The 72,089-nt window shown below is 44.7% G+C and overlaps 1 protein-coding gene across 1 annotated transcript; it reads left to right on the top strand.

Moving 5' to 3' along the window:
- Window positions 1-32,784: 32,784 nt before the first annotated feature.
- LOC135529595 (taste receptor type 1 member 3-like) lies at window positions 32,785-65,392 on the top strand. Its single transcript, XM_064958253.1, has 15 exons — window positions 32,785-33,076; window positions 33,652-33,723; window positions 37,170-37,503; window positions 37,710-37,913; window positions 38,066-38,366; window positions 38,621-38,977; window positions 39,396-39,818; window positions 39,933-40,136; window positions 40,276-40,396; window positions 40,683-41,053; window positions 46,037-46,642; window positions 48,977-49,104; window positions 49,232-49,374; window positions 49,477-49,684; window positions 65,323-65,392. The coding sequence occupies exons 4-15, from the start codon at window positions 37,711-37,713 to the stop codon at window positions 65,390-65,392; spliced, it is 3,135 nt and encodes a 1,044-aa protein (XP_064814325.1). The 5' UTR covers window positions 32,785-33,076; window positions 33,652-33,723; window positions 37,170-37,503; window position 37,710.
- The last annotated feature ends 6,697 nt before the right edge of the window (window positions 65,393-72,089 follow it).

Below are 72,089 nucleotides of genomic sequence, written 5' to 3'. Positions count from 1 at the left end.
TCCTGCAGCAAAGCACCCCCACAACATGATGCTGCCACCCACACGCTTCACGGTTGGGATGGTGTTCTTCTGCTTGCAAGCCTCCCCCTTTTCCCTCCAAACATAACAACAGTCATTATGGCCAAACAGTTCTATTTTTGTTTCATCAGACCAGAGGACATTTCAACAAAAATTACGATCTTTGTCCCCATGTGCAGTTGCAAACCGTAGTCTGGCCCTTTTTATGGTGGTTTTGGAGCAGTGGCTCCTTTGTTGCTGAGCGACCTTTCAGGTTATGTCGATATAGGACTCATTTTACTCTGGTTATAGATGCTTTTGTACCTCCAGCATCTTCACAAGGTCCTTCGCTGTTGTTCTGGGATTGATTTGCACTTTCTCTCCAAAGTACGTTCATCTCTATCTCTATTCCTGAGTGGTATGACGGCTGCGTGGTCCCATGGTGTTTATACTTGCGTACTATTGTTTGTACAGATGCACGTGGTACCTTCAGGCATTTGGAAATTGCTCCCAAGGATGCTCCAGACCTGTGGAGGTCTACAATTTTTTTCTGAGGCCTGGGCTGGTTTCTTTTGATTTTCCTATGATGTCAACCAAAGAGTTTGAAGGTAGGCCTTGAAATACATCCACACGTACACCTCCAATTGACTCAAATGATGTAAATTAGCCTATCAGAAGCATTTAAAGCCATGACATCATTTTCTGGAATTTTAAAAGCTGTTTAAAGGCACAGTTAACTTAGTGTATGTAAACTTCTGACCCACTGGAATTGTGATACAGTGTCTGTCTGTAAACAATTGTTGGAAAAATTACTTATGTCATGCACAAAGTAGATGCCCTAACCGATTTGCCAAAACTATAGTTTGTTAACAAGAAATGTGTGGAGTGGTTGAAAAATGAGTTTTAATGACTCCAACCTAAGTGTATGTAAACTTCGAACTTCAACTGTGCATAAAGCAAAATGTTGCATCCTTTTTAAAATCTTTAATTTGTCCCAAATACAGTGTGCCCCCCTTTACACTCTTGAAGAGAATATTCCCATGACTTCAGAGAAAGTAGTGAGAACAGCCTTTGTTCTGAGTTGGGTTATTTGAGGTTTTCTGGGAGATCAAACACAACAGACTTCCAACAAAGTGCTGGCAGCCTCTCTTTGTGTTTCTGAAGTTTGCTCCCAAATGACTCCTACATCCTCATTATTTCTACCCTCTAATTAAGCAGCAGTGCTACCATCTAACTACTGTACAAAATTACAATGATGTGTATGGAGACAGGCTTAGTTTAGTCCAAAAGCTAAAAGGTTTCAGACACGACTGTGTGTGCGTGTGTGTGGTATGCTGATCATTCCCTCAAGCTCCACACTGTTGGTAAAACATATGTTTTATTCAACATAGACCTAGTTCACAGAAACAGAAGGTGTGATACTTCACCTCTGGAGTACTGAGGGAGACGATGGAATCATTTTGATTGGCACATTCAATTGTTTAGAGCTTCAAATGACATTGGTTGTAATGCAAAGAAAACGGTCGTGGCCAGGGAACCACGACTAGGGAGCCAGGGCCAGGGAACCATGACTAGGGAGCCACGACTAGGGAGCCAGGGCCAGGGAACCACGACTAGAGAGCCAGGGCCAGGGAGCCAGGGCCAGGGAACCACGACTAGGGAGCCACGACTAGGGAGCCAGTGCCAGGGAGCCAGTGCCAGGGAGCCAGGGCCAGGGAATCACGACTAGGGAGCCAGGGCCAGGGAGCCAAGGCCAGGGAGCAGGGGCAAGGGAACCACGACTAGGGAGCCACGACTAGGGAGCCAGGGCCAGGGAACCATGACTAGGGAGCCAGGGCCAGGGAGCCAGGGCCAGGGAGCAGGGGCAAGGGAACCACGACTAGGGAGCCACGACTAGGGAGCCAGGGCCAGGGAACCATGACTAGGGAGCCAGGGCCAGGGAGCCAGGGCCAGGGAGCCAGGGCCAGGGAACCATGACTAGGGAGCCAGGGCCAGGGAGCCAAGGCCAGGGAGCCAGAGGAAGACAAAGTCATGTTTACATACAGCTCCACCACAGAACAGTTTTTCCCACAGACACACTCATGTGACTAATACTACCCTAAAGAGTGAGCGAGGGGAAGAGAAACAGACATACAGACAGACAGACAGACATACAGACAGACAGACAGACAGACAGACAGACAGACAGACAGACAGACAGACAGACAGACAGACAGACAGACAGACAGACCACCTCCAAATGTTTTCTTAGATTGTTTGTATAAGAGACAGGTAACCATCTGGAATAATGGTACTGTGCTGTCTGCATATGCCATAATGTTGTGTTTCATTGAAGAGAATATAACGATGTCAAGGATTATTTCACGGCTCTCTGACCGTGACAGTGGAAGGGAGAGACAAAGATAGACTGTGGCTGGGTTAGAGTTGACTGGTCCTATCGAAATTACATAGAGGACTTACATAAAACATAGTGGTTAGTGCAAAGATAATGTTAAAAAATAGTTCTGATAAAACAGACATGTTGCATAAAACACAAACATACTGTTCAGTATACTGTAAAACCAGTTTTTTCCGCAGTTACTGTAATTTGCCTCCTTTTGAAATCTATATGCAAAATGTTCCCACCATTGGGATATCATCAAGGTCATACTAATTACAGCTCTCATCCGAACTCATTGGAAATGCAGCATGGAACACAGTGAAAACCAACCAACACATTGGTTGTCTATTTTCAGATTTAGAGGCAGAATACAAAGCTGTGTGGGGTTGGAAAGGTTGACAGGTTGACTTTACTCAATAGTGTCCTATTTCCTGCTTTATTCTAATCTATTCTCATTAGCCTCATTACTAGAGGTGGGTAGGGAAGCCAAGAGGCACCAATCCCCTCTCCCAAATTCTGCTGTGTTGTCGTGGATTCATACCACACTCCACTCAGATAAGATTGAAGTCATTGAAAGCACCCAGCGATTCCACCCTATTCCAAAAGTTCCTTTCACGGCCATCTCTTCCTCCTCTCTCCCTCTATCAGGACAGGAAGAGCACGGCCCGGAGCGCCCAGCACTGATAGGGGACAACAGCTCCACTTCCCTCTGCTTTTCCTTTCCCCAGCTCTGGGGCTGTGTCAACAGGAAGGAGACACAGCATCCTGCTACGTCTCAAGAGAGTAGTGTGTAAGAGGCAGAGGGATTCTACTGTACAAACAACGACAGCACAGAATGGGCAAAACCCCCGAGAGAGACAGAGCACTTTGTGGGAGAGTGTCAGCATATTGTTAACAATATCTCTGTGAGAGAAAACAGGCCTTCAAAGAGACATGTCACTAGTGTAGTCATGTTTTCCTAGTCCAGAGCTAGTCCTGTCACCCTGAGAAACAAAGTATCACCGTGTTTCCCAACAGAGGGAGGTCAGGAGATTCAGTAGAGGTAGATAGGGATGAGACAGGATTCTCAGAGACGTGCAAACCAGAGCCTAACACCTCACAAACACACAGTCCAATAAATGGGGCACTCCCTCCCTGCTGCACGCTGGCTTTTGTGTTCTGGAATGTGGGCACAGGCACATGTCCTCACTCCTGTGTCATAGTCCTTATAAGACATGGGCAAACAGTCCTACGTCATCCTCGTTCAGTGGTGTAGTATTGTACAGTAATATTAGCAAATAATGAATCAAAGCACGTTCAGTGTGTGGGGCAGATATATTATGTGATAAGCAGGCGTTGACTTCTTCCCTGGTGATTCAGAGGGAAAAGAGAGAGAAAGAGGAAGAAGGAAAGAGAGAGAGAGCGAGAGGGAAGGAAGGAAGGGAGGAGAGGAGACTAGTCACTGGGGTGACACAAGAAGAGTAGCCTCCCACACTGACCACAGAGTTCTGACTCATAGTTTGGCTGCCTGGCACACAAGACGGGTAGGGGAAGTGGCCAGCCCAGAGACAAAGTTCTGCCAGAGGCCCTCCATTTAAAACATCTCAACACAAACCCCAGCTCCCACTCTGAAACCAGCCATACTGTAATGCCAATCTCAAGATCAACATGGGGGAGACAGACAATTATCCTCATAATTCAATGTGACCGTGGAGAAAACAGTCATGGATGTCACCCCCTATTCCATTCAGTTATGGGTGTGTAAGCTCCCAGGCACCAATGAGTGGTTGTTAAGTCCTGTGCTCGGCCATATATTTATTTTATAATTATACTGCACTTATGATTTGTTTTGGTAGGTTTGGACTATGCTGGACTGTTGTTAATGATCTTCTCTATGCTTTAGACACTAAAATGAAATGTGCTGCTTTATTTGTAGACCTGTCAAAAGTATTTGATACGGTTGATCATGCTATTTTATTGAATAAGTTGACCTCGATAGGCCTGAGGTCTGATGCCTCGATAGGCCAAATCTCAAATCAAATCAAATTGTATTTGCCACATACACGTGTTTAGGAGATGATATTGAGGGTGTAGCGAAATGCTTGTGTTTCTAGCTCTGACAGTGCAGTAATATCTAAACATATGATATAATAATATCACAACATATATCTAATACACACAAATCTAACTAAAGGAATGGAATTAAGAATATATAAATATATGGATCAGCAATGTCAGAACGGCATAGACTAAGATAAGTTGAATAGTATAGAACACAGTATATACAGTGCCTTGCGAAAGTATTCGGCCCCCTTGAACTTTGCGACCTTTTGCCACATTTCAGGCTTCAAACATAAAGATATAAAACTGTATTTTTTTGTGAAGAATCAACAACAAGTGGGACACAATCATGAAGTGGAACGACATTTATTGGATATTTCAAACTTTTTTAACAAATCAATAACTGAAAAATTGGGCGTGCAAAATTATTCAGCCCCCTTAAGTTAATACTTTGTAGCGCCACCTTTTGCTGCGATTACAGCTGTAAGTCGCTTGGGGTATGTCTCTATCAGTTTTGCACATCGAGAGACTGAAATTTTTCCCATTCCTCCTTGCAAAACAGCTCGAGCTCAGTGAGGTTGGATGGAGAGCATTTGTGAACAGCAGTTTTCAGTTCTTTCCACAGATTCTCGATTGGATTCAGGTCTGGACTTTGACTTGGCCATTCTAACACCTGGATATGTTTAGTTTTGAACCATTCCATTGTAGATTTTGCTTTATGTTTTGGATCATTGTCTTGTTGGAAGACAAATCTCCGTCCCAGTCTCAGGTCTTTTGCAGACTCCATCAGGTTTTCTTCCAGAATGGTCCTGTATTTGGCTCCATCCATCTTCCCATCAATTTTAACCATCTTCCCTGTCCCTGCTGAAGAATAGCAGGCCCAAACCATGATGCTGCCACCACCATGTTTGACAGTGGGTATGGTGTGTTCAGGGTGATGAGCTGTGTTGCTTTTACACCAAACATAACGTTTTGCATTGTTGCCAAAAAGTTCAATTTTGGTTTCATCTGACCAGAGCACCTTCTTCCACATGTTTGGTGTGTCTCCCAGGTGGCTTGTGGCAAACTTTAAACAACACTTTTTATGGATATCTTTAAGAAATGGCTTTCTTCTTGCCACTCTTCCATAAAGGCCAGATTTGTGCAATATACGACTGATTGTTGTCCTATGGACAGAGTCTCCCACCTCAGCTATAGATCTCTGCAGTTCATCCAGAGTGATCATGGGCCTATTGGCTGCATCTCTGATCAGTCTTCTCCTTGTATGAGCTGAAAGTTTAGAGGGATGGCCAGGTCTTGGTAGATTTGCAGTGGTCTGATACTCCTTCCATTTCAATATTATCGCTTGCACAGTGCTCCTTGGGATGTTTAAAGCTTGGGAAATCTTTTTGTATCCAAATCCGGCTTTAAACTTCTTCACAACAGTATCTCGGACCTGCCTGGTGTGTTCCTTGTTCTTCATGATGCTCTCTGCGCTTTTAACGGACCTCTGAGACTATCACAGTGCAGGTGCATTTATACGGAGACTTGATTACACAGAGGTGGATTGTAGTTATCATCATTAGTCATTTAGGTCAACATTGGATCATTCAGAGATCCTCACTGAACTTCTGGAGAGAGTTTGCTGCACTGAAAGTAAAGGGTGCTGAATAATTTTGCACGCCCAATTTTTCAGTTTTTGATTTGTTAAAAAAGTTTGAAATATCCAATAAATGTCATTCCACTTCATGATTGTGCCCCACTTGTTGTTGATTCTTCACAAAAAAATACAGTTTTATATCTTTATGTTTGAACCCTGAAATGTGGCAAAAGGTCGCAAAGTTCAAGGGGGCCGAATACTTTCGCAAGGCACTGTACATATGAGATGAGTAATGCAAGATATCTAAACATTATTAAAGTGACTAGTGTTCCATTTCTTAAATGGAAGTCCAGGACCCAGTTGCATAGGGCGGTATTCAGACCCAGGGCCTCAAGCTTATTAATTAAGTTTGCCTTATTAATTAACTATGGTGTTGAATGCTGGGCTATAGTCAATGAACAGCATTCTTACATAGATTCCTCTTGTCCAGATGGGATAGGGCAGTGTGCAGTGTGATGGTAATTGCATCGTGTGGATCTATTGTCGGTGGTAAGCAAATTGAAGTGGGTCTAGGGTGACAGGTAAGGTAAAGGTGATATGATCCTTGACTAGTCTCTAGTTGAAAAGTCTTTAGCACGGGTACTTTCTGTTTGAGTTTCTGCCTATAGGAAGGGAGGAGCAAAATGGAGTCGTGGTCAGATTTGCCGAAAGGAGGGCGGAGGGGGGGGCTTTTAGGCATCTCGGAAGTTGGAGTAGTAGTGATCGAGTGTTTTAGCAGTGCGAGTACTACAGTCGATGTGTTGATAGAACTTCGGCAGCCTTTTCCTAAAATTAGCTCTGTTAATAAATGCCAGTGAGGTTCTTTGAGGGCCGTCATGGTATCGGCTTGAGGGGGGATATACATGGCCATGACTATAACTCCCAAAAATCTTCTATCTTGGTAGATAATACAGTCTGCATGTGATTGTGAGGTATTCTAGGTTAGGTGAACAAAAGGACTTGAGTTCCTGTACATTATCACAATTACACCATGAGTCTTTAATCATGTAACATACACCCCTGCCCTTATTCTTCCTGGAGAGATATTAATTTCTGACTGCACGATGAACTGAGAACCCAACTGGCCGTACCAACTCAGACAGTATATCCCGAGAGAGTCATGTTTCCTTGGAACAGAGTATGCTGCAATTCTGATGTCTCTTTGGAAAGAAACCCTCGTCCTGAGCTCATCAATTGTATTATCCAGAGATTGAACATTAGCGAGTAATATACTCAGAAGAGGTGGGTGGTGTGCCCAAAGTCAGACTAGAAGACCACCCCTAGTACCTCTCCTCCTCCGGCTTTGTTTTGGGTCGGCCTCTGGAATCAGTTCAATTGCCCTGGGGGGTGCGAACAAAGGAGGCTCTCTCTGATATCCAGTAGTTCTTTCCGGGAGTATGTAATAACACAAAACATTATCTGGGCTAATAATGTTTAAAAAAAATACTACAAAGTTTCCTAAGAGCTAGAAGCAAGGCTGCCCTCTCTGTCGGAGCCATTTTTTCTAATTACTCCCTTTTTGTTTACAAGGCCCTACTTCATAAACTTCTGTCTTATCTAACTTTGCTGTTAAAGTATAGACACCTGAGTTGCCTAACCCGTTCACAGGATTGGTTAACCCTTGAGGTTCCTAGGGTCTTCACCGAGCAAGGTAAATCTGCTTTAGTTTTAATGCACCGTATTGCTGGCACAAAATTCTAAATATGTTTCATCTTCTTCTGGTGCCGATTGGGCAATTTGAAGTATTGATTGGGGACTTATTTGTTGAAGAATGTAACTGTTTACTGGGTGATTTGTGATGTTTTATTTGTGCTTCACATGACTGCGAAGACATCAAAACTATGAAATAACACATGGAATCATGTGGTCACCAAAAAAAGTGTTAAACAAATTTAATTTATCTTTGCTTATTTGAGCTGTTCCTGCCATAATATGGACTTAGTCTTTTACCAAATAGGGCTATCTTCTGTATACCACCCCTACCTTGTCACAACACAACTGATTGGCTCAAACACATTAAGGAGGAAAGAAATTCCATTAATTATTTTTTAACAAAGCACACCTGTTAATTGAAATGCATTCCAGGTGATTCCAAGAGTGTGCAAAGCTGTCATCAAGGCAAAGGGACAGCTACTTTGGAGAATCTCGACTATAAAATATATTTTGATTTGTCGAACACTTTTCTGGTTACTACAAGATTCCATATGTGTTATTTCATAGTTTAATAAATACATAAAAACCCTTGAATGAGTAGGTGTCCAAACTTTTGACTGGTACTATCAGGAATCAAGGTAAGACCCAAGTGCAGACTGTGTGAAATAACAATGTTTATTGCAACCACAGGGGTAGGCAAACGACAGGTCAAGGCATGCAGGGGTTGATAATCCAGAGCAGGGGCCAAGGTACAGGGTCAGGACAGGCAGGCTCAGGGTCAGAGACAGACAGTGGTCAGGCGGGCGGGTACAGGGTCAGGACAGGCAGGCTCAGGGTCAGAGACAGACAGTGGTCAGGCGGGCGGGTACAGGGTCAGGACAGGCAGGCTCAGGGTCAGAGACAGACAGTGGTCAGGCGGGCGGGTACAGGGTCAGGACAGGCAGGCTCAGGGTCAGAGACAGACAGTGGTCAGGCGGGCGGGTACAGGGTCAGGACAGGCAGGCTCAGGGTCAGAGACAGACAGTGGTCAGGCGGGCGGGTACAGGGTCAGGACAGGCAGGCTCAGGGTCAGAGACAGACAGTGGTCAGGCGGGCGGGTACAGGGTCAGGACAGGCAGGCTCAGGGTCAGAGACAGACAGTGGTCAGGCGGGCGGGTACAGGGTCAGGACAGGCAGGCTCAGGGTCAGAGACAGACAGTGGTCAGGCGGGCGGGTACAGGGTCAGGACAGGCAGGCTCAGGGTCAGAGACAGACAGTGGTCAGGCGGGCGGGTACAGGGTCAGGACAGGCAGGCTCAGGGTCAGAGACAGACAGTGGTCAGGCGGGCGGGTACAGGGTCAGGACAGGCAGGCTCAGGGTCAGAGACAGACAGTGGTCAGGCGGGCGGGTACAGGGTCAGGACAGGCAGGCTCAGGGTCAGAGACAGACAGTGGTCAGGCGGGCGGGTACAGGGTCAGGACAGGCAGGCTCAGGGTCAGAGACAGACAGTGGTCAGGCGGGCGGGTACAGGGTCAGGACAGGCAGGCTCAGGGTCAGAGACAGACAGTGTTCAGGCGGGCGGGTACAGGGTCAGGACAGGCAGGCTCAGGGTCAGAGACAGACAGTGGTCAGGCGGGCGGGTACAGGGTCAGGACAGGCAGGCTCAGGGTCAGAGACAGACAGTGGTCAGGCGGGCGGGTACAGGGTCAGGACAGGCAGGCTCAGGGTCAGAGACAGACAGTGGTCAGGCGGGCGGGTACAGGGTCAGGACAGGCAGGCTCAGGGTCAGAGACAGACAGTGGTCAGGCGGGCGGGTACAGGGTCAGGACAGGCAGGCTCAGGGTCAGAGACAGACAGTGGTCAGGCGGGCGGGTACAGGGTCAGGACAGGCAGGCTCAGGGTCAGAGACAGACAGTGGTCAGGCGGGCGGGTACAGGGTCAGGACAGGCAGGCTCAGGGTCAGAGACAGACAGTGGTCAGGCGGGCGGGTACAGGGTCAGGACAGGCAAAGGTAAAAAAAAAACAGGAGGACGAGAAAAAGAGAGACTAGAGACAAACAGGAGCTGAGACAAAACGCTGGTAGGCTTGAACAAACAAGATGAACTGGCGACGGATAGACAGACAGAAAACACAGGTATAAATACACAGGGGATAATGGGGAAGATGGGCGACACATGGAGGGGATGGAGACAAGCTCAAGGACAGGTGAAACAGATCAGGGTGTGACAGGTATGGTATATACAAGGCACATTTGTCACCGAGAGCTAGGTCTCAATGTCTTGCCTGTTAAAATAAAGGTTCAATTAATTCAAACGAATCATATAAATGCCTACGTCAGAAGTTGTTGTTTCCATGGCCTCAGCATCTGGCACATTGTGTGCTAGTTTGTTATTGAAGTTCCCTCTGTTTCCACAGTCTGTCATATTCACATTACATAACAGGGCCATTCCCTGCTGAACAATGTCCAACAATGTCCAGTGTGCCATCCTCTCTCTTCGAAGAGAACGCCATGTAAACTGCTGTACTTTTTTTGACTTTGAGAATACTTATAAATGTAGGTGTGGATTCTCTGTCACCCACCAGAGAACAATAGTGCTAATTTCCCTTCTATTTCCTATAAAATCACACTAACCTACAGTGAAACCAGATACTTAGACCTGCACTGTCTCTCAAACACACTTTCCTCAAAACACTAATGTTGTACTGTATGTATCTCCTCAATATCCATTCACACTCACATAGAACAAAAGCTATGTCCCTGGAGTGTACTGTTCACGTTGTCCTAATTGTGCTTCTCCCTTTGCACTGTCCCCTGAGTATCTAGTTCTTATGTTGTTTCTCATCTGTTTTTGCCCATCTCTGTCCCCAGTAAATTTAATTCCCTCATTGTTGTTTCCTTTGTCTCCAAAGAGCGTATGCTAATAACTCCCATTCTTCTGTGTTTGTTTCCGCCTCTAACTTCCGCTTTCTAGTTGTTTACCTCTCACTGTGTCCCCAGTGTATTTACAATCTCTCAGTGTCTTAGTACATCCTGTTACCTACCACACAGCAGGCCTGATAACCACTCAGTTCTCATATGGACAACCAGACAATGGCCAATGCCCAGTCTGTAGTCTCATCAAGACTAAATACACATGTGACACCAATAGGTTCCCTTCCCAGCACTGGGGAAGACTCTAGGCTATTTACTGATGGGACAAGATGAAATCCCCTCTGGCTATGGAAGGAACAGAGTGACACACGGACTAAGAACTCTGTTCATTGAATGCACATGCTAACTCTTACTCAGTTGAGGGTAAGTTATGTTTGTCATTGGGTACCCCCTCATTTGACTAATTGCAGCTCTCGCTATGTGACTATGAGTCAACTACTGGCAGAAAAAAATGAATGTTTCTGATCCTAGATTTTTGTTTGTGATAGGCGAGGAGTGGGAGGTGGCATGTGTGCAGTGTGCCTCCCTGAGGTTTTCTCTTGGTGAATCTTTGTGCAGAGAAAAACAAACTGTCGACCTTCTACAATCAATGTACCTGCGTAGGCATAACCCAACACCTAAACCAGCTGGGTACTCAAGCACTATTTGAGAAGGTCCGGTCACACACATTTTCTAGGTGGCAAAGGTTTGGATGGATAATGTAATTTATCAGTCTAGTAACAAACCCCCACCTTCCAACCAATGTGACCCCAAACTGTTTACACCCCTTTTTTAGAGTGACTAAAAGGCTGAACATTACAGAATTGTGATGTATACTTCCCCCTTGTATTTCAATGGTTTACAGGGATTCAGAGAAACAATGGAGATGATCATTATGCCATCATGCTCCCAAAGGCCTGGGAATAGATAATCAGTATGCAGCCAACTCAACCAAACCTCTCCACAGCTCACCCCCTCCTCCTCACTGGGCTGTGTGGGCCAGTCAATGAGCCATGGATGAGAACACAAAGCCTTGGGAGAATAATAACCCCGTGGCACATCCTGTATTTACAGAGTTCACAATTCTGGTAAACATAGAGATAACCTAAACAGTCATTATCCCAGAAACCCATTCCACCCACATGCTTGGTTGGTTCTAAGGAACAGAACTTGTGTTAGAGTCTACTAATTACTCTGGTCTTCTGTGATGACTTCAGATCTCAATATATTTTGTGTGGCGGAAGGCAGTTGTGGTGGGTCTAGGGTTTCATCCACATACAAGCCCACACATTGTTTGTTTGACGTGTTGCCCTAGTGATAGAGTCACCCCTCAGTAGTGGAACTGAATAGATGAATCAGGGGAAGAGTTGTCGTCAGTTTGTTCTGAGCATTATCTTTAGATGTACATACCTCCCCTGATAACAACACTGAATAGGGCCTATCCAAAGCCATACATGTCTTAGGGTGTTTGCGCTAGTTAGCATTATTTGTGTGCACTTGTGGACCCTTTAGACATTCATGCATTTGTCCCTTTGCAAGCATCCAATCGCAGGTACACTTTCCTGGCTTTCCAAATATCTAGGTGGATGTGTAGTTAGGCTACTAATCAGATTGAGAGCCAGAGTCCTGTTTGCATCAACAGATTTGCAGCAACAGAGAACAGGAGCTGCAGCTCTTTGGGCCTGTCTAGCTCATTCCCTTTCAGCACTACCATTTCCCCCTTCTGTGTATTGGGCAAACCATTTCTAATAGATTAGATCAGTACATCATGTTCACTCAGTCTGAGAGCTGTGAGTATGGGATTGGTAACCTTACACTGTAAGGAGGAAGACTGGGTGTCTGTGTGCCATAGAGGCTCTCTTGTGACAGCGGCTGAGGGGCCGGGGAGGGGCAGGGGCCCTGTTGTTTGTTCCTACGTGACCTGACTGAATGGGCCCCATCTCTGCTCTGTTAGCTATTTGATAGGCAGGATATATATATGGCCATCTCCTGATTGTTTTATGGCCCCTTGGCACCAGCCTGTCTGACTCTCGCCAGGTTGGATCTGCACCTGTGGATTTAACAGGAGAGATATGACACAGACAACCATACAGACTGAGCTCTGGAGACAGCTACCAGCTTCACGCAGGTTGAGTCTCTCCTGATTTCTACAGATTCTTCATGAGTAAGATCAAATACAGGTGCTGTGTAGAATGGCACTGGTTATTATCAGTTGTGGATCTGATATCGAAGTCACATTAGTGACAAAGTGGACATATGTCAGATTTATTACTGGGAAAAAGTCTGGAATCAGAGGGACTCCAACCGGTACACAACCTAGAGGTCACAATTATTATTATTTTTTTTAATTTATAACCCTTCGCCACAGTACTGGATTCCAGTCATCTCATGCCTATCAAAATAGGTCATTAATCAAATCAAGGTAACAAGGTCTTGTCTTTAATATGTGGCACACATGCAAATGAGTTTAATAAGTGTGATTTCATACTCAGAGAATGCACACGCTTGAGTCAGATCGACTTGGAGCAATTCCAAAGGCTTGTCATCTGTGACCGGTTGAACCAGACCTGTCAGATCTATTAGTGTCCTTTCTCCCTGCACAGAGGGTGGGGTTTACCCATGCCCTGTCTGTTTGAGACAACATAGGATAGTCCCCTCTTCCATATACTGTACAACAGAAGACGAGTTCCTCACCTCAGGGGCATTCACATCTCTAAACCCATAAGATCATTCAATATATGTAGAGCATCCTTACAGCTGAAATCCAATGTACACAGCATGTCAAGTTTCATGTTGTGGTGCAGTTAGTTTTAGGCAGCGGAACTATGTGACTGCTTGGACAGGCATTCAACATCATGCTTCCTAACTCATTGTGCAATAGATTGCCTTCATATTTACCTCAGAGTGTGCTTGGGTCTGTGTGTCTGTGGGTGTGCATGCATGTGTACATGTGTACTAAAATTAGACAGTCTGTCCATGCATGTGTGGATGTATTGTGTAATATTTACCTGGACACTTTCAACACCAGTTTGAGTTTTGTGGTTTTGTATGTAAAGTTATTTCTAAGGTTGAATCAATCAAGCACAGCCTCTCACTGAACTGAGCACGTGTTTGAAAAAAACGTCAAACAGGTAAGTCAGGATTTATGAAAGCAGTAAAATGTGTGGCTGCGAGGTTCACCAAGTGCTGTACAACACAAGACATACCCGCTGATAATAACCTTGGTCAACCCCTCCCCTCCATGCTCCCTATCTTTCCCTCTCCTTTATTTTGAACATACATACATATGATTGTGTTCGCCTGTGTGTGTGTGTTTATTTGAGTGCATGTGTTTGTAAGTGTGCAGTGCTTGCCTAAGTGTTATCCGTCTCTGCATGTGTCATATGGTCAGAATTTACAAACAGAGAGTCTTCCATTAGCGAAGACCGGGTCTATTCAGGCCTTCCCTCCTGAGGGTTGCATGTGGAAGTCTACAGACAAAGGTCATCAGGTCACATTCTACCAGCCCGCTGGCATTCTGCCCCAGTCACTGTGTATGTGTGTGTCTGTGTGTGCGTGCGTCTGTGTGTTTGCATATGCATGCATATCTGCATTAAGGACCCTTCCTGCAATGCTTCTTTACACTAACAGAATGCAGTTTGTGGCATGCTCAACACACAGGGAGACACACAGGCACACACACACATTTTGTTTTTCTATCCTCATGGGGACCTACAATTTATTTCCATTCAAAATCCTATTTTCATTAACCCTAAACCTAACCTTAACCTTAACCCTAACCCAACTTCTAACCCTAATCTTAAACCTAACCACTACTTCCGTACCCTAACCCTAATTGTAACCCTAACCCTAACCATTAACCTAACCCATAAGCCTAAAATAGCCTTTGTCCTCATGGAGACTTAGGAAGTGTCCCCACAAGGGAGAAATGTCCTTGATTTACTATCCTTGTGGGGACTTTTGGGAATTTTAGGTCCCCACAAGGATAGAAGAACCAAACACCCCCCCCCCCCATACGAAGGCACCAGCAGTACTATTATACAGGACAGTGTGTAGGGAAATTCTAGAAAGCTGTTTCACGGTCCCTGGCAAGTTGAAACAAAAGTGCTGAGGGAAATAACCATGTGCTTGATCCTTCAGAGTCGATTTCAGGAAAGTGCTCTATAGTTGAATTGGGGTCTTTTTAAAGCTTTAACATTTAATTTGCATTGGTATAAGTAAATGCAGCTTTCTAAGTGAGTCATAACTCTTGGGCAGTGACTGTCAAATGATTGGGATGTCAGAAGCTCCTCTTGGTGTATTATAAGCTAGCCTCTGCTGTGTGATAGCATGTTTTGTTGTGACAGTCCAGTGAGAGGTGTAGTTAATCCCTGGCTGAAAGACGATCTGCTCAGTCTGGACAGCAGCAGCTAGGCAGGGTGGGCAGGTGGCCAGTGGCCCCGTAGAGGGAGACACAGCAGGTCTCTCTGTCTGTCTATGGTGGGTGGTGGGACAGGCGTGGGACTGAGAGAAGACAGAGTGTTTTTCTTCTTGATAGAACAAAGCAAGTTATATCATAGCACTACCAACCACCTGCACTGAGAATAAATGACTTTAAAGGGCAACTCCACCACTTATCAACTTAATTTTCATCATCTCCAGCACAATACCAGTGTCAAAAAATGTCAAAAAAAATAAAAAGTAAAAAAGTTCTACCCAATGACATCATCAAAAGTTTAAAAAAACAACAACAAAACTGTGATTTTCAAACGCTATGAGATTTGCGGTGATGTGGGGAGCAACAAAATACCCTCCCTTGGACTAGAAACTCATTGTAGATGTAAAAAATGACAGCTTTTTTAATCCTACACTGTGATGTTACAGTGAAGCATTTTTTAGGACCTTTCTTCTAATCTTTTTAATCATAGATCATAGAAACGCGCTGTTTTTACACATGTAGACACTGGTTTGGTGCTGGAGATGATGAATATGAGGTTGAAAAGTGTCAGAATTGCCCTTTAAGACTGACTGAGGCTCATAGCTACGGGAAGTAGGGGTGCTGAGGGTGCTGCAGCACCCCCTGAAAGACAAGAATAAAAAAATCGGGCAAAACATGTATATTTGCCCACCCGGAGAAATACAATCGCAGCACCCCCACCTCCAAACATCTTCCCGTGGCTATGCTGAGGCTTTGAGACACACAGTGGGGAGTGAGTGTGTGTTGTTATTATACTGTATAAAGCAGTAACCAAGGGATTGGTTTGTTTACGGCAGAGAACTGAGGCCAGACTTGACTAGAACCCAAACAAGGCAGCGTCCCTGGGCTTCCTGGAGCTCCGTTCCCTGAAATTCCAAGACACTTGCCGGAAATCCGACATGAGGCAACAGGCAACCCCCCCCCCCCCACACACCCCAAAAGGGGGGTGTAGAGCGTGAATGAGTCCACAGAGTGAGCAAGACTATGGCTGCCAGACGAACTGAGTCAGCGCCGCATTCCAGTGGAGTCAACCATCCACTTTACCCCCACCACACACACGCACACACACACACACACACACACACACACACACACACACACACACACACACACACACACACACACACACACACACACACACACACACACACACACACACACACACACACACACACACACACACACACACACACACACACTCTTGCACACCCCTCTCCAACACACAGTCACACATACACCCACATGTTAACCATATAAACATACACTCCACACCTACACATACAGACTCATGTACTAGCCTACCCACTAGTGACGGGAAAAAGTAAAATCGATACAGTTACATATCTGGATATTATTTTGGAGGAAGTATTGTATAGTTTTTACAGTATCGCAATATTATTTTTGCGCTAGTTAGCTGTAAACTATTTTTCCTTCATAGCTTATTTTCCATCTTCTTTTTTAAATAGGGAGCCAATTTATTTTATTTTATTTCCATGACTGATTAAAACTTGCAGAGATATGGTGAGCAATGTTTGGAACATCGAGTCGCAATAAAATCACAGTATTGATTTTGTAGAATTGTGAGAATCGTAAAAATCGCAATAATATCATATCGGCACAATAGTATTGTGATAATATAGTATTGTGAAGTCCCTGGCAATTCACAGGCCTACTACACATGTCAACAATCAATTTTATGCCTACCACACACTCCCACACGTCAATAATCAACTTTATTCTCACCGTACACTACACATTTACATCTATAAAACACACAAACTAAAACCTGCTTGTAAATCAAATACAATATTGCACATTTTCTCCCTTTACAAGCACCAGTCACCAACAACCTCATGAGGCGGCAGGGTAGCCTAGTGGTTAGAGCGTTGGACTAATAACCGAAAGGTTGCAAGTTTGAATCCCCGAGCTGACAAAGAACAAATCTGTCTTTCTGCCCCTGAACAGGCAGTTAACCCACTGTTCCTTGGCCGTCATTGAAAATAACAATTTGCTCTCAACTGACTTGCCTAGTAAAATAAAGGTAAAAGCAAGCTCTTTCACACAAGCATAACATCACTTTGTATTTTAATAGTCTCACACACACACAGACACAGGTCATTCTTCATATTTGTCTAATTGCTCATCATTGAAGGACCACAGTAATGTAGCACTCACATAGGGCTGTAGCTGTTTAGCATCTCCTGGCTTCCACGCATAGCCTACAAGCAGACCTTTGGAACATCTACATTTTAAAAAGTCTAATAAATCCACGTAATATAGCCTAAACCATCACAATCAATCCATTCTTTATTTTAGACAGGTCTAAAGAAACATGATATGATGAAAATGTAGTCGATTTCAGAAGAACAGAATAGCATAGGCTATAGGCTTATAAACAATGCAATTTTTGGGAAATACAAAACTTTGTCCACTCTGTTTGCAACAGATTTTAGTTTTGGGAACTGTATTGAGGTCAAATGTTTCATCGATGAGAACATTTTCAGAATGTCGGTCAAAATCTATCTCGTTCCATCTTCTCCCACTGCCGGCCACTGAGCTTCCTTTCACTACCATATTTGGTAGGGAGTGGAAACGCCAAGCGGATGCTTCACATTTATACATCCGGTGAAATATTCTCATTGTTCTATCAGTGGATATTCTGTGATGAGAGGTTAACAAAGAAACAGGTACTCCGATATGCTTCATTTAGACTTATTTATGCAACTTCACTCATAATACAAACATATTGTAACGAATCTCTTTGTCGTCTGACGACGAGTATGAAATATGGGACCAATGCGCAGCGTGGTAATTGTCCATGTTAATTTATTAACTGAACACACAAAACAAAATAACGAAGTGAAATGGAAGAAACGAAAACAGTTCTGTAAGGTGACATTCACTAAACAGAAAATAACCGTCCACAAACAAAACAAGAGTGGGAAAACAGGCTACCTATGTATGGTTCTCAATCAGAGACAACGATTGACAGCTGCCTCTGATTGGGAACCATACCAGGCCAAACACATAGAAATACCAAACATAGAACAAAAACATTGAATGCCCACCCCAACTCACGCCCTGACCAACCTAAAATACAAACATACAAAAAGAACTAAGGTCAGGACTTGACAGTACCCCCCCCCCCCCCAAAGGTGCAGACTCCGGCCGCAAAGCCTAACCCCATAAGGGAGGGTCTGGGTGGGCATCTGTCCGCGTTGGCGGCTCTGGCGCGGACGTGGACACCACTCCACCAAATTCTTGGCCCACTTAAGTGGCGCCATTGGAGCGGCGACCCTCACCGCCGACCTCGGACTGGGGACCCTTACAGCGGGCCCTGAATAGATGCGAGATTCCGGCAGCGCCGGACAGGCGGGAGACACCGGCGGCGCCGGTGTGAAGGGCGACTTCGGCAGCGCCGGAGTGAAGGGTGATTCCAGTAGCGCCGGAGGGAAGGGCTCCTCTGGCAGCTCCTGACTGACGGGCGGCTCTGGCAGCTCCTGACTGACGGGCGGCTCTGGCAGCTCCTGACTGACGGGCGGCTCTGGCAGCTCCTGACTGACGGGCGCCTCTGGCAGCTCCTGACTGACGGGCGGCTCTGGCAGCTCCTGACTGACGGGCGGCTCTGCTCCTGAACGGGCTCCTCTGGCAGCTCCTGACTGACGGGCTCCTCTGGCAGCTCCTGACTGACGGGTGGCTCTGGCAGCTCCTGACTGACGGGCGGCTCTGAGCTCCTGACGGGCGGCTCTGGCAGCTCCTGACTGACGGCGGCTCTGGCAGCTCCTGACTGACGGGCGGCTCTGGCAGCTCCTGATTGACGGGCGGCTCTGGCAGCTCCTGACTGACGGGCGGCTCTGGAAGCTCCTGATTGACGGGCGGCTCTGGCAGCTCCTGACTGACGGGCGGCTCTGGCAGCTCCTGACTGACGGGCGGCTCTGGAAGCTCCTGATTGACGGGCGGCTCTGGCAGCTCCTGACTGACGGGCGGCTCTGGCAGCTCCTGACTGACGGCGGCTCTGGCAGCTCCTGACTGACGGGCTGCTCTGGCAGCTCCTGACTGACGGCGGCTCTGGCAGCTCCTGACTGACGGCGGCTCTGGAAGCTCCTGATTGACGGGCGGCTCTGGAAGCTCCTGATTGACGGGCGGCTCTGGAAGCTCCTGATTGACGGGCGGCTCTGGAAGCTCCTGACTGGGCGGCTCTGGCAGCTCCTGACTGACGGGCGGCAGGAGGGAGACTCTGGCAGCGCTGGACAGGAGGGAGACTCTGGAAGCGCTGGACAGGCGGGAGCACCTGGAGGGAGGAGACGGAGAGACAGCCTGGTGCGTGGGGCTGCCACAGGAGGCCTGGTGCGTGGAGGAGGCACCGGATGGACGGGACCGTGGAGGCGCACTGGAGGTCTCGAGCATCGAGCCTGCACAACCTGTCCTGGCTGGAAACTCCACGTAGCCCGGAAAGTGTGGCTGTGCTGGCGAACCGGGGACACCGTGCAACGGGCTGGTGCCATATACCCCGGGCCGAGGAGACGCACTGGAGACCAGATCCGCTGAGCCGGCATCATTTCTCCTGGCTCGATGCCCACTCTAGCCCGGCCGATACGAGGCGCTGCGATGTGTCGCACCGGGCTATGCCTGCGCACTGGGGACACCGTGCACCTCACGGCATAACACGGTGCCTGCCCGGCCCACCTCTCTCCACGGTTGGCTCAGGTCTCCTACCTGACTTAGCCACACTCCCCGTGTGCCCACACCCCCAATGCATTCTTTGGGGCTGCCTCTTGTCTCTGTTGCGCTGCCGTGCTAACTCAGCATAACGCCGCCGCTCGGCTTTAGCTGCCTCCAGCTCTTCCCGGGCGGCGATATTCCCCAGCTTGTGCCCAGGGTCCCTTACCATCCAAAATCTCCTCCTATGTCCAGGAGTCCAGAACCCTCTGCTCCTGGTTACCACGCTGCTTGGTCCGGTTGTGGTGGGTGGTTCTGTAACGAATCTCTTCGTCGTCTGACGACGAGTATAAAATATCGGACCAATGCGAAGCGTGGTAAGTGTCCATGTTAATTTATTAACTGAACACACAAAACAAAATAACGAAGTGAAATGGAAGAAACGAAAACAGTTCTGTAAGGTGACAAGAGGGAGAAAACAGGCTACCTAAGTATGGTTCTCAATCAGAGACAACGATTGACAGCTGCCTCTGATTGTGAACCATACCAGGCCAAACACATAGAAATACCAAACATAGAACAAAAACATTGAATGCCCAACCCAACTCACACCCTGACCAACCTAAAAATAGAAACATACAAAAGGAACTAAGGTTAGGACATGACACATTGGGCTATCTGTTGATATTTTCTACACATTCTAAGGCTTCATGATGCATCTAATGATGACTTAAAAAAGTAGCATGAAAGGTAGGAGCTCTGCTTTGTTTTTTGATGCAGGCTGTACACACTTCATCAGTCTCAAATTCACAATTTGACAAGCACTTGATAATGCCTTAACGCCCCTTAAAAAAATCCATGACTTTTGCGGACAGTGACCGTTCTGCCCTTGGGCTGAATATAATAATTATAATTGATTTCTCCTGGATGCATGCTAAAGCACCTCTCACTCACAGGGCTCTCAGTCACGTGATCGGGTCTTTCTCACAGGCTACAAGTAAAGACAGATACATCGGGGATGCAACTGCCTGCGTCCGTATCCAATTCTGAGGTGTATATTGAAGATATAGGAAGAACTGTCCACATTTACTTTTCATCAGCCAACAAGATGTGTAGGCCTAACGAACAGCAAAAGCACTAGCCTATCTCAATCTACTATCCCCCACAGTACAAAAGGTGATCTATTCTGTGCGAGAAATTAATATTCCAAACAGTTGTGGGATGTGATAGATCCCAAATTAATACAACAACTAGCATAAACTGTTTTAAGCAATGAACCTGACGCAACAGATGAGAACATTTAGCTTAAAACGTTAATAAACTATTAAGCTATTTCTTCACATTATAAGCACAGCAATGCGAACACAACAATAAGCATGAATGTTCCATTAGCAGGAAAACACCATTCTCAAAAGTGACCACAAATGTGATTATGCAAGTAATGCTGTTATTATAAAGGTGCGTTTTTATGGTGAAATGATCTCCCCACACTTGAACCTTACGCACTACATATGCATGCTAGTTAGGCTCTACACCGGTTGGAAAGTGGATTAGTGTGCTCCATTTTAAGAAATGATTTGGCCACTAGTGATACAGACCTAATCTAAACATATAGGCCTATGGGCTAGGCTACATGAAGAGTGTGACTATGATTTGAAAAAGTAGCAAAGAAAAGCATATGCTGTTTCTTGCCTTAAGATGGGCATCATTCACAAGTGATAGGCTAGTATTGTCACTCATCACACTATTATTGATTTAATGTTGTCTTTAAATATACTAAATCATGTATGTGTGAAATTTGTGTTGATTTAGAATGGACCATTATCATGCACCTGTCTCGAAACAGGGGCAGCGGAAGAAAACATGTAATCTATGCACTTAAATAGCAAATGGAGCAGGCTTTTCTGTGGTTCATTTTCATGCCAGCAAGGTAGGCTATACTCCTGTTGTAAAGTAAAGCAATGTGCTTAATATTAGGAAAGTTGAGAAATAAATATAGTAGTCCTAGTCTATAGAATACTGATGGGATCCTCCTCTTTTTAGTAGAGGCCATGACTCTGTTTTCTCATGTAATTGCATAGCCTATAGAAATGTTGCGCAACATGAGCTCATGGGCTCTCATTAAGTGTTTGATTACATTTTCAATTACATTTGCATTGATGTCAGAGTGGTTAGAGGGACAATAGAGTGCTGAGTACCAGGCAGTTAGCACATTTGGTTGGCTCCTAATGAACATCAGCAGCGTCAGAGATTAGAGAAGCCTAATTACCTGACTAAACAGTCACGTGAAAAGTGACTGCTGTCATGACTCGTGACCACTGGTGTGGCGGTAAGATGGTCACGTAACAGCCCTACCCTCACACACAGTACAGTATATCCCACCCAGTTGCCTACTGGTCAGGTCTGGATGCTGCTGGCAGACCAACCACCACTCCCTGAGTCAGCCACCTTATGTCTAATCCACTACAGACTTTTACCAGGAGTCCTGTATGGGGGTAAGCACATAGAGACAGGTAGTAATTAGGAAATATTGACTTTATCTGAACAACGTGACTTGCCTGTATTCCAGGATGTGTGGATGGAATGACTCATTCAATATGGTGGTCCACACATTGCATACATCTTGAGAGGAGGTTAGCAAAGCCCTGCACCTGGCTACATGAAATAGATGTTTCGTTTTATGCTGTCACAAAATGAATTAATGTCCGGTTATACTGTATGTGGTCTAGCAACTGTATGAGTCAGACGGTACAGTCATGGATTTTGGAATGACACAATTTGCCAGTAATGGCCTGTAGCCATCTACTGTATATCTAAATATATTGAATCAATATTGAGTCATTAAGCTTGTAATAAGTGACTCAAGCTGAGACAGGCTCCTGAACTCTTTCTCCATTTGTCAATCATTATTTCCTTACCTTTCTTTTTTTATCCTTTCATTTCCTTCTCTCACTATCTTTCTGTCTCTCCTCTCTCTCTCTCTCTTTGGGGCAGGCGGTGGTCTGCTGTCCTGTGTGGAGGTGTATGATTAGTATATGCTTAGTCAGATACAGCTGTTTTGCAAACTAAGGGAGGCCTTTGAACACCTTCCATCTTATTTTAGCTTTATTCATGGTTGCATGTTTCGTCACAATATTGTTTTGGACTGATGCACAACTGATCATTCTACTCAAAGCATCGTCAATGAGCACTGATGACGATTTCCTCAAAAGTGAATTACATTGGCTTGGAAATACAACGCCAATAATTAGTAGGAAAACCTTTCGTCATCATTTTGATGTCGCCAGATTGACTTTAGATGAAGTATAATGTTAGCTAGTTAGCTAAGATTGAGGGGAGGATTTTAGCTAACTACCGTTATCATTGCTAACTATTTTTGACAAACTTTGCTAGCTAATGACAACATTGCTATCTAAAGTACATTTGACGACATGATAATGTGTCCTACTAAATATTTGACTACTTCAGCAATGTCAAGGTATTTCCAGGCACTATATTGTAACTTAGGCTAAACAGTCATTAGCCTCAACCCAGAATGACTGCGATCGTCATCACTTTAGGCAAACATTATTACACGATCAGCAGAAGGCGGATTGAGAACGTTCACAACAACGGCATGACGCGACCAAGTGACAGAGGACATGGACAGCAGCCTGTCTCATCACAGATGAACCTTTGTCAAGAGGAACAAGTGCACATAGGCATCATTCATCAACCTGTGGAAACAGCTGGCTGTAGGGTCTGCAGCTGTGCTTTGCCTCCGGCAGGTTTTATACTAGGTATAAGAAAACACACACTGATGGACTGGCAGATTACTAATAATTTATACTGGGGTTAAGGATAACATACACTGATAGTGTATTTTAGGGTTAAGGATAACAGACACTGATACTAAACTCATCAAAAAAAGAAACGTCTCTTTTTCAGGACCCTGTCTTTCAAAGATAAGTCGTAAAAATCCAAATAACTTCACAGATCTTCATTATAAAGGGTTTAAACACTGTTTCCCATGCTTGTTCAATGAACCATAAACAATTAATGAACATGCACCTGTGGAATGGTCATTAAGACCATAACAGCTTACAGATGGTAGGCAGTTAAGGTCACAGTTAGGACACTAAAGAGGCCTTTCTACTGACTCTGAAAAACACCAAAAGAAAGATTCCCAGGGTCCCTGCTCATCTGCGTGAACGTGCCTTAGGCATGCTGCAAGGAGGCATGAGGACTGCAGATGTGGCCAGGGCAACAAATTGCAATGTCAGTACTGTGAGACGCCTAAGACAGCACTACAGGGAGACCGGACGGACAGCTGATATCCTCGCAGTGGCAGACCACTTGTAACAACACCTGCACAGGAGTGGTACAGCCGAACATCACACCTGCGGGACAGGTACAGGATGGCAACAACAACAGCCCGAGTTACACCAGGAACGCACAATCCCTCCATCAGTGCTCAGACTGTCCGCTTTAACCTGAGAGAGGCTGGACTGAGCTTACAGGCGTGTTGTAAGGCTGGTCCTCACCAGACATCACCGGCAACAACGTCGCCTATGTGCACAAACCCACCATTGCTGGACCAGACAGGACTGGCAAAAAGTGCTCTCCACTGACGAGTTACGGTTTTGTCTCACCAGGGGTGATGGTCGGATTTGCGTTTATCGTCAAAGGAATGAGCGTTACACCAAGAACTGTATTCTAGGGCGGGATGGATTTGGAGGTGGAGGGTCCGTCATGGTCTGGGGTGCTGTGTCACAGCATCATCGGACTGAGCTTGTTGTCATTGCAGGCAATCTCAACGCTGTGCGTTACAGGGAAGACATCCTCCTCCCTCATGTGGTACCCTTCCTGTAGGCTCATCTTGACATGACCCTCCAGCATGACAATGCCACCAGCCATACTGCTCGTTCTGTGCGTGATTTTCTGCAAGACAGGAATGTCAATGTTCTGCCATGGCCAGCGAAGAGCCCGGATCTCAATCCCATTGAGCACATCTGGGACCTGTTGGATCAAAAGGTGAGGGCTCGGGCCATTCCCCCCAGAAATGTCTGGGAACTTGCAGGTGCCTTGGTGGAAGAGTGGGGTAACAGGCGAAAACCTGAGGAAAATCCATCCAGGAAGTGAGATTTTTTTGATGTGGGTAGATTTCAATTGAATGCTTTTAGAGTATCTAATGGGTTCGGACCCAGATTGCAGTTCCTATAGCTTCCACTAGATGCCAACAGTCTTTAGACATTGTTTCATGCTTGTTTTCTGAAAAATAAAGAAGAATGGGACCTTTCTGTCAGTGGGCTGTAGAATCATATAGTTCTGGTTTGCGAGCGTGTGCGCGCCCTTCGTTGTTTTTCCTTTCTATTGAATACGCTATTGTCTGATTGAAATATTATCCATTATTTAGACAATTGACAACCTGAGGATTAATTATAAACATTGTTTGACATGTTTCAATGTACTTTACTGTTACTATTATGATGTATTCGTCTGTATGTTTTGACCACCTTTGAGCCAGTGGATTACTGAACAAAATGCACCAACAAAACTGAATTTTTATTTATTTTATTTCACCTTTATTTAACCAGGTAGGCAAGTTGAGAACAAGTTCTCATTTACAATTGCGACCTGGCCAAGATAAAGCAAAGCAGTTCGACACATACAACAACACAGAGTTACACATGGAGTAAAACAAACATACAGTCAATAATACAGTAGAAAAATAAGTCTATATACAATGTGAGCAAATGAGTTTAGATAAGGGAGGTAAAGGCAAAAAAGGCCATGGTGGCGAAGTAAATACAATATAGCAAGTAAAACACTGGAATGGTAGATTGGCAGTGGAAGAATGTGCAAAGTAGAAATAAAAATAATGGGGTGCAAAGGAACAAAATAAATAAATACAGTACGGGAAGAGATAGTTGTTTGGGCTAAATTATAGATGGGCTATGTACATGTGCAGTAATCTGTGAGCTGCTCTGACAGCTGGTGCTTAAAGCTAGTGAGGGAGATAAGTGTTTCCAGTTTCAGAGATATTTGTAGTTCGTTCCAGTAATTGGCAGCAGAGAACTGGAAGGAGAGGCGGCCAAAGGAAGAATTGGTTTTGGGGGTGACCAGAGAGGTTATACCTGCTGGAGCGAGTGCTACAGGTGGGTGCTGCTATGGTGACCAGCGAGCTGAGATAATAGGGGACTTTACCTAGCAGGGTCTTGTAGATGACCTGGAGCCAGTGGGGTTGGCGACGAGTATGAAGCAAAGGCCAGCCAACGAGAGTGTACAGGTCACAGTGGTGGGTAGTATATGGGGCTTTGGTGACAAAACGGGTGGCACTGTGATAGGCTGCATCCAATTTATTGATGCAGCACTGTGATAGGCTGCATCCAATTTATGGAGGCTATTTTGTAAATGACATCGCCAAAGTCGAGGATTGGTAGGATGGTCAGTTTTACAAGGGTATGTTTGGCAGCATGAGTGAAGGATGATTTGTTGCGAAATGGGAAGCCAATTCTACATTTAACTTTGGATTGGAGATGTTTGATGTGACTCTGGAAGGATAGTTTACAGTCTAACTAGACACTTAGGTATTTGTAGTTGTCCACATATTCTAAGTCAGAACCGTCCAGAGAAGTAATGCTGGACAGGCGGGCAGGTGCAGGCAGGGATCGGTTGAATTTCGGGATATAAAGAGGGACTTTATCGAACAAAACAAACATTTGTTGTGTAGCTGGGACTCTTGTAACTGCAACCAGATGAAGATCTTCAAAGGTAAGTGATTAATTGTATCGCTATTTCTGACTTTCGTTACTCCGCTACTTGGTTGGAAAATGTTTGTATGCTTTTGTAAGCGGGGCGCTGTCCCCACATAATCAAATGGTATGCTTTCGCCGTAAAGCCTTTTTGAAATATTACAAAGCGGCTGGATTAACAGCAAGTTAGTCTTTAAGCTGATGTATAACACTTGCATTTTTATGAATGTTTATTATGACTATTTCTGTATTTTGAATTTGGCGCTCTGCAATTTCACCGGATGTTGTCGAGGTGGGTCGCTAGGGGAACACCTGCGTCACAAAGGTTAAGTTTGCTGAAAATAAATGCAGTTGACAGTGAGAGGACGTTTCTTTTTTTGCTGAGTTAATATTTTAGGGTTAAGGATAACAGACACAGCTGGTGAGAAACCAACTAAAAGTGGGTTTGACTTACAGCCGTTAGCTGTTATTCCCTACAGTGACTTCCCCTGTGTCCCAATGCCACATGTTGTCAACACCTGAGACATTTTTTATGCATGACAATGGTGATGACTACTCATGTCACCTACTGTAAGTACTGCAATGTGGATTTTCCTGTAAGGTCACCAAAGTGACGTAAAAGCTCAGTGTCTAAAGAGCCCAACTGAGTCATATTTCTCTGTAAAACGGGACATACTTTTAGTAAATACAGTCCTACAACATCTGTTGTTATTAAAGCTGATGCCTTTGTTCACAAACAATGTATATACTTTATCAAGGCCCACGCAAGTGTGTCAATATTATACAAACAGTCTGAGCAATCTCAAAGAACAATAACATTACTCTGTCAAACGTATTAATGGGTTGCAAGTTTCCTCACAATATTGTTTTGAATATTCATTTTATGACTGATGCCCAGCTGAGCATTCTACTCAATGGAGTCTCAGACTACTGTGGCTTGGAAACATGATGACATTCCAAAAGGAGGCAAATAATTAGTAGGACAAGCTTTTGTCATTATTGTGATGTCGTCAGATTGACAGTAGATGCAGTTTAACTTTAGCTAGCTAAGATTGAGGGGAGCACTGACGTTTTTAGCTAGCTAACGTTTTGCTAGCTATTTCTGACAAACTTTACTAGCTCATGGCAACATTGCCATCTCTCTAGTAAACTTGACCACATCATAATGATGGCAAAATTGTTTTCTACTAGTTATGTATTTGTCTTCTTTAGCAATGTCATCATATTTCCAGACCCTTATCGTGTAATTTTGATTAAACATTCATTAGCCCCCGTTCAGAAAGACTGAGCATCAAGTATCAGTCGGACATCAATATGCTGCTGCACCTGTAGAACGTTGATAACAATGGCAACGACGAGACCGAGTGATGAACATGCAACCCATGAACATGCCTAATAAAATGTATTGTGTCCTATTCTGCAGTATATTTCCACATTTTTCTCCAAGCTTATTCTCAAATTAATCTATGGCCTGCAATATTTGCACAAATTTGCAAACTATGATCATAAACAAAGTTTAAAAACTAGCATGTACTGTACAGTAGAAGGTATAGGTGCAATACCACAGCATTCACTGCAATATCTACCATATCAGTCATTTTGTCAGCTGGAAGCTACATAATATACTAGGTTGTCCCACAACACCAATACAGTAAATCATGAAGTGGGTTTTAATCCCTCTGAAAGTTGATACTTTAAATCAAATGAGAAGAGCAGATCTCTCCATGTCAGTCTCACCCTTTTCATCTTAGCATCTTCCTGTTCCGCCAGATTATTTTTCTCCCATATTCTGTTCCCTTCTATCCCTATTTTCCCTCTCTCCCTCTCTCTCTCTCTGCTGCCCTTGGGCCGACAGCACTAAAAATAATTAATCAGTGGGCCCTGGAAAACCTTGTCTGTTTGAATGGACAGGGGAATAAGAGGGCTATAATGATATAGTAACAATGGTAATGATAGGAGTCAATGCAGAGAATGGCACTGCTTCTCTGTCCTGCAGCAAGGGATACTGTGACTGGATTCCGGAATGATGTCAAAACGAACATCAAAATTGTTGAGAGGCTGTTGTGTCAAAAGGGGCATCGCACATACATGATACAATCTACCTTATATTCTACCCCATTTAAAAGACTACAGTAGTTTTATGGCCAAATAGAGCCTTGACGTTTATCTAAGAGCTTATTAATAAAGCATGTCTGTGTTGTTTCTAAATGCTCACCTGGTGATTAAGAAACAATTGCAATGGACTATCTACCTTATAAGGAGATGGAGGTGGGAAGTATGAAGGAGGAAATGACTGTGCTTTGCGGTGCATTACGGGGCGGGCAGCATTAGGTGAACTACCCAGGAATAACTGGGAGTGTGGTTATGCTTCTGGCAGATCCCAACCTGCACTGGGGATGACAGAGACAGACACCCTGAGGGTCAGACTGTGTCAGTTGGGCTGTTTCTAAAAACAGACACCCCTCCTCCTTTTTTCTCCACAGCAGATGCTAAGTCCTGTCTGTCTTCAGAGGAAGGCAATTACTTGAGTCAGAGAGAAAGGCACTCCTCGCTCTAATAAACCAGCATAAAATCACCCACTGAGTGACAGACTGTCACTGACTCACGTGTGGATCGAGAACAGGAAAGGAGGATGCGAGAGAGGACAGAGGGAAGGAGGGAGAGAGTGAAAAGGGTGAAAGGTTTACAGAGAAATAAAAAGTGAATTATTGAGAGAGACACCATCTCTTATACTTTCAAAGCTGCTTTGACGTTGAGCGGTCATACAGAACACTCGTCATCCCTCTCAACATACATCAGTTCTTGCCTCTTCCTTTACCTCTCTCCCTGCCTGTCAACCTGTATCCCTCTGCTCTGTCTCTCTCTCTGCTGCCTGACTGTTAGTGTACCTCCCTGCCTCTTCACCATGGCTTCTCAGCCTCTTACGTAAGGCTGACGTGGTAAAATTCCACAGCTCACTCACTGACTCGCTCGCTCCCCGCTCCCCCATTTCCCTGTGGCGACAACAATTTGGTACAGTTCAAAACCAGCTGCCCACTTGTGGGATGTTTTTCCAGCTGCTCACAACAGGGCTACCTCAGTTTGGGGCTACTGGACTATACAAAGTCACTTCACCCCTACCTACATGTACAAATTACCTCAACTAACTAACCTGTACCCCCGCACACTGACTTGGTACCGGTATCCCCTGTATATAGCCTTGTTATTGTTATTTTATTGTGTTACTTTCTATTTTTTTTACTTTAAATTATTTGGGAAATATTTTCTTAACTCTTCTTGAACTGCACTGTTGGTTAAGGGCTTGTAAGTAAGCAGTTCACTGTAAAATGTACGCTGTTGGTTAAGGGCTTGTAAGTCAGCATTTCACTGTAAAGTCTGCACTGTTGGTTAAGGGCTTGTAAGTAAGCAGTTCAATGTAAAGTCTACACTGTTGGTTAAGGGCTTGTAAGTCAGCATTTCACTGTAAAGTCTGCACTGTTGGTTAAGGGCTTGTAAGTCAGCATTTCACTGTAAAGTCTGCACTGTTGGTTAAGGGCTTGTAAGTAAGCAGTTCAATGTAAAGTCTACACTGTTGGTTAAGGGCTTGTAAGTCAGCATTTCACTGTAAAGTCTACACTGTTGGTTAAGGGCTTGTAAGTCAGCATTTCACTGTAAAGGCTACACTGTTGGTTAAGGGCTTGTAAGTCAGCATTTCACTGTAAAGTCTGCACTGTTGGTTAAGGGCTTGTAAGTCAGCATTTCACTGTAAAGTCTTCACTGTTGGTTAAGGGCTTGTAAGTCAGCATTTCACTGTAAAGTGTACACTGTTGGTTAAGGGCTTGTAAGTCAGCATTTCACTGTAAAGTCTGCACTGTTGGTTAATGGCTTGTAAGTCACCATTTCACTGTAAAGTCTGCACTGTTGGTTAAGGGCTTGTAAGTCAGCATTTCACTGTAAAGTGTACACTGTTGGTTAAGTGCTTGTAAGTCAGCATTTCACTGTAAAGTGTACACTGTTGGTTAAGGGCTTGTAAGTAAGCATTTCACACTAAGGTCTACACTTGTTGTATTCGGCGCATGTGAAAAAATACAATTTGATTTATATGAGGTCTGGATGATGAGGAAGTTTCTAGGAGGGAAGAGACAAAGACACTTTTTTTATTTACCTTTATTTTACTAGGCAAGTCAGTTAAGAACAAATTCTTATTTTCAATGACGGCCTAGGAACAGTGGGTTAACTGCCTGTTCAGGGGCAGAACGACAGAGTTGTACCTTGTCAGGTCGGGGGTTTGAACTTGCAACCTTCCGGTTACTAGTCCAACGCTCTAACCACTAGGCTACCCTGCCAATAATGATCACTGAGAATGACATCCATTTGCCCATAGAGTAACTTCTGCTGTACAGTAGTTCTGACTATCTGACCTTCTCCACTTATGAGAAATATCATTTTCATGTCAAAACAAAGTCGACAGAAAATGTAAATGTCCTCTCGAAAAACACATGTTCTATTTGATGTAATGAAGAACAGGTGCAATCAATTCTACTGTCCTGGGTGTTATTGCGCAAGGAGTCTGTTAGGGAGTGTGTTGCATCATGCAGGTCACAGGAATTAGCTAGCTACAGTAAAAGGAACACTAGTTTTGCTAATGTCCCCAAAGTTTGCACAGCTGCTGATAACATCAGCCAACATGCAGTATCAACAGTCAGGCATGCAACTCAATCAATCATTGCTCCCTCTGCGAACTCTCAACCCACTCACTCTTTCGCTCTCTCATTTCCACCATCTTATACACTCTCTCCTTTCTTTCATCCTCACATACACTGTCATACATTCAATACCCACTCATCCAGCGTCACACTTTGTCACATGCCTCTTCCCCAGGCATTCACTCTGTCACGGATATATCTTTAGACACTCACGCTTCCTTTCTTACCATTGCAGAGTGCATACCTCCTCTCATGCTACAGTATCCCAGCCTCTCATACCCACAAGGGTCAATACACTCACTCACCCTCTTCTCCAGTGTGTTAGACTACAAGGTGAAGAAGCCACTGGCAGAGATGGAGTCACACACACATATCCCATATCCCTTGTACTGCAAACCCTGTTGTGAAGTAAGTGCCAAGGGCAACCTCTCCCTGACCTGCAAACTGCTGGTTAGACACTCTAGGACAGGATTGGTCCTAAGTCATGGACATGATGCAAGAACATCAGATAAAGTGCATTCTAAGGATTTGGTTAATTGGCACTGTTGTTTACTCTTACTTTTCTCATTTGCTGTTTTGGTAGGTTATTACAACAGTCAACTTTGATATGGAGGTTACAGCTCAGCATCAGGTTAAAACATCAACCTGTCGCTGTATATTTCTAACTCTATGCAATAGTCCGTGCAAGGGTGTGCATTCATGTGGAACTAACTTACAACTGTAGTTAGCTTCATTAATTTACATATAACATATTCGTATACTGCAGCTGTATGATATATGATAAATATGCAAACTCCAACACACACACACACACACACACACACACACACACACACACACACACACACACACACACACACACACACACACACACACACACACACACACACACACACACACACACACACACACACACACACACACACATACTTTGAAGTCCGGAAGAACAGGTTGGACCACTGAAAAGGAGGCGGGCAGGACGTTACGATGAATTGTGTGCTTAACCCTTGGAGGCAAGGTAAAATGCACAGTCGTAAGCCTTAGAGGCAAGGAAGTCATTTTAAGCTGTTTTGTCAAGGACAGACTGGTCTATACTGATGGGCTGGTTTGATTTACTGTTGTTGATGTAGTAATTAATATGAGCAGTGTGTTGTGAACTGCATGGTGTACTCTACAGCACAGCTGGGTTGGTGCTGCTTGGCCTCCCTGCTTTGGCACAGCAGGATCCCCACTTTCCCACACTTTCACTATGCAGTGTCAGGCACTGATCAAGACAGATGAACTCATGTTCAGCAGCACATTTTAGTATTCCACTTCCTGGCTGGGCTGGGCTTGGCCGGCTGTCCTCTGCTCTGCCTGCTCTGCTATGGATGGTTAATAATTTGTCAGGTCCTGTGGGGTACGAGGCCAGCATGTTGACAACAGGCCCACTGTTCCTCTGGCCAACGATGGAGATTAGAGCGAGGCAGATCCAGCCATTCTGCGGCCAGGGGGGAAGGTGGGGATGAGTGAAGGGGGTGGGCACTAAGCCTGTTTCTCTCTCAGCTCACAGAGGACTGAATGGAGCGGTCAGAGAGTTTTGCAACAGTCTCAGCCTTCACAAAGCAGTAGTTCCATAGTTTCTGTAGGCCAGCTATGTAAACACTGCTTTGAACACACACACACACACACACGCACACGCACACACAACTAGCACAATAATCTTAACTGGTGTCCGCATAAAAAAATACAAATAATCCTTTTCAAAATCGTCAGTTTAAGCTAGAGATATATTTTTTGCATGGGCTGCAACTCAATCCACCACATCCTCCGATGCCGGCCTTCCACATCAGAGGGGGAAAGTGGCAGAGCTACAGAGATGTTTGTCTGATCTGGAGATATCCCGAGAATCGGTCTCCTCGTGAAAACATCTGTAGCGTCCGAACAGTTTGGGCTTCACACTTTTATGACCCCACCATCGTAAGGTGAGACTCTCACGAACACAAGACTCGTCTGAAGGTAGCCTGGTACCAGTTTAAAAAGTATATATGGAAGTACAAAAAAGTGACAAAAAAGGGTATAGATATTTTATACGTGTATCTCTCAGATACAGGACAGGCACTTTGATTTATTTTTGGATGATCTGTTCTGACATGTATGAATATGTTATTCAATGAGCTTTTATGGGCTAATAGCAGTATGGCCAAATTCAATATTTAATCAAATCTTGTTTTTTTTATACACTTACAGGAGTCCTAAAAATTGTAATAAAATAGCTAAATGATCCTAATGACCTTCTTAAAACAATTCCATATGTTAGCTTATTAGAAACCCAGCCCTGGGCCCTTAGACCTTATTCATGTAAGTGAAAACACACTAAATCAATTACTGATTAGAGTGTACCCACTCCTCTATGTTTATGTTCAATGCAAATGTCATCTCTGCTGCATCTGTAAAACATGTCTACAATTAACCAATAGCTACAATCCTATTATGCAGGTCGTAACGTTGACCAATGGAAAACAACAGACTAATCAAAACATGTTGTTTTCGTTTGCAGGGCCATTATGTTTGTTCAGAACAACCAGTCTTGTACAGTGAGGAAAGACAACCATTGGTTCCCAGTAGGCAGGTACACTCACCTCTGTTATCAACTGTCCAAACAGCCTGCATGTGTACACACTACCCACACAGACAGAAACCCTTGAATCCCCACAACCTCCACCTTCACCACATGAACTCAGATTCTCTCCCGACATCAGGGCTCTGACCACCACGAATAAGATAAATATCCTTTGTGAAAAAGAATGTCCACATCAAAATTTGTTACAGGAAATTCTCCCCATGTAGAGTTCTTAGTGTTTCTTGTGGTGTGTCAGTGTGTTATAAACCCACACCTGACACCTAGTGGTGAAAGGGTATTCCGGTGTTCAAATATATAGATCTGTCTTTCTTCTGACGGGGTGCGTGCTTCCTTTCAAAAACAAGATGTTTTTCTGAGTCTACTGCCCGCACAACATCTTTCTGCAATACAGGAAGAATGTGCACTGATGCACACACATAAAACTCACCTCAAATATATTGTATAGCATTTTCACTATAGTTCACTTTATATCACAAACTGATGTTAAAAAGGAAATAGTAGTATGCTGTAAAAAATGTAAACTTGGGTGGAAAGTAAACACACTGTACTAAAGTGAAACATCAAGTGTTTCATCACAAACATTGGTGTGTGTTTATCTGCTCACATCAAGATCTTGGACAAGATAAAGGAAAGACCACAGTACCTGATTGAACTAGTATTCAAACACACACCAACACTGTATGTATTGTCTGTCAGACATCATCTGTCACCCTATTAAAGAGCTGTGAATAAGTACATTTAAGCATAGCCTGATTATATACAGTAAAGGGTGTAGTTATCACATTGATCATTTCAGTGAGTAAAATGTTTCAAATAAGGGTGTTACAGGGGCAATCAGCAGTTGAAATAACAAAGTGTGTCCCTGCCACTGTTTCAGGAAAAAACGGAGGAATGTGGCTGGATAAATGTAACCACACGCAAATTCATAGACAGAGCTATGGATACAAGGACCGACCATCCATGATATCAAAATCATAGTTCTACCATGTGTTGAGGCTATACAGTGTTTGTTTACATCTACTTTGTTTGCAAACATTGGAGTAAAACAAGCTTATATTTTGGGTTCTGAAGGGGGACGACAGTTCAAATAAGATCATGAGGCATTTATAAGTTATATTCTTCAAGAATCAATGGGTACATAACATGAATTCATAATTCAAAAAAGTATTGTAGCAAATACAGATTGCCCCTATAAAAGGTGTTTATTGTTTCATGCAAAATACCTGGAGGAAGCTGGAAATGTGATGTTCTGCCAAGATGAAAATAGACACAATGACATGCAAAGGTGAATGCAAAACATTGGTAAAACTAGTATCTGGTGCTTAATAGACATATGCAAAAGTCATAGAGAGAGGAAACAAACCCAACTATCACACTTCAACTCCAACTTCAACTTAACTTTCAGATTATAATGGTAGAAGTAGATATAGTATGCTAATATTGATTTTGGCAAATGTTGAACAGCTTGTGCTAACAGAGTGGTATCGGCAGCAGAAAAGGACAGGAAAGAGACGAATAGGCTTCTGTTGATTTGCCACCTGACACCTGATTTTCCTAAAAATGATAGGTAGTCCATCTGTAGATGCTCTACAGACTATCAGTAAAGTTTCAACTATCTATTTACTAACCCTAACTCTAACCCTAACCTTAACCCTTATCCTAACCTTAACCCTTATCCTAACCCTAACCTTAACCCTTATCCTAACCCTAAACTTAACCCTTATCCTAACCCTAATCCTAATCTTAACCCTTATCCTAACCCTAAACTTAACTCTTACCCTAACCCTAAACTTAACCTTAACCATTATCCTAACCCTAAACTTAACCCTTACCCTAACCCTAATCCTAAACTTAACCCTTATCCTAACCCTAAACTTAACCCTTACCCTAACCCTAATCCTAAACTTAACCCTTATCCTAACCCTAAACTTAACTCTTATCCTAACCCTAAACTTAACCCTTACCCTTATTCTAAACCTAACCATAAACGTAAACTTAGCAAGCGGTTGCTTATCAACAGACAGTTTGTTGATAGTAACATATTTGTTGATAGTAAACAGATTTGTTGATCAGTAGAGCATCTACATATGGAAAATCCAGACAATCCAAATGAAGTGTGACCAGTCTATGAAATGGAGATACCACAGGGACACATCAAACACACACAGCCATCAGTGAGGTTTTACTGTCTTATAAAAACAGTGCAAATCAGACATTCTTCCTGTTTCTTGTGGTGTATCATTGTGTTATAAACCCATACCTGACACCTAGTGGTGAAACGGCATGCTGTGTTGTGCTAAAATATATACAGTAGATCTGTCTTTCATCTGAAAATGTGTGTGTGTTTGTGTGTGTCCTGGAACCTTATCACTGGACAGTTTTAGGAAGGTGGTGGGTGGATTCATGGCTTAGGCTACCGAAGAAACAAAAAATATGCCATTCACAAACAAGATGTTTATCTGAGTCTACTGCCCGCGCAACATCTTGCTATAATACATCAACAATGTGCACAGCAGTGGAGGCTGCTGAGAGGAGGATGGCTCACAGTAATGGCTAAAACGGAGCAATTGGAATGGAATAAAATGCATGGAAACCATGTGTTTGATACCATTCCACTAATTCCGCTCCAGCCAATTCCATGAACTCGTCCTCCCCAATTAAGATGCCACCAACCTCCTGTTGTGCACAGATGCACACACAATAAAAGCCACCTCACAGTAGTGTACACGTGCAAACAAGCAGAAATGTAAAACGCTGTCTCTGTGTTAGAGCACTTTATCTCATGAACTGAAGGTAAAAAGGGAGAACGTGGGTGGAAAGTAGACAACCTGACAACAACCTGACAACAAGTTTCATCACAATGTGCCGACCTGCTCTCGTCAAGATCTCAGACAAGATAGAGGAAAGACTACAGTGCCTGTTTTAACTAGTGTCCAAACACAAACCTTCATACGGGCTTAATGCAAATATGCAAAAATCATAAAGAGAGAAAATAGAAACGCTCAGCTGTCACACTTCAACTACAACTTCAACTCAGCCTTAAAGAAAAGGTTCACTCATTTTGAATGTTACATCATTTTGGTGCATCTCTGAGCGATGTTCTATCGATTCCCGGGGTCATTTCATGTTTTCATGTGTATCTGAGCTGTTTCATCATATGCGAAACTCGTCATACCGGCTGCATTTCTGCCTGCCTGAACCGCAATAGTTCAGATACACATGAAAACATGAAATGACCCTGCAGCAGAAAAGAACAGGTTGATTTGCCACCTGACATCTGATTTTCCTAAATATTTTAGATCTATGAAATGGAGATACGAGGGACTCATCAAACACACACATGGTCACCAGTGAGGTTTTACTGTCTTATAAAATTGTTGCAATCAGGTTTGTGGTTTTAAAGTGCTGATATCTTCTAACCCCCAACAATGCAGTACACTGACGAGGCCTGATCAGCCAACCACAAGCAAATATCAATAAAATGCTCAGGAAGTGTGGGACAAGAACCTGTCACCTGGTGATTTTCATATGTTGGTGTCTCATTTCAAAATCTTCACATGCACCATCAATTTAAATGCAAATGCACCTCCGGAGTCATGCTGACAGCAACTGCACACCTGTGATGAGACCTGTAGTCTGGCACAGGACAGCCTGACCCCAGGTATTCAGTTCACCACTCATCACAATGCAGGAGACACAGGAGGTGCAGACAGACTGATAGAACAGTTCTCCCCATTGACTCGCTGGGCTGTGAAAGTACCCATACAGGTGAGCCTCTCCATCACTCTGTAACTGGTTGGCAAAGTACCTTTCTCTCACAGCATCAGCTGCTGACTCTGTCTCTTCTTTCTCTCTCCCTTTCACCCTTTATTTCTACTATCAATGCATCTCTTTAAACTCTCATTTGTTGATGCCTTTTTTACTCTGTGATGTTTGCCATGTCCTCACAACATGTCTCTTCCTGCCCTCAGCAGCATGGCAGTGCCATTGAGACTGCTGATTCTATGCTGGCTGTTTGGAGCAGGGTGTAGTCAGAGCTCTCCACCATGGTTCCAGAACATCACTACAACTCTGTTCAACTCCTCGGGAGACATCCTCCTCGGGGGGCTCTTCCCCATCAATGATCTCACCAGCAACTTGAGCCAGAGAGTAGAGCCGGACAGCATTAGCTGTGACAGGTACAGTAACACAAGACTCCCTTATAATGAATGATTAATGTACTTTTGTCTGAATATGACGTTTGTTCTATGATTGCTTCTAATATGTTTGAATCATCTGATCATGGAGAGCACTATAACAGCCCGTCCCTGTCCTGTGTTTGGCATGGCAGTATTAATACATTTGGTTTGGGTATGGCCCTGGTGATGAAGTATGCAGTGGATGAGATCAACGCCAACTCCACCCTACTCCCTGGCATCAGGCTGGGCTATGAGATTTTCGACACCTGCAAGCAGTCTGCCGTCATCGTGAAGCCCACCCTCTTCTTCCTCACAGAGGGCTCCAGCCGGGAGCTGGCCATCATGTGTAACTACACGGACTACGTGACCCGTGTGGTGGCTGTCATCGGCCCTTCCACCTCAGAGATGGTCTCAGTCATAGGAAAACTACTGGGATTCTTCCTCATGCCACAGGTTTGTTTGGTCACATGTTGGAAAGTTGTCTATCAATGCAAACAATAACATCCTCAAAAAACAAGGCGATAAAAAAATGAAGAATACAGCTTTTCCCCTCTACAACAATCCCTTAAATGTAATTTCGATTGAACTGTGTGCTGTGGTGAAACTAAGATGAACATATGAGATACAACTGCAATGAGTATGGACATAACCATTTGTTTTGAATCTACTGTTGTTTCATCTGTTTCATTACCATGTGCCCCCTGTAGATCAGCTACAGTGCCACCAGTGACAAGTTCAGTGACAAGAGTCTGTACCCATCGTTCCTGCGCACAGTGCCCAGTGACAAGAGGCAGGTGGAGGCCATGGTGCGTCTGATGAACAGGTTCCAGTGGAACTGGGTAGCTGTCGTGGGCAGTGAGGATGAGTATGGACGTCAGGGCCAGCGCCAGTTTTCTACCCTGGCAGCAGAGAGCTCCATCTGTGTGGCGTACGAGGGGTTAATCCCCATCTATAGAGACCCACAGCCTGTGGTCAGAGAGATGCTGGACCGCATCATAGAGAGCAAAGTGGGTGTGGTGGTGGTGTTCTCTCTCTCCCAGCCCGCCAGAGCCTTCTTTACTGAGGTCAGTAAGACAGCAAGTCACACAAGAGGTCTAGAGAATTTGACCAAGTTGTAAAAGGTTTCTCAGAAGCTTTTCAAAAAGCTTCATGCAGCCGTTGGTTTGACTGCTTTTAAGTACAGTAATGCTATTCATTTATAGCATCTAAATTCAGATTAGAGGTATACACTAATACCAGTGGAGGCTGGTGGGAGGAGCTATAGGAGGACAGACTCATTGTAATTGCTGGAATGGAATAAATGGAACAGAGTCAAATGTGGTTTCCAGATGTTTGTTGTGTTTGATACCGTTCCATTCATTGCATTCCAGCCATTGCAATGAGCCATCCTCCTATAGCTTCCCCCACCAGCCTCCTCTGAATAATACATTTGTCTGTACGAACTGGGGCAACGTAAGATCCCAACATGCTGTTTGTGATCAGGTGATCAGGAGGAATCTGACAGGGGTCTGGGTGGCCAGCGATGCGTGGGCCCTGAACAGTGACTTGTCAACTCTCCCAAACATCCACACTGTGGGCACTATCATTGCCTTCACAGTCCACAGCCAGATCCTGGGCCTGCTCACACCCTACACCAGGGAACTCTTCTCCAGGATCAGAGAGGAGAGGGCCAGGCAGCCCTCACCAGGTCCAGATACAGAGCCAACCCATAGTATGAACCCATGCCCAGACTGCTGGAACCTGTCCCTAGACAACATAAGTCTAGTGACAAAGCCCATACTGCAGAGGTCAGCTTTCAGCATCTATGCTGCCATCTACAGTGTTGCACACGCACTGCACACCATGCTCAGGTGCAATGCTAAGAGCTGCCTGAGGGACACTAAAAGCAAACTCTACCCCTGGCAGGTAAATTCTCTCTCCGTTTTTTTTCTCTCCAAACATTGATTAAGTGAAGCTGTGAAAGGTACTTTATACATGCAATTAACAAAGATAAATAACACATTGATTGACACCCGGCAGCTGTTGGAGGTGCTCAAGGAGGTTAACTTCAGTCTAAATGGAAGTCATTTTGAGTTTGACAGTAATGGAAACCCAAACATTGGCTACAACGTACTACAGTGGGTCTGGGAAAACAACAGTCTGAGTTTTAAAGATGTCGGCACCTTCTATGAGAACCTGTCAATCAATAACACCCTCATCCAATGGCATACAGTATGTGCTAAGGTAATTTCCGCCCACATCTCCTCATCAAATGTTATGTTGCACTTTATCAGCTTTCACATTTTCCCCTCTGGGACTAAACATTTCAATGTGCCAGCTACGCTCTGCAAAGTGGTTCTCTCTGACACCACCTCTGCTGCAGGCCCCTGAGTCTACCTGTTCCTCTGAGTGTGGCCCTGGCCAGGTGCGCAGAGTGAAAGGCTTCCATTCCTGCTGCTTTGACTGTATTGACTGTTTACCGGGCACCTTCCAGAATGGCAGAAGTGGGTGATTCACAGACTTCCATCAATCTTTGCATTAAAACGCGATAACTCTTGAGATTGTTTTGTAGATTTATTTGATATTTTTCGACATGGACATCAGCTTTACACTTTTCTCACATGCTGACAAACGTTGCATAAAAAAATGCTACGTAAAAAAAAAGCTCAATACATCTACAAAACTGAAAGGTGTGAGTGGTGGCGTTATAAAACTGGCCTTAAGACTTTCTACTTTTATCAGGTTCGAAAATTCTAACTACATGTCTCTGCTCCCTCTCTCTGACTCCAGTGGACATCCAGTGTACCCAGTGTCTAGAGGGCCAGTGGTCCCTGGTACGTAGCACCAACTGCACCGAGCCTACCTTTGACTTCCTAACCTGGGGCCAGCCTGAGTCCTTGGGGCTGTTGCTGGCCATGCTGGTGCTGCTGGCCTGTCAAGGGGCTGTGGGGGTCCTGTTCCTGCAGCACCGCGGTTCTCCACTGGTGAGGGCCTCTGGGGGGCCCCTGGGTGGTGTGTCCCTACTCAGCATGATGGGGGGCTGTGCCTGCCTGCTGCTGTTCCTGGTCCGGCCAGGGGACATGGTGTGTCGTCTGCAGCTTCCCCTCAGCTCCATCTTCCACACGGTCACCTTGTCCACCATCTTAGCCTTCTCACTGCAGGTAAAGCCTAGACCTGTAGAACACCAGACAAACATGAATCATTGAGATATTATACATCTACACTATATGACCAAAAGTATGTGGACATCTGCACCGTCGAACATCTCCTTCCAAAATCATGGGCATTAATACAGAATTGGTCCCCCCTTTGCTTCTATAACAGCCTCCACTCTTCTGGTAAGGCTTTCTACTAGATGTTGGAACATTGCTGCGGGGACTTGCTTCCATTCAGCCAAAGAGCATTAGTGAGGTTGGGCACTGACATTGGGCGATTAGGCCTGGCTCGCTGTCGGGGTTCCAATTCATCCCAAAGGTGTTTGATGGGGTTGAGGTCAGGGCTTTGTGCAGGCCAGTCAATTTCTCCCACACCGATCTCAACAAACCATTTCTGTATGGACCTTGCTTCGTGCACGGGGGCCCGTCCAGCTACTCAATGGACCCTGTGATCACTTGGCTATGCATGCCTCTCCCTAATGTCAATATGCCTGGTCCATTGCTGTTTTGGTTAGTAATTATTGTCTTATTTCACTGTAGAGCCTCCAGCCTTCACTGAATAATATGCCTCAGCTAACCCTCTTGTCCTACCTCCCACACATGCGGTGACCTCACCTGGTTGATGTCTCTAGAGACAATACCTCTCTCATCGTCACTCAATGCCCAGGTTTACCTCCACTGTATTCACATCCTACCATACCTTTGTCTGTACATTATGCACTATTCTACCATGCCCAGAAACCTGCTCCTTTTACTCTCTGTTCCGAACGTACTAGACGACCAGTTCTTATAGCCCTTAGCCATACCCTTATCATACTCCTCCTCTGCTCCTCTGGTGATGTAGAGGTTAATCCAAGCCCTGCAGTGCCTAGCTCCACTCCCATTCCCCAGGCGCTATCATTTGTTGACTTCTGTAACCGTAAAAGCCTTGGTTTCATGCATGTTAACATTAGAAGCCTCCTCCATAAGTTTGTTTTATTCACTGCTTTCGCACACTCTGCCAACCCGGATGTCCTAGCCGTGTCTGAATCCTGGTTTAGGAAGGCCACAAAAAAAACTGAAATTTCCATCCCTAACTATAACATTTTCTGACAAGATAGAACTGCCAAAGGGGGCGGAGTTGCAATCCACCTCAGATATAGCCTACAGAGTTCTGTCATACTATCCAGGTCTGTGCCCAAACAATTTGAGTTTCTACTTTAAAAATCCACCTTTCCAGAAACAAATCTCTCACAGTTGCTGCTTGCTATAGACCACCTTCTGCCCCAAGCTGTCCCTGGACTGCATATGTGAATTGATTGCCCCCCATCTATCTTCAGAGCTTGTGCTGTTAGGTGACCTAAACTGGGACATGCATAACATCCCGGCCATCCTACAATCTAAGCTTGATGCCCTCAATCTCACACAAATTATCAATGAACCTACCAGGTACAACCCCAAATCTGTAAACACTGGCACCCTCATAGATATCATCCTAACCAACCTGCCCTCCAAATACACCTCTGCTGTCTCAACCAGGATCTCAGTGATCACTGCCTCATTGCTTGCATCCGTAATGGGTTTGCGGTCAAACGACCACCCCTCATCACTGGCAAACGCTCCCTAAAACACTTCAGTGAGCAGGCCTTTTTAATCGACCTGGCCCGGAGGGCATGTTGTCCCGACCTCTGGCATTCTCTATGGGGGTGCCACAGGGTTCAATTCTTGAGCCAACTCTTTTCCCTGTATAGATCAAATCAAATCAAATTTATTGATATAGCCCATCGTACATCAGCTGATATCTCAAAGTGCTGTACAGAAACCCAGCCTAAAACCCCAAACAGCAAGCAATGCAGGTGTAGAAGCACGGTGGCTAGGAAAAACTCCCTAAAAAGGCCAAAACCTAGGAAGAAACCTAGAGAGGAACCAGGCTATGTGGGGTGGCCAGTCCTCTTCTGGCTGTGCCGGGTGGAGATTATAACAGAACATGGCCAAGATGTTCAAATGTTCATAAATCAATGATGTCGCTCTTGCTGCTGGTGTCTCTGATCCACCCCTACGCAGACAACACCATTTAGTATACTTCTGTACCTTCTTTGGACACTGTTAACTAACCTCCAGATGAGCTTCAATGCCATACAACTCCTTCTGTGGACTCCAACTGCTCTTAAATGCAAGTAAAACTAAATACATGCTCTTCAACCAATCACTGCCCGCACCAGCCTGCCTGTCCAGCATCACTACTCTGGACGGTTCTGACTTAGAATATGTGGACAACTACAAATACTTAGGTGTCTGGTTAGACTGTAAACTCTCCTTCCAGACTCACATTAAGCATCTCCAATCCAAAATTAAATCTGGAATCGGCTGTCTATTTCGCAACAAAATCATCCTTCACTCATGCTGCCAAACATACCCTCGTAAAACTGACTATCCTGCCAATCCTTGACTTCGGCGATGTCATTTACAAAATACCCTCCAACACTCAGTAAATTGGATGCAGTCTATCACAGTGCAATCCGTTTTGCCACCAAAGCCCCATATACTACCCACCACTGCGACCTGTATGCTCTCGTTAGCTGGCCCTCGCTACATATTTGTTGCCAAATCCACTGGCTCCAGGTCATCTATAAGTCTTTGCCAGGTACAGCCCCTCCTTATCTCAGCTCACTGGTCACCATAGCAGCACCCACCCATAGCACGTGCTCCAGCAGGTATATTTCACTGGTCACCCCTAAAGCAAATTCCTCCTTTGGTCGCCTTTCCTTTCAGTACTCTGCTGCCAATGACTGGAACAAATTGCAAAAATCATTGAAGCTGGAAGCTCATATCTCCCTCACTAACTTTTGTTGTGGAAATTTCCTGTATTACCAAATCATGAGAAAGCAAACCACACACAAGTCAGAGTTATCATAAAGTCTATCTTTAATTATATGAGCTTCACCATAGCCCTGTGACTCTCAGATCAATTCAGTGTCCATAAATTAATTCTCTGAGAGTGCTTACAAAACAGTCCTTAGTATCATTTATAGCCAAGACACACCCATCAAAACTCACACGACAAATAACAGATCTTAGGAACATTACACAAAGAACCTTTTACCAGAAAAAAGGAGTATCCTATAGCCAGACAGCATTAGCTATAAATTATCATTCAGTTTGCAGAACTTTTCCCACATAAGCATACTTATGAAAATTGATAAAACATCTTATTTATCAATGTTACCTAAAGAATTCTGATTCTGCCACAACACTTTAAGCACCAGCTGTCAGAGCAGCTCACAGATCACTGCACCTGTAAGTAGCCCATCCATCTACCTCATCCCCATACTGTTCTTTTGTTTTCTCTCCTTTGCACCCCAGTATCTCTATTTGCACATTCATCTTCTGCACATCTATCACTCCAGTGTTTAATTGGTACATTTAAATGATTTGGCCACTATGGCCTATTTATTGCCTCACCCCCCTTATCTTACCTCATTTGCACACACTGTACATATACTTTTTTTTCTATTGTGTTATTGACTGTATGTTTGTTTATTCCATGTGTAACTCTGTGTTGTTGTTTGTGTAGCACTAATTTGCTTTATCTTGGCCAGGTCGCAGTTGTAAATGAAAACTTGTTCTCAACTAGCCTACCTGGTTAAATAAAAAGTGTATGCTGTAGCATTAAGATTTCCCTTCACCAGAACTAAGGGGCCTAGACCAAACCGTGAAAAACAGCCCGGGATCATTATTCTTACTCCACCAAACTGTACAGTTGGCACTATGCATTCAGGCAGGTAGCGTTCTCCTGGCATCCGCAAAACCCAGATTTGTCCGTCAGGCTGCCAGATGGTGAAGTTTGATTCATCACTCCAGACAATGCGTTTCCACTGCTCCAGAGTCCAATGGTGGCTAGCTTTACCCCACTTCACCCAACGTTTGGCAATGTGCATGGTGATTTTAGGCTTGTGTGCGGCTGTTTGGCCATGCAAACATTTCATGAAACTCCCGACTAACAGTTCTTGTGCTGATGTTGCTTCCAGAGGCAGTTTGGTAATGAGTCCAGAGGCAGTCCAGAGGCAATTCCAGAGGCAGTTTGGTAATGAGCCCAAAGGCAGTCCAGAGGCAATTCCAGAGGCAGTTTGGTAGTGAGTCCAGAGGCAGTCCAGAGGCAATTCCAGAGGCAGTTTGGTAGTGAGTCCAGAGGCAGTCCAGAGGCAATTCCAGAGGCAGTTTGGTAATGAGTCCAGAGGCAGTCCAGAGGCAATTCCAGAGGCAGTTTGGTAATGAGTCCAGAGGCAGTCCAGAGGCAATTCCAGAGGCAGTTTGGTAGTGAGTCCAGAGGCAGTCCAGAGGCAATTCCAGAGGCAGTTTGGTAATGAGTCCAGAGGCAGTCCAGAGGTAATTCCAGAGGCAGTTTGGTAGTGAGTCCAGAGGCAATTCCAGAGGCAGTTTGGTAATGAGTCCAGAGGCAGTCCAGAGGCAATTCCAGAGGCAGTTTGGTAGTGTGTTTTGCAACCGAGAACAGACTATTTTTACGTGCTTCAGCACTCGGCGGGCCAGCTCGATGAACTTGTGTGGCCTACAACTTCATGGCTGTGCCTTTGTTGCTCCTAGAAGTTTCCACTTCAAAATAACAGCACTTACAGTTGACCGGGGCAGCTCTAGTATGGCAGACATTTGAGGAACTGACTTGTTGGAAAGGTGGCATCCTATAACGGTGCCACGATGAAAGTCACTGAGCTATGCAGTAAGATCATTCTACTGCCAATGTTTGTCTATGGAGGTTGCATGGCTGTGTGCTGGATTTTATACACCTGTCAACAATGGGTGTGACTGAAATAGCCAAATCCACTAAAACACAATTTTCTATATACAGTAAAGTGTAAACAGGTTTTCTTTGATGTAAAAGAAAGCCAACAGTCCAGGAGACATTTGAATGAATATGAGTGAGGAAGACCCAGAGTATCTTGAATCAATTAGATTAGATTAGATAATTGTCCATCCTCCTCCCTCTTTTGACAGATTGTGTATGTGACCGAGTTCCCTGAGAAGGCTCTGTCTCATCTGGATACACTGAGAGGCCCTGGAGGCTGGCTGCTGGTACTCGCCTGCTGTGGTGTTCAGGCAGGGATCTGTGGCTATTATGTCCAGGAGGGGCCCTCTTTATCCCGGTACCTGGCCAAGATAAAGGTGACCTTTGTGAGAAAGTTCCTACGATGCCCTGTGGAGCCCATCTTATGTCTTGGCCTGATGCAGGGCTTCAATGGCCTCCTCGCCCTCATATCCTTCATGTGCACCTTCATGGCTGTGAAGCCCATTCGACAATACAACCTGGCCAGAGATATCACCTTCTCCACCCTGACCTACTGTGTGGTTTGGGTGGTCTTCATCCCCATCTACACTGGTCTGAATGACAAGGAACGCTCCATTGTCCATGTATCTGTCAGTTTGCTCAGTAACATGGGGCTGATGGCAGCCTACTATCTGCCAAAATGTCACCTGTTGCTGAAGAAACCTGAGCTCAACACAGCAGAGCATTTCCGTACCTTCCTCGAGGGAGCTCCAGGAACTCAAAAGGAACAGGACCAGGAACCTGCAGGGGAGGGACATGTATCAGGGGAGGGACAGGTATCAGGGGAGGGACAGGTATCAGGGGAGGGACAGGTATCAGGGGAGGGACAGGTATCAGGGGAGGGACAGGGAGAGTGAAATGTATTATGTTTAATGTTTCAATAATATATACAATTTAATTTTGCATGTTATACATTTCATGTGCATGTATACTAGTTTGATTGAATGATTTTGGTTATTTATCTTTGCAGAAATTGTGAGTAAACGCACAGTAAAGGAGCAGGGCCATGCACAGACCTTGCAGGGGGTGCTCAAAATGAAAAATAAATAACATACCAAATATCTCTAACAATTTTTTTGTTCTTGCATAGGCCTATTTATTTCTGCAACAACACACTCATCATCACAAACTGTAAGGAAGCTAGTAACAGTGCCTCCTAAAGATATGATTGACATCGGGAAAAGAGGATGGGCTATCAGCTGACCATTGATGTTGATGATTGATGTAAATATGCTAGTTATGTAGCTCCATTTCCTTTGGTGATTGTGATTTACCTTTCTATATCTTTCTGCCTACCTCTACTGCGTGTACCAGACAACCAGACCAGATATTGATGATGATGAAGGCTAAATTAAGTGTTTATCAAATGTTATGATTATGTAGCAGTACTGTTGTTATTTAAACTAGCTAGTTAGCTACACATGTTAGAGCGCATCTCTCAAGCCATGCATGTTTGCATACCAGGTACGAGCAATCTCCATAGAGCCCCACAGTGGAGGTGTCATAATACCCATAAAACCTAGAGGTCAAACAGGGAAATGGTATCCAATCAATTTTCCACCATTCATTTTTCCCATAGGGAATTTTAGAATCACTTAAAATAAGGGCTGTGTTTTGTGTAGGCTTACCCTGGTGTGACGTTTTGATAACCATGTCAATCTCTCAAGAACAAGGGGACTTTTAGCAATATATTAGGCTCTATTTACTCTCAGATACGAACTTGCTTAGGGTCAGATCGTAAGTTACTGGGGGAGGGGTGGTTCAAACTAGTGGAGGGTTGTCAAACTAGTTTTTTTTGGCGGGAGGGTTGTGTGATTTTTTTTTATTAGGCACTGGGGAGGGTAGTGGATTTTTTCCCTGGTTTACAATCGCTCTTCTGCTTGTCACGCCCTGACCTTAGAGAGCCGTTTTATTTCTCTATTTGGTGAGGTCAGGGTGTGATGTGGGGTGGGCATTCTATGTTTTGTATTTCTTTGTGTTTGGCCGAGTGCAGTTCCCAATCAGAGGCAGCTGTCCTTGTCTCTGATTGGGAATCATACTTAGGTAGCCTTTCCCCCACCTATGTTGTGGGATCTTGTTTTTGTACATTTCTTGTAGCCTACGGAATGGTACGTTCGTTTTAGTTTCACTTTTTTATTTTGTTGCTTGTTCTCATTTAAATAAATATGATGACCACAAATTACGCTGCGCCTTGGTCTCCTTCATGCAACGCACATTACAGAATATCCCACCACAAAAAGACCAAGCAGCTGTCACGCCCTGACCTGAGATATCTCTGTTTTCTTTATATTTTGCTTCGGTCAGGGTGTGACTAGGCTGAGCACTTTAGTTTTGTATTGTCTAGGTTTTTTGTATGTCTAGGGTTGTTGTAGGTCTAGGTGTTTTTGTATTTCTATGTTGGCCTGATATGGTTCTCAATCAGAGACAGCTGTTTATCGTTGTCTCTGATTGGGGATCTAAATCATTTTAGGATTACTTATCTTATCCTAGGTATTCCAGGTGGGGTTTCAGGTTCTCCGGAAGGTGGTGATTTGTGTTTGGGATCTTGTCTATGTGTAGTTTTGCCTGTCAGCACTCAATTTGTATAGCTTCACGTTTCTTGGGTTTTGTTATTTTGTTCAGTGTTTCATTCTTTAAATAAATAAGAATGTTGAACACCAGACGTTCTGGATGAGTTGTAGGGGTTTAATACAACACTGCACCTTGGTCCGGTCCTTATAATGAACATGACAGCAGCGTTTTCTGGAGGAGTGGACATGGGAGGAGATACTGGAAGGCAAGGGTCCCTGGGTGCAGGCTGGAGAGGGTCCCTGGGTGCAGGCTGGAGAGTATCACCGTCCAAGGGAGAAGATAGAAGCAGCTAGAGCGGACCGGCGAGGATACGAGGAATTAGAGGAACGACAACTATACAAGGGGTCACGGCACGGAAGGCAGCTCCAAAACATTTTTTGGGTGGGGGCACACGGGGAGATTGGTGGAGACAGGGTTTAGACCTGATCCAACTCCCCGTGCTTACCGTGGGGAGTGTGTGACCGGTCGGGCGCCGTGCTATGCGGTGATGTGCACCATGTCTCCAGTGCGCAGTCACAGCCCGGTGTGCTATATTCCAGCTCCCCGCATTGGACGGGCTAGAGTGGGCATCCAGCCAGGATGGATGGTGCCGGCTCATCGCTCCTGGCCTCCAGTGCGTCTCTTCGGCCCAGGGTATCCTGCGCCGGCTCTGTGCACTGTGTCTCAGGTGCGTCTGCACAGCCCAGTGCGTCCTGTGCTAGCTCCCCGCATTTGCCGGGCGAAAGAAACCATCAGGCCAGGACGGGTTGTGCCGGCTCTACACTTGAGACCTCCAGTGCGCCTCCACGGCCCAGTGTATCCGGTGCCTGCTCCACGCACCAGGCTTTCAGTGCATCTCCCCAGTCCGGTGAGACCTGTTCCGATTCCATGTACCAGGCCTCCAGCATGACTCCCCAGCCTGGTAAGCCCTGTGGCAGCTCCACGCACCAGGCTTCCAGTACGTCTCCTCAGTCCGGTGAAACCTGTTCCGGCTCCACGTAGGAAGCCTCTAGTGATGATCCATGACACAAAGCCTCCAGTGATGATTCATGGCACGAAGCCTTCAGTGATGATCCATGGCCCGGAGCTTGCAGTGAGGATCCATGGCACGAAGCATCCAGCGTAGATCCTCTGTCCGGAGCCTCTGGCGACGTTCCCCAGTCCGGGGCCTGCGTAGATGGTCCCCAATCCGGGGCCTGCGGCGACGGTCCCCAGTCCGGGGCCTGCGGCGACGGTCCCCAGTCCGGGGCCTGCGGCGACGGTCCCCAGTCCGGGGCCTGCGGCGAGGGTCCCCAGTCCGGGGCCTGCGGCGAGGGTCCCCAGTCCGGGGCCTGCAGCGAGGGTCCCCAGTCCGGGGCCTGCGGCGAGGGTCCCCGCACCAGAGGCGCCAACAAAGTGGGGGGAGCCAGAGGTGGAGCGGGGTCTACGCCCCAAACCGGAGCTGCCGCCAAGGGTAGATGCCCACCCGGACCCTCCCCTATAGGTTCAGGTTTGTGGCCGTGAGTCCGCACCTTTTTGGGGGGTACTGTCACGGCCTGACCTCAGAGAGCCGTTTTATTTCTCAATTTGGTGAGGTCAGGGGTGGGCTTTCTATGTTCTGTATTTCTTTGTGTTTGGCCGAGTGTTGTTCCCAATCAGAGGCAGCTGTCTATCATTGTCTCTGATTGGGAATCATACTTAGGTAGCCTTTTTCCCACCTATGTTGTGGGATCTTGTTTTTGTACAGCTCTTGTAGCCTATGGAACGGTACATTCGTTTTGGTTTCACTTTTTTATTTTGTTGCTGGTTCTCATTTAAATAAATATGATTACCACAAATTACGCTGCGCCTTGGTCTCCTTCAAGCAACACACGTTACACTGCTTGTATTTTCCCTATAAACAATGGCTTTACTTACTTTTGATATCACCCTGATAAAATTAAGAAACATTTGTGAAAGTTTGGTATGGTGTGGCTATTATTAGGCTTTAGCTAATGCTGGCCTATGATATGAAGGCAGTGCACCCCAGTGTAGTACAAATGTAGTTGGATTTGGCTGATTTTGGCTGATTTTTTGGGGCTGATTTTTTTAATGGAATATCTACATAGGTGTACAGAGGCCCATTATCAGCAACCATCACTCCTGTGTTCCAAGGGCACGTTGTGTTAGCTAATCCAAATGTATCATTTTAAAAGGCTAATTGATCATTAGAAAACCCTTTTGCAATTATGTTAGCACAGCTGAAAACTGTTCCCCTGATTAAAGAAGCAATAAAACTGGCCTTCATTAGACTAGTTGAGTATCTGGAGCATAAGCATTTGTGGGTTTGATTGCAGGCTCAAAATGGCCGGAAACAAAGACCTTTCTTCTGAAACTTGTCAGTCTATTCTTGCTCTGAGCAATGAAGGCTATTCCATGTGAGAAATTGCCAAGAAACTGAAGATCTCATACAAAGCTGTATACTACACCCTCCACAGAACAGCGCACATTGGCCCTAACCAGAATAGAAAGAGGAGTGGGAGGCCCCGGTGTACAACTGAGCAAGAGGACAAGTACATTAGAGTGTCTAGTTTGAGAAACAGACACCTCACAAATCCTCAACTGGCAGCTTCATTAAATAGTACCAGCAAAACACCAGTCTCAACGTCAACAGTGAAGAGACGACTCCAGGATGATGGCCTTCTAGGTGGAGTTGCAAAGAAAAAGCCATATCTCAGACTGGCCAATAAAAATAAAATATTAAGATTGGCAAAAGAACACAGACAATGGACAGAGCAAGATTGGAAAAAAGTGTTATGGACAGACAAATCTAAGTTTGAGGTGTTTGGATCACAAAAAAGAACATTTGTGAGATGCAAAAATGAAAAGATGCTGGATGAGTGCTTGACACCATCTGTCAAGCATGGTGGAGGCAATGTGATGGTCTTGGGTGCTTTGGTGTTGTAAAGTAATCGGATGGGGCCACAGTGTCTCCTGACCCCTCCTGTCTCAGCCTCCAGTATTTATGCTGCAGTAGTTTGTGTCGGTGGGCTAGGGTCAGTTTGTTATATCTGGAGTACCTGTCCTATCCAGTGTCCTGTGTGAATTTAAGTATGCTCTCTCTAATTATGTCTTTCTCTCTTTCTTTCTCTCTCTCTGAGGACCTGAGCCCTAGGACCATGCCTCAGGACTACCTGACATGATGACTCCTTGCTGTCCCCAGTCCACCTCCAGTTTCAACTGTACTGCCTGTGATTATTATTATTTGACCATGCTGGTCATTTATGAACATTTGAACATCTTGGCTATGTTCTGTTATAATCTCCACCCGGCACAGCCAGAAGAGGACTGGCCACCCCACATAGCCTGGTTCCTCTCTAGGTTTCTTCCTAGGTTTTGGCCTTTCTATGGAGTTTTTCCTAGCTTGCTTCTACACCTGCATTGCTTGCTGTTTGGGGTTTTAGGCTGGGTTTCTGTACAGCACTTTGAGATATCAGCTGATGTACGAAGGGCTATATAAATACATTTGATTTTATTTCAAGTGGGAAATTTGTACAGGGTAAAAGGGATCTTGAAGAAGGAAGGCTATCACTCCATTTTGCAATGCCATACGCCCTGAGGACTGAGCCTAATTGGAGCCAATGTCCTCCTTCAACAGGACAATGACCTACAGCACAGCTCCAAACTATGCAAGAACTATTTAGGGAAGAAGCAGTCAGCTGGTATTCTGTCTATAATGGAGTGGCCAGCACAGTCACAGGATCTCAACCCTATTGAGCTGTTGTGGAAGCAGCTTGACCGTATGGTACGTAAGAAGTTCCCATCAAGCCAGTCCAACTTGTGGGAGGTGCTTCAGGAAGCATGGGGTGAAATCTCTTCCAATTACCTCAGCAAATTGATATCTATTATGCTAAAGGTCTGCAAGACTAATTGCTGCAAATGGAAGATTCTTAGATGAAAGAAAAGTTTGAAGGACACAATTATTATTTCAATTAAAAATCATTATTTATAACCTTGCCAACATCTTGACTATATTTCCTATTAATTTTGCAACTCATTGTATGTATGTTTTCATGGACAACAAGGACTAAGTGTAGTGTAGTATCCAAAAAGTGTTAAACAAGTCAAAGATATTTATATTTGAGATTCTTCAAAGTAAACACCCTTTGCTTTGATGACAGCTTTGCACACTCATGGCATTCTCTCAACCAGCTTCATGAGGTAGTCACCTGGAATGCCTTTTCCAACAGTCTTGAAGGAGTTCCCACATATGCTGAGCAATTTTTGGCTGCTTTTCCTTCACTTTGTGAAACTTTCAAAGTTCTTTGAATTGTTGTTGCCATAATAAGGACTTGGTATTTTACCAAATAGGGCTATCTTCTGTATACCACCCCTACCATGTCACAACACAAATGATTGTCTCAAACGCAGTAAGAAGGAAAGAAATTTCACAAATGAACTTTTAACAAAGCACACCTGTTAATTGAAATGCATTCCAGGTGACTACCTCATGAAGCTGGATGAGAGAATGCCAAGAGTGTGCAAAGCTGTACTCTAGGCAATGGGTGGCTACTTTGAAGAATCTCAAATATAAAATATATTTTGATTTGTTTCACACTTTATTGGAAACTACATGATTCCATATGTGTTATTTCATAGTTTTAAAGAAAAACCCCTGAATAAGTAGGTGTGTCCACATTTTTGACAGGTACTGTATATTATATAAAAATATTAATATCATACAGTGGACACCTAAGCCTATAGGCCTATGCTTGCAGTGCCCTGATACATTTAGCCCTCAAATCTCTGACAGCTGAACCATGAGGAGGACAATTATTATTTTAGGAAAATAGCCTAAAAAACAATAAAACAGTTTTGCATATGTTACACATCGAAACACAAGGAATAGTGTTTTTGTAATTTGTTATAGGCTGTTTTTAAGGACATGGAAATTTGGCGTTGGCAGGTCGGATTTGAATGCATATGGATGTCCTTAACATTTTCTCTAATAAAAATGTTCCCTTTCATGTTGTCGGGGGCCACATTTTCCTGAAGGAAACTCTGAAATGCCATATTCACATTGAAAGCCTGTCACCAATTGGATGGAAACCTAGCTAATGACACCCTAAAGACTCTGGCATGTGTGCTCGTCCAGCGTCACTTTGATTATGCCTGCACACCATGGTTTACCAGCATGTAAATAATAAGCTACCAGTCAAACAAGCTCTTAAGAATTGTACTTAAACACCCCCCTCATACTCATATTGGAGGTTGACAATTGTGCAATCCCCAGTCACTTTTAAAATCTTTGTGTATACAGTGCATTCGGAAAGTATTCCGACCGTTTTACTTTTTCCACGTTTATTTACGTTAAAGCGTCGTTTTAAAATGGATACAATAATTTTTTCCCCTCATCAATCTACACACAATACTCCATAATGACAAAGCGAAAACAGGTTTTTTGACATTTTTGCAAATTTATACAAAAAACAAGAAATACCTTATTTACATAAGTATTCAGACCCTTTGCTATGACACTTAAAATGGTGATCAGGTGCATCCTGTTTCCATTAATCATCCTTGAGATGTTTCTACAACATGATTGGATACCACCTATGGTAAATTCAATCAATTGGACAGGATTTGGAAAGGCACACACCTGTCTATATAAGGTCCCACAGTTGACAGTGCATGCCAGAACAAAAACCAAGCCATGTGGTGGAAGGAATTGTCCGTAGAACTCTGAGATAGGATTGTGTCGAGGCACGGATCTGGGGAAGGTGACCAAGAACCCTATGGTCACTCTGACAGAGCTCCAGATTTCTTCTGTGGAGATGGGATAACCTTCCAGAAGGACAACCATCTCTGCAGCACTCCACCAATCAGGCCTTTATGGTAGAGTGGCCAGACGGAAACGTCTGGAGAAAACCTGGTACCATCTCTACGGTGAAGCATGGTGGTGGCAGCATTATGCTGTGGGGATGATTTTCAGGGGCACGGACCGGGAGACTAGTCACAATCGAGGGAAAGTACAGTGATCCTTGAAAAAAACCTGCTCCAGAGTGCTCAGGACCTCAGACTGGGGCAATGTTTCCGGCGCCGACAAAGATGGCCGCCTAAATTTGCGTTCCTAGGAAACTAAGCAGTATTTTGTTTTTTTATGTGTTATTTCTTACATTGGAACCCCAGGTAATCTTAGGTTTCATTACATACAGTTGGGAGGAACTACTGAATATAAGAGCAACGTCAACTCACCATCATTACGATCAAGAATATGACTTTCCCGAAGCGGATCCTGTGTTTTACCTTCCACCTAGGACAATGGATCGGATCCCAGCCGGCGAACCTAAACAACGTCGCCGTAAAAGGGGAAAACGAAGTGGCCTTCTGGTCAGGCTCCAGAGACGGGCAGATCGCGCACCACTCCCGAGCATACTACTCACCAATGTCCAGTCTCTTGACAACCAGGTTGATGAAATCCGAGCAAGGGTTGCCTTCCAGAGAGACAGTTCTTTGTTTCATGGAAACATGGCTCACTCGAGAGACGCTATCGGAGTAGGTGCAGTCAGCCGGTTTCTTCACACATCGCGCCAACAGAAACAAGCATCTTTCTGGTAAGAAGAGGGGCGGGGGGGTATGCCTAATGATTAACGAGATGAGGTGCGATCATAACAACATACAGGATCTCAAGTCCTTCTGTTCACCTGACTTAGAATTCCTCACAATCAAATGTTGACCGCATTATCTACCAAGGGAATTCTCTTCGATTATAATCACAGCCGTATATATAATCCCCCCCCGCCCAAGCAGACACATCGATGTCCCTGAACAAACTTTATTTGACTCTTTGTAAACTGGAAACCACATATCCGGAGGCTGCATTCATTGTACCTGGGGATTTTAACAAGGCTAATCTGAAAACAAGACTCCCTAAATTCTATCAGCATATCAATTGCGCAAGCAGGGCTGGTAAAACCCTGGATCATTGTTATTCTAACTTCCGTGAAGCATATAAGGCCCTCCCCCGCCATCCTTTCGGAAAACCTGACCACGACTTCATTTTGTTGCTTCCAGCCTACAGACAGAAACTGAAACAAGAAGGTCTGTTCACGCTGGTCCGACCAATCTGATTCCACGAATACGCTGATTCGGTGAGTGAGTTCATTAGAAAGTGCTTTGGCGATGTCATACCTACAGCAATTATTAAAACATTCCCAAACCAGAAACCGTGGATTGATGGCAGTATTCGCGCGAAAATGAAAGCGCAAACCACTGCTTTTAACCAGGGCAAGGTGACCAGAAACATGACCGAATACTAACAGTGTAGCTATTCGCTCCGCAAGGCAATCAAACAAGCTAAGCGTCAGTATAGAGACAAGGTAGAGTTGCAATTCAACAGCTCAGACAGAAGAGTTATGTGGCAGGGTCTACAGTCAATCACGGATTACAAAAAGAAAACCAGCCCTGTCGCGGACCAGGATGTCTTGCTCCCAGACAGACTAAATAACTTCTTTGCTCGCTTCGAGGACAATAAAGTGCCACTGACACGGCCCACTACCGAAACATGCGGAAACTCCTTCACTGCAGCCAACGTGAGTAAAACATTTAAATGTGTTAACCCTTGCAAGGCTGCAGGCCCAGACGGTATCCCCAGCCGCGTCCAGCTGGCTGGTGTGTTTACGGACATATTCAATCAATCCTTATCCCAGTCTGCTGTTCCCACAAGCGTCAAGAGGGCCACCATTGTTCCTGTTCCCAAGAAAGCTAAGGTAACTGAGCTAAACAACTACTGCCCCGTAGCACTCACTTTCGTCATCATGAAGTGCTTTGAGAGACTAGTCAAGGACCATATCACCTCCACCCTATCTGACACCCTAGACCCACTCCAATTTTCTTACCGCCCCAATAGGTCCACAGACGACGCAATCGCAACCACACTGCACACTGCCCTAACCCATCTGGACAAGAGGAATACCTATGTGAGAATTCTGTTCATCGACTACAGCTCAGCATTTAACACCATAGTACCTTCCAAACTTGTCATCAAGCTTGAGGCCCTGGGTCTCGACCCCTCCCTGTGCAACTGGGTACTGGACTTCCTGACGGGCTGTCCCCAGGTGGTGAGGGTAGGTAACAACATCTCCACCCCGCTTATCCTCAACACTGGGGCCCCACAAGGGTGCGTTCTGAGCCCTCTCCTGTATTCCCTGTTCACCCACGACTGCATGGCCATGCACGCCTCCAACTCAATCATCAAGTTTTTGGACGACACAACAGTGGTAGGCTTGATTACCAACAACGACGAGACGGCCTACAGGGAGGAGGTGAGCGCCCTCGGAGTGTGGTGTCAGGAGAGTAACCTCACACTCAACGTCAACAAAACAAAGGAGATGATTGTGGATTTCAGGAAACAGCAGAACACCCCCCTATCCACATCGACTGGACAGTAGTGGAGAGGGTAGTAAGTTAAGTTCCTCGGAGTACATATCACGGGCAAACTGAATTGGTCCATCCAGAGGGTAGAGAGGTCTGCACAACACATCACCGGGGGCAAACTACCTGCCCTCCAGGACACCTACACCACCCAATGTCACAGGAAGGCCATAAATATCATCAAGTACAACAACCATCCGAGCCACTGCCTGGTCACCCCGCTATCATCCAGAAGGCGAGGTTAGTACAGGTGCATCAAAGCAGGGACAGAGAGACTGAAAAACAGCTTCTATCTCAAGGCCATCAGACTGTTAAACAGCCACCACTAACATTGAGTGGCTGCTGCCAACATACTGACTCAACTCCAGCTCACTTTAATAATGGAAATTGATGGAAATTGATGTCAAAAATGTATCACTAGCCACTTTAAACAATGCCACTTAATATAATGTTTACATACCCTACATTTCTTATCTCATATGTATATACTGTACTCAATACCATCTACTGCATCTTGCCATCTTTATGTAATACATGTATCACTAGCCACTTTAAACTATGCCACTTTTATGTTTACATACCCTACATTACTCATCTCATACGTGTATACTGTACTCAATACCATCTACTGCATCTTGCCTATGCCGTTCAGTACCATCACTCATTCATATATCTTTATGTACATATTCTTTATCCCTTTACACTTATGTGTATAAGTTAGTAGTTGTGGAATTGTTAGGTTAGATTACTCGTTGGTTATTATTGCATTGTCGGAACTAGAAGCACAAGCATTTCGCTACACTCGCATTAACATCTGCTAACCATGTGTATGTGACAAATAAAAATTGATTTCATTTCATTTGAAGGTTTACCTTCCAACAGGACAACTACCCTAAGCACACAGCCAAGACAACACAGGAATGGCTTCGGGACAGGTCTGTGAATGTCCTTGGGTGGCCCAGCGACATACCCAAGAAGACTTGAGGCTGTAATTGCTGCCAAAGGTGCTTGAACAAAGTACTGAGTAAGGTGTATGAATACTTATGCAAATGTGATATTTCAACTTTTTGCTTTGCTTTGTCATTATGGGGTATTGTGTGAAGACTGATGAGGTAAAAATATTTGTAATACATTTTGGAATAAGGCTGTAACCTAACAAATGTAGAAAAAGTCAAGGGGTCTGAAAACTTTCCGAATGCACTGAATGTGTTTTTTTAACTGACAAAATAAATCAGTCAATCAATCAATCCAAACTGTGCAGCAGCCAATAGATGAATGGAAAGAGACAACAGTTACAAAACACCAGCAAGTTTAATGACATTCAGAGATTGTCAAGCCAAGCCTTTGGTACTGGAGAAGCCTACAAGGTGGATGTATTTTCTGTTTGTGGAGATTGAAATAATCTATTTATTGTGGTGTTGAAAACGCAAACCATGATATTCAAGTACCCAAAGTCGGTATGCTTTGTTTATTGGGTGTGTCATGCATTGGCACAGAAACCTGTTGGTGGAACATTTGGCAACAAAATGTTGAAAATCGCATTTCCCCCAAGCTGATCATTATCTGCTGCCGGCTCTGATCGTAATGTAATGAAACAGTCAGGGAGAGGTAGCTCGTATGTGGTGGTCAGGGAAAACTCCTTCTGGCCCATAGCTCTGTGTGCCATCCACTGTGCCACAAAAGCAATGCTGAAGTGGCAAAGTCGACATCCACATTTCTAACACAGAATCACTATAGCTATTGTTATGTGTGGTCGTAAACATTATTTTGAGTTAATTCTATGATGGGTGAGGGTCTAAAATGTATTTTACAATACAAGGGGAGGGTCATGCAAAAAAAAAAAATATTGGTACATTTATTTTTATGACACCTTGAGTTGGACCAGCCCCTCCCCCCGGTAAATTACGATCTGTCCCTAATTGGCACAAAAGTAAACATCATGCAAGACTACAAATCCCTGCAATCTCCTGCACGTTGCTTACATCTTTGCTAACAGCATCGTGTCAATTCAAAACTTGCACAAGACAGTTCACAGAATTGTCAATTTAAAGAAATGTAGCCAATTCATGAATGACTAAATGTACCTTTGCCTTGTTTCAGCAGTTTCGTCCAGATCATCATGGCATTTGTAGTTCTTTATGATAGCCACATTAGCAGCTAATTAGTGTTTCATTTTGGGGGGGTTAATACAGGCGAATATATTGATAAAATTCACCTCTTCCTAGAGAGACTTACACGGTTATCAAAATGTCACGCCAGGGTAAGCCTACACGAAACACAGCCATCATGTAAGGTTTTACGGGTATTATGACTCGTACTGTGGTACTCTATACAGGGCAGAGTCATGGGTAACTGCATACATGGAGTGTGTCTGAAAGTGGGGGTGTCAACAGTAGATGGAAAATCAACAGAAATGGGTGTATGGAACGCGAATCAGCTAATTGGCCAGATTTGTGCCACTCAAGACCGTTTTGCGAGGCTGATTGAGCTGCACAACCAGCCATTGTTGACAACTGTAGCATTTTAGCTAAGACTAACAATAACCTTTTTCTTAACCTTAGCCTCTTTCTCCTAACCTACCGCAGTAATTATCCTAACCTGCTATGTTAATTCCGTTAACCTGGTACATAAGTTCTCTTAACCTGCCATGAACACATTAAGCTGACCAGAGGTGCACCTGTCTATGGCTGGTTTAACCAATAATGGAGTGTTGATGTTACACCCATTGCTGTTGAGCCTCCCACTTCTTTTGAAATGCCCACATTCAGACAGACTAACTATGCAGTCAACCACACTTGGACCCTATATTTGGGGAAGAGGCGCAACTGGGCACCAGCGTAATCCATACAGGGCAGATCAACGGATGGGGTGGGTGGTCGCAAAATTGAGGACAACTTGGGGGTAGTGGGTCCAGTACAACAATGACAAAACATTTATACCAAAAAAAATGGAGAGGGGGGGGGGGGGAATTGTACCACAACCCAAAAGGGCACTTGAGAGAAAGAAAGGGCAAAGGGGCATGTGCTCTGCACAGGTGGAGCCCTATCTGTGCACGTGCCTGTAAAGGAGGAAGTGGTGTTCAACTAGATGATGCGCTATAAGGTGTAAAACAGGCTTACTGCATTTGCCTGCGATGATCAGTGATGTAGTTTGCTAGATCACCCACCAGAGGACGCAATCAGACAATTTATCAGCCATAAACAGAGAAAAAGACATTAGGGAAAATCTTAGGGTCAGTGTGGATTTAGCTGAATAGTATATGTCTAATGACTTTTAAAATAAAACATCTGATTCCATTATAATGGGTTGGGGTGATCATCCTATTCGTGAAAATACACAGTATTTCACTAAATACTATAACGATGTGATGCAACTATGAATAAGCCTATTGCACTTTTGATGAATCATTTGTGTTAAGAATCAATTGAGTGATGTGGTAGGCCTAGGCTATATGTACATCTGAGTGAATTAGGCAACAGATAATTGAATACGGAAGATGTTTAATACAGCCCACTAAATTGTTGTGATTAATCTGCTGTTAGCCTCTGGCATGTTTGACCTTTTCTATGTCTATTTCAACCTATGAGTTTGAAGATTTAAAAGGTAAAATGCTGAACCAAAATGAAAAACCAAATCCGTCAACTATAAATCACAACACTATAAGCATTTGATTATTTGTTCTCTAAATTCTGCAATGTCGTGCTCAATTTAACGTTTTCTGTTGTTGAAAGGCAGGCCGGTGTAATGAACCTATGCGCTATAGTCCGGTAGACCTGTCCTACATGGTTAGCTGAAACTAAATACGGATATATCCTCTGGTTATTAACATCGATAAGTCACCTCTATGACCAACTCCACACATTACATGGATGTGGAAGCTGCGTTAACCTGAAATCCGGTGCCCTCGAACATGACCCGCTCTTAATAATTGTCCATTAATATATTTAGGCTACAGTGTCCGTCTGTCATATGCTGCCTAATGTGCATAGTAGGCTAATATCTAACAGCGTTAATGCATGATAAAGATTCACTCAATGAATCCAATTTCTTGAGCAATTTGGAATAATAAGCACTTTTTTTACTGCGTTTGAAAAAATGAAACTTTCATTGAGGTCGGTGCTTGAGTTCTCTTCAGAATAATTTAACATTTTAATAGGGATAATATGATCACTTAAACATGAAGCACAACATGTAGTGGTTTGTACGAAAGCATTCACCTTTAGGCATTGGATAACTGTATTCCCTTATATTAAGAATGATAAAAACAACATGCTTCACCCCGCTTCATAAAAGCATCAACTAATTTCAGAATGGAGTTTTGGATTGAAGATTAAGACTAGGCTATTTACCAAATGGCTACAGGTATGACTGTGTGATGAAGTCTGGTATTGAAGTGAGCTGTCTATTGTTACCCAACGAGACATAACACAAAAGGAAAAACCTCACTACATAGTCCGTGCGTTCTATTCTTCTGGGCAGGCTGATTACTGCGAGGGATAAAAGTTGTTTCGACAATAATGTGGGGAATCAGAGAGCACTAATGAAGCCATTAGGGATAGAGCAGCGCAGCTCTAATGCGGTCCCTTAACGCCCTGATTACTAAAAGCTTGGTTTTATTGGGAAACAACCGGCATCAAATGTGTTTATCATGAGTAGGGAAGTCCGGTGGAGGCATGAACCACCAGCCACCGGGGACCGGGTGCAGCAGCGGGAGAACCGCGCGACCAAAGATCCCCGTGCCCTCTCTCTCTCTCTTTACACTCATTGCCTCTGGCGTGTTTGAAGCTTGTTTTACTGTTTCGAGTTTTAATAATAATCCTCCAAACTAAAGGCGATTTTTGTCTGGGCAGAATGTATGGCCATTTTCATCGCAATTATTTAATCACGAGCCGCAGCTTAATTTTCGTTATCAACTTCTGAAACAGGCAAGAATGAAACGCTAAGTGTGGACACTTGCCAAAATGGAGGATTTAATTTATGACCATTGTAGCCCAGACGGCTATTGTTAATGTGAGCGCAGAGACGGAGTACGGATGGTACACGGCTTTTGTTACCACGTTTTTAACGGGAAATACTCAAAGTAGACGTTTCGGATATTTCAGCAGAGTCGACAATAATGTTTAATTGTTTGAATACTTAACAATTTCTTGAACCCCACAAGATGGCACAGACTATTTGCCAATAAAGAGAAACTCAAAAATGGAGGATATCAGCTCAATTATTTCTTTAGTGTTTTAAACATTTCATCAGGTATTTTAAATGAGAATTTATTGAAAAAAGTATATTTATATTCGATTTAGTGGATTATTAGATTAGTCCTACAAATAGCCTATCATTAATTGGTCTAGATTAAAAGTAGTTTAGTCAGTTATTGAAATAAGAATGACATGTTATCTATAATCAATTCCTCTATCAGTTCAGGTAGCCTAAATGTTACAGGAATTAAATCGTGCCAGTCTCATATAACACACCTACAAAAATTATGAATCATGAAAATATAGCCCCTAAATGTTCACAAAACAGAGAATTTATAAGTAGCCTATTCATTTGTTTTACATTTGTGAAAACAAAAAAAATTCTTTATGCAATAAGAAATATCTTTCTTCAGTCTCCCGGTAACATCTGGCTGCTGCCGAGGGGTTAAGGTTAGTAAGAGCCCCGAAGAGAAAAATAAATTCCATCACGTCCATATTGGGTGGAGCTGTCTGGACTCTTGTTATAGTGATAGTCATCACACTGGAGGTTCCACGGAGTAGACAGAGGTTAGGGATAGTCTCTCTCTCTCTCTCTCTCTCTCTAGCAATAACCTCCCTCAGACTCAAAATCATTTGGCTACATTATTGATAACAGTCATACAATACTACAAGCTATTAAGTTTTTAAGCATAACCTGATGCTTCCTCTAAATAATTCCTCACAGTTTGGGACATGATATCGCCAAGTTGGCCTATCAAATTGAGACACAAATTAAATATGTGGTTAATTTCGGGTTTTTGTTAGAAGCATCTATGTTAATTAGGCTACATTTAAGTAATTTAATAACATCTAATGTAGGCCTAGATCATTATCTGAACAAAAATGATTGATAAAGTAGCCTAATGTGTGTCAGGCCAGGGGGAGATGGCAGGAAAGTGCTGGACAACCATCTTTCAGGTGTGTTGTGTTCAGCAGTAGATTTGCAATTCACAAAAGGTCTGAAACAGACTGGAATAAACACCTTTTGGTAACCCTCCTACCTGGACTCGGTCTAGAGGAGGCTGGTGGGAGGAGCTATAGGAGGACAGGTTCACTACAATGGCTGGAATGGAATCAATGGAACAGAGTCAAATGTGGTTTCCATAGGTTTGATAAGTGCCATTTATTCTAGTCCAGTCTTTACAGTGAGTAATTAATGCCTTTTAATGACTGCAAAATGCATAATATTTAGCAGACCATGTAGACTAAGTGCCAAATAAAGTTTCATAAACCAAATGATTGTGTGAGAGCATTATGGTGAAACCAACCAAACATTGTAGCATAACATGAATACCAGAAAATGGCTGAAAATGAAGTTACTTAATTGTACAGCACAGCACTGATAGCTAACATGTAGCCATACATTTGATAACAGGAAAATAATACAATCCATGCAATAAGGGGGAACATGAATTCATGAAATGACCAAACTGTCTGCCTGGCCGAAACTAAGAACAATATGTCTGTTGAGAGAGTGAAGTGGACTGACGAAACACATTGGATTGGTGGAGGCATGGGCAAGAGTGCATTTTCACCATATTTCTTATACCAGTAATTGGAGGGGAACAAGTGCACACTTTGGGAGGGAGGAGAGATAATTGGGATGTAGCCTGTGTCTACCTAGTAAAACCTAAGGACTGAGGCACAGTCAAGGTTAAAAGGATCATAAGTGCTGCACACAGGAGAGCTTAACCATAGACAGAGGTCTCTCTCTCTTTCTCATCCAGTCAAAGCCCTGCTGCTTCTCAACACCATAGAAATTCTACACATAATGTGTATGTATTTGTGCATGTCTATTCAACCTGAGTCCTCAATGGCACCACAGTTCCATCCCCTCTCTACCTGTTTTTCTGCTCTCTCATCGGCATACTCCAAGCTCCAGCACGACGTTGACCCAAGGCCTAGTTTTAATTTGTACCGATTGAGTGGCTGTGTGTGTGAGTGAGAGACAGATGGATGGAGAGAGAGAAAGAGCAAACGAGAGGAGTGTGTGATCTACAGGGGTCATGCCTGTGCATGTGAATATGTGTCTCATGAATATGCAAGATTTAAGGTGGAGCTGTGTTGTTAATGGATGGTCAGTGTGACACACACACACACACACACACACACACACACACACACACACACACACACACACACACACACACACACACACACACACACACACACACACACACACACACACACACACACACACACACACACACACACACACACACACACACACACACACACACACACACACACACACACATACAAATACAGTGAAGCCTTTGGTTTTCCCTTTCGGGTGGTTCTACCTCAAAAAGCACAAGAGAGAGGATTTCAACACCCACCATGTCAGATTGTCCTGAAATCCTTTCTGTAGTTAGAAACAGATACGATTAGCATTCATGCAACATTATTTAGTTGAAATGTAATTTGATATCTGAGAAATTATTAAGCTAATCAAATGTCTTTTTCCCCTTTCAGAGAAATGAGTCGCTTTCACATTTACCATAAAATGTAATGTGAAAGGACCAGGTTTTCTTGCTGGTTTCACATGGTGGGTGCAATTAAGGGGAACAATTGCAGTGGGACTGGCTTTGAGGTCCAGAGTTGAGTTTGAGGATTCTCCCCCATGTGATCTCCTTGATGTGTGTATGTACTGACATGTACAATATGTGTAACTGAAAGATGCACACGCACACACTACATGCTAAATGTTTTTAAATGTATGCACATTTATAAAAAGCATTTTCTCTGTAATGTCTTAGTCATTACTTGTCGAACCCCAGTAAGACTAGCTGTTACCCTTCGTGTCAGCTAATGGGATCCTAATAAATACAAAAATATACCACAACACTTCTCGAAGCTAATGCTTACTCAGTACTCAAAGTTCATAATTATGAATAATATTGTAAAGAATATAACTTAAGTACTTATAACTTAGAATAAATTCCTTACTTTGATTAGTACAACTTTCTTACCTTTTCATTACCAAAACAACTAAGGGTTAACTTTATTGTTTATGCTTTCATTGTCAGTGGAGAATTTCTAAACAAATTTTTGGGAAAAAAATGAATTGTTATGGAAGTCCTTTATTGAGAAATAATATTGTGTTGTTTAGTTGTTGTTGTATAGAGTGCTGAATTTATTCTGAGTGTGTGTTGTTTAGCGATTGCGTTTTCGTCTTTAAGACGAGGCCCTTAGTGGCTGAGGAATGCCCTCCCCTTTGTGTATGTGTTTGTGTGCACGCCTGTGTGCACGTCCATTTGTGTGCGTGTGTACGGCCTCAGAATGCCCTTCCCTGTAGTGTCAGTGGGGGGGGGGATGCTGGGGGCCGAGGGGCCCGGGTCGGGGGCTTAGTGAGGGGCCCTGTGTTTTGTTCTGTTACACATCAATGGGACGTCAAGCCGGGTTTGGGTCTGACAGCCCCGGGATTAAAGGCTTTCTACTAGAGGCTGTACGAGCCTCCCCCTGACACACACACACACACACACACACACACACACACACACACACACACACACACACACACACACACACACACACACACACACACACACACACACACACACACACACACACACACACACACACACACACACACACACAATGGGCTGAAAGAACGCAGTCTTAACTCTTCGAGTACTAAGTTGTAATTTGCAGGTGGCTACAGCCTGCAGGGCTAGCCCCACACGATAAAGGGAAAGAGAGGGCAGGGTGGTGTGTGTCTCTCTCTCCTCCCCTCTCCAATTCCAGCCCGTCAGAACTATAAATCCCAACTAGTCTATAAATCTAGCATGGGGAAATGATGATAATGATTAGAGCTCAGGTTTCCATCTCCTGATAAGAGGCCACATCTGGCCTGGCTGGGGCAGAGGAGAGAGAGAAGAGGGAAGGAGACTGATCAGGGATCTGTGTGTGTGTGTGTGTGTGTGTGTGTTTGTGTGGCCTTAATCCTTGCTATCCATCTGTGAGATGGTGAGAGATATAGAAAGAAAGAAACACACACAGAGACACACACATGTTGAGTACACGGCAGTCAGGGGTAAGGGAGATGGAGGCTACGGCAAACAATAGCCAGATGCTCCTAGGGAAGCTCAGGGATGGAAGTGTGTATCCGTGGTGACAACAAGCAGTTGTTATTGTCCTGCTGTTTGGAAGATTCGCAGCAGTGAACTGAAGACAGACCAAGGAGAGGGGGAGGGAGAGAGAGAGAAAGGGGGAAGGAGAGAGGGAGAGAGAAAGAGATAAGAAGAATAGAAAAGAGGGAGGAGAGAGAGAAGAGGGTAAGGAACAGTAGAGGTTGAAAGAGGTAAAAGGAGAAATGGGAGGAAGAGGAAGGAGGACAGCAACTGTGCCTACATGTTTTTTTGCATGCATGTCTGGACAGATAAGGAAAAATGACATACTGTATTGGGGGGAAAAGTGCTAAGTTCAACTTTTTAACTGGAACAGACTGGGGGCTATGGTTGCACAAATACCTGTTTTTGTATAACCCTCTGTTACGCTTATGATGGCCAGAAGGTGGTGCTGTGGGTAAGTGGTGGTGAAGAGTCAGTGGAGGAAAAGTGGAAGGAGGGCCTAACTCTAACCCAACTTTAGTTTGACTGTATGCAGGTGGAGGGGTGAGTGTGAGAGTGGGACTAATGTTAACATACCAGTGATTTTGAAGGATTCTTTGTGTCAGAGTTGCAGTTTGAGTTCAGTAAAATACAATCTCGGTGTTTGTAATGGACTAGTGCTCTTCATGATGACAATCCCATAGGTAATGGTTTAAAATATAACTGTTTATTAAGACACACAGACCAGACCAGAACAGACCAAGACAAGGAGACACTCACTGTCTCACCAACACACACAGTACCATTGGTCTCTTACAGTTTGGACTAGAGCCCTAGCTGTACGGAGCTAGGCTTACTCTGACTGAGATACATAATTGTCATGGAAACCATGTTGGCTCAAAAAGCTTGAAGACTATTCAGTACTACTACCAATGTCAATTCGAATATTGTTGTCATGGAACACTTGGCTGTTGTGGACTGCACAGTCTGACCACAGACAGGTGGAGGTTTAGGTGTCAGGGGTTTGGGGTCAGAGGTTTTGGGCTAAATCAGGTGCTCCTCCCTACTACCCCAGATGTACATAATTGGTACTCAGGCACAGATCTAGGATCAGCTTACCATCCCCAAATCCTAACCTTTACCATCAGGGGAAAAAGAGGACAGTTTGTCTAGCATCCGGAAGCAGTGTTCCTTTCAACACACACACACACACACACACACACACACACACACACACACACACACACACACACACACACACACACACACACACACACACACACACACACACACAGGCACAGACACAGGCACAGACACAGGCACAGACACACACACACACACACACACAGACACAGGCACACACACACACACACACACACACACACACACACACACACACACACACACACACACACACACACACACACACACACACACACACACACACACACATTTGACTTGCTCCTACAGTGGCTATATCTGAAGCAAGCCGCTCCTGGATTTCCTCTGTTAAATCAGAGGGCTCTTTATTCCCCAGCTCTGGAATGCTGCATGCTTCCGATCTGGAATGTTAGAACTCTGGACGAGCAGCTCTCTGGCTCCAGCTCCGCTCCACACAGTTCCGAGCCGTCCCAACCAAAATGTTTTTATTGACGGGAGAAAGTGGTCCCGCCGACAGCACCGATTGGCAGTAATTGCCCCTGCCTGGTCAATGGCGTGTTTCAAAACCCCCCTCTGCAAAGTGGCTGTTTAAAAGCAGCCGTCGGAATCTACCTCTTCCACCCCCTCATTCACCACCCCCCTCCATCCTCCAGCTCTCTCCTGTCACCACTAACGGAACCCAGATGGAACATGGGGAAGCAATCAGGCCTCTATTTGTCTTGGTGCTGATCAGGTTATGTAGTGTCTGCAGTAGGAGTAGTGTTTGGAGGGTGTAGTGCGTGCTAGCGCCAGGGCTTTGCTAGGTAAGAACGCTCCAGGTACAGATCATCACCTTAACCATTCAAGTTATTACATGCAAAACTGATCTAAAGTCAGCATCTAAGGCAAATTCATAAAACTTTGCTGACCGATATTGATAGAGCCAGTACAGGGCCAGGTGTGTACACTACGTAGGGACTGGGGACTAGGTAAACAATGGGAAGGGCAGGCTCTGAGTGTCAGCTGTTTGGTTTGGGACGCAGCCATAAAAACAGCAGGACTCCAGCTCGGCTGCTCACTGAGGCGAGATTCCACCACTGTAGTTTAATATTCCAGATTGTGATAGTCTGTCAATGCAAGGCCACTGGATCTAACCTCTTAAGCCCGCCACTGATCGGAAAGCTTTTAGTGACCTCTTGGAAGGGGCTATATGTGAAGGTATTACTGTGTATCGAGATCTGTCACTCAGACACACAGATGGTTTGTTTTAAAGCAGTGAAATGAACAACAGACTTGCATTAGTGACAGCAGGGGGAAAGAATCAGCGATGTCCACAAGCCTCGCTAAGCGAGTGACGGAATACACCAAGAATTTACTCAAGGACTTTCAGCAAAGCATTAGGTAGCCTCTCCTTAAAGCTGCCTTACAGAAGAAGGCAGGCTACTACAGAAGCGATTGGATTTGTTGTGCTGTGTGGAGGATTCCCTATCTCTCTATTGGGAACGTTCCTGTGTAGACAAGGGCCAAGATGCTTTCTGAAAGATCCTCTCAGAATTCCGCTGTAGCCTTCAGAAAGGAGGAGAGAAGGTGGTAGAGAGTCTGTGAGGATGAGTCAGAGAGAGAGTGAAAAGCAGAAGAGTTAAAAAGAGAGCGAAAGACAGTCGGAGAGGAAAAGTACACTATATGACCAAAATTATGTGGACATCTGCTCGTCGAACATCTCATTCCAAAATCATCGGCATTAATATGGAGTTGGTACCCCCTTTGCTGATATAACTGCCTCCAGTCTTCTGGGAAGGTTTTCCACTAGATGTTGGAATGTTGCTGTGGGGACTTGCTTCCATTCAGCCAAAAGAGCATTAGTGAGGTTGGGCACTGATGTTGGGTGATTAGGCCTGGCTTGCAGTCAGCGTTCCAATTCATCCCAAATGTGTTCGATGGGGTTGAGGTCCAACTCTGTGCTGGCCAGTCAAGTTCATCCACTCCGATCTCAAAAAACGATTTCTGTATGGACCTCGCTTTGTGCTCGGGGGCATATTCATGTTGAAACAGGAAAGCGCCTTCCCCAAATTGTTGCCACAAAGTTGGAAGGACAGAATTGTCTAGAATGTCATTGTTTGCTGTAGCGTTAAGATTTCCCTTCACTGGAACTAAGGGGCCAGAACCATGAAATACAGCCCCGGACCATTATTCCTCTTCCACCAAACATTACAGTTGGCATTATGCATTCGGCAGGTAGCGTTCTCCTGGCATCTGCCGAACCAAGATTTGCATGTCCGACTGCCAGATGGTGAAGCGTGATTCATCACTCCGTCAAACTTGATGCCACTGCTACAGAGATCAATGGCGGCGAGCTATAAAACACCCCAGACGATGATTGGCATTGCGAATGGTGATCTTAGGCTTGTGTGTGGCTGCTCGGCCATGAAAACTCATTTCATGAAGCTCCCAACGAACAGTTCTTGGGCTGATGTTGCTTCCAGAGGCAATTTGGAACTACATAGTGAGTGTTGCAACCAAGGACAGGTCATTTTTATGCGCTACGTGCTTCAGAACCCAACGGTCCTGTTCTGTGAACTTGTGTGGCCTATCACTTTGCGGTTGAGCCATTGTTGCTCCTGGATGTTTCTACTTCACAAGAACTGCACTAGCAGTTGACCAGGGAAGCTCTAGCAGGGCAGAAATTTGATGAACTGTGTTGTTGGAAAGATGGACTCTTATGACTGGGCCACGTTGAAAGTCACTGAGCTCTACATTAAGGCCATTCTACTTCCAATGTTTGTCTATGGAGATTGCATGGCTATGCGGTTGATTTTATAGACCTGTCAGCAATGGGTATGGCTGAAATAGCCAAATCCTCTAATTTGAAAGGGTGTCCTCATACTTTTGTTTATATTCTGTACGTGAGCAAAAAAGATAGAGGGAGAAAGCATCTCCGTGAGTGAAACTTAATCCCACCTTCTCTGCTGCCTTCTGATTGGCTGGCCCTGCTGTGAACCCTGACCTCTAACCCTGTCTGGGTCTCCTGACCTTGCTTCATGTACAGACACCACGTCACATCTTTTTCTGGAGCCCCACCGTTTTCTTCCTCCTCTTTTTCCCTTCTGCCCATCCGTCTCCATAGAGCGGGTGAAATGGGAGAGAGGGGGGCTGCACAAATGTCAGGAAGACATTAAACAGCGTACGTCTGTGTGTGCTCTCACAGAACAACCTGTCTGCTTTTCCCTTTTCTCCCTCTTCTCTTTTCTCTGCTCTAACCCACTATCTCCCTCTCTTTTCCTCCTCCTCCTCCCCTGTCTGCTATGGTTAGGTATGGGACAGTATTGGCTGTCGTATAAGTAACTGTAACGCAAACACACACGCACACACACGCACACACACGCACGCACGCACACACACACACACACACACACACACACACACACACACACACACACACACACACACACACACACACACACACACACACACACACACACACACACACACACACACACACACACACACACCTTCACTATGGATACATACAAAATTATTGGAGCTTGAGGGAGCACCTATAGTTGTCTCCCTGTGTTGTCTTTGTGTTTAACTATGTCTTTGCCTTAATTGAGTGTGAGTTTTATTCCCCCTCTGAAGTGCTGCTTTAGTATGCTTCCCTCAGTACCAGGCCAAGAGGCCTCCTCACAGCCCTACAGGCATCTAGCATTAGTGTTGTAACTTCATACCTACCTACCTCTCTCTCACCCCTTTTTTCTCTCTTTCTCTCTCTCTCTCTCTCTCTCCCTCCTCTGTCTCTTTCTGTGTATGTGTGCTGTTTGTGTGTTGTGTGCTGTCTGTGTGTATTGTGTGTGTATGTGTTTGTGTGTTGTCGGTGTGTGTATTGTGTGTGTATGTGTTTGTGTGTTGTCGGTGTGTGTATGTGTGTGTTTGCGGTGACTGAAGGAAGCAGCTTTGAAACTCATCCAGCAGTGTTTTTTCCCAGCAGCACCAGAGGGGTTGACAGATGAGAGGACGTGTAGACAGAATCCTGGAAACCAGAGAGCTCCACTCCAAAACCACCAGCCACCCGGCCTTGGCCTGCACCTCTCGCCCCCTCAACAACCCACCCAGCGCCACCTCCACTCCCATCACCCCCACCCCAGGCAGACACACAAAGCTAAGTGCCTCAAAACCAATGACCAACTCCCTCCATCTCTCGTGCCCCCACCCCAAACCTCCTTATCCCCCCTCCCTGCATCCAACCTTTCTCCCCAGACACACACGCAAACACCAAGGTTTGTTTTTCTGAGGTCTCCCAGAGTGAAGAACAGCCCAGTGCAGCCCAGTCCAGCCCAGTAGTGCAGCCCAGTCCAGTCCAGTCCAGTCCAGCCCAGTCCAGTGCAGCCCAGCCCAGCCCAGTCCAGTCCAGTCCAGTGCAGCCCAGTGTAGCCCAGCCCAGTCCAGTCCAGCCCAGTTCAGTCCAGTGCAGCCCAGTGCAGCCCAGTCCAGCCCAGCCCAGTCCAGTCCAGCCCAATCCAGCCCAGTGCAGCCCAGTGCAGCCCAATCCAGCCCAGCCCAGTACAGTGCAGCCCAGTGCAGCCCATTCCAGTCCAGTCCAGTCCAGTGCAGCCCAGCCCAGTCCAGTCCAGTCCAGTGCAGTGCAGTGCAGTGCAGTGCAGTCCAGCTCAGCCCAGTCTAGTCCAGTCCAGTCCAGTCCAGTGCAACCCAGTCCAGTGCAACCCAGTCCAGCCCAGCCCAGTCCAGTCCAGTCCAGCCCAGTCCAGTCCAGTCCAGCATGGGGCAGCAATGCAGAGCAGAGTGCACTGGTGTTTATTTTATTGGATGTTATTTCACTCTGTAAATCATGCCACTTAGGA

This window comes from Oncorhynchus masou, chromosome 5, assembly GCF_036934945.1.
Source record: "Oncorhynchus masou masou isolate Uvic2021 chromosome 5, UVic_Omas_1.1, whole genome shotgun sequence".
In the NCBI taxonomy this organism is placed as follows: Eukaryota; Metazoa; Chordata; class Actinopteri; order Salmoniformes; family Salmonidae; genus Oncorhynchus; species Oncorhynchus masou.
The sequence above is the reverse complement of the archived record's forward strand: the minus strand, read 5'-3'. Positions and strand labels throughout refer to the sequence as shown.

What these genes read in the sequence shown, in the direction of transcription:
- LOC135529595 (XM_064958253.1), top strand. Translation starts at nt 37,711, where the DNA reads ATGGCAGTGCCATTGAGACTGCTGATTCTATGCTGGCTGTTTGGAGCA. An exon ending in CCAGAGCCTTCTTTACTGAG is followed by an intron (nt 38,978 to 39,395) that starts GTCAGTAAGACA and finishes GTTTGTGATCAG; the next exon opens with GTGATCAGGAGGAATCTGAC. An exon ending in CACCTTCCAGAATGGCAGAA is followed by an intron (nt 40,397 to 40,682) that starts GTGGGTGATTCA and finishes CTCTGACTCCAG; the next exon opens with TGGACATCCAGTGTACCCAG.